The following is a 72,089-nucleotide window of genomic DNA, read 5'->3' as shown; positions in this document are numbered from 1 at the left end:
CCGGGGACTCTCAGGGCCTTGGTAGATGTCTCTCCCAGCAGATACCCTAGTGCAAGTGGGGAAACATTTGGAGGATTACAGGTGGAAGAGAGTCACGGTCTCGTTTATGCTTCAGAAAGACCACATTGGGGTGGGATGCGAAATGCATCATGGGGCAGGGAACTTCGTCAGGGCCTGAAGGAGGAACCAAGCACAAGATCAGGCTTGGGCCAGGGCTGTGGGTGTAGAGGGGAATTAGTGTGGGGACTGGCCACAGACTCTGCAGGAGGACCTGAGAGTCACTGGGGAACAAGGAGAGTGGGAGCCTGGGAGGACCCAGTGTTACCTAACCAAAACGCCAAGACAAGGAGGACAGGTGGCTTGTGCTCTAAAAACCCTGAACTCCCTGAAGGATTTCAGCAAAGCAATTTTAAAGGCCAGGTGAAGGAGGAGGGCCACAGGGCCAGTGGTCAGCTGGTGCACAACTCTCTGGTTGATGGTGACATAGCAGGCGGTTAACATTGTAAATTCTTAGGCACCAGAAGCTCTGGGGCTATGTGTTCATGATCATCAAGTAGTTAATTTCTTCCACTTGGTGGTGGTTTTAGCATCTGTAAAACAACTCGGGAAGCGTGCAGCAGATACTGTTATCCAGGTACTTCAGAGAGGAGCTACAGCAGAGGATATGGGGGAGGGGTCTGTCCTGGGAAGGCCCCGTAGGGTCCTGCTCGGTTACACCCGGTGCCTGGGCTCAGCAACCAGGGAAGGTGGGGCTGCTCCTGGATGTGGGGAGCTGAAGGACCCCAGTCCTCTGAGGGGCCTGTTAGCCCCCAAGGTGAGATGGGGGTGCAGTGGCTGGACAGAGGCGTCTGACCTGGGAGAGGGGTCCAGGCTGGAAATGTCACTGGAATCATCGCAGGGAGACAAAGGCCAGGTGGAAGCAGGTGCCTCACAGCAGACTACGTCCAGGTGACTGTGGTCCTGATAGAAGGAACTCAGAGCCATAAAGGAGTGGCCATCAGGGGCTTCACTCTCCTCTTCCTTTGTAAAACTGCTATGACAGTTTGAAACACCACCAGGAGACTTCTGAGCCCAGTGCTGCCATGGCTTCATCAAAGGGGCTCGGGTGGAAGACAGAACCACTGCAGGCCCTACCCATGTCCCCACTGGGAATGAATCCCATCAGGTCACCGGGGCTCACAGACTTCAGTGAACCTCTGCCCTCAGGACTGGTCCTCTTCCTTGCTCTCACCTGCTGGTCAAAGGCCCAGGCACCCACATCCCGGCTCCGCCCCCACCCCAGGGACTAAGTAGTATTCCATTGTATATCTGTACAACATCTTCATTTTTCTGTCAATGGACAATTTGGTCGTTTCTCTGTCTTGGCTATTGTAAATAGTGATGCCCTGAAAATAGGGGTGCATGTGTCCTTTCTAACTATAATTTTCTCTGGATCTAAGCCCAGGAATGGGATTGCTGTGCACGGGCTTTCTCTAGTTGCGGTGAGCAGGGGCTACTCTTCATTGCGGTGCTTGGGCTTCTTATTGCGGTGGCTTCTCTTGTTGTGGAGCACGGGATCTAGGATCGCAGGCTTCAGTAGTTGTGGCACATGGGCTTAGTTGCTCCATGCCATGTGGGATTTTCCCAGACCAGGGCTCGAATCCGTGTCCCCTGCATTGGCAGGCAGATTCTTAACCACTGCACCACCAGGGAAGTCCTATGTTTTGGTTTTTAAGGAAACTCCATACTGTTCTCCACAGTGGCTGCACAAATTTGCATCCCCAACAGGGTAGGAGGGTTCCCTTTTCCCCACGCCCTATCCAGCATTTATTCTTTGTAGATTTTTGTTGGCGATGGCCATTCTGACCAGTGTGAGGTGATACCTCATTGTAGTTTTGATTTGTACTTCTTTAATAATTAGTGATGTTGGGTATCTTTCCCTGTGTTTATTTTTTTATACACTGTGTGTAAAATTTACCTCTTGCAATTGGCTTCTTGGAAGTCAGCCATGTTTTGAATTCTTTTCCGATGATTTACCCCAGGGCATTTCTTGAGGGCAGGTGATATTTAGAGCCCTGCAGGCCTTGTGAAGATCAAGTGCCCATCAGTGCCGGTTTTAAAGTTGTTGTTATGGGAAATGGCCACAAGGCGGCAGCATGTCTTCAAGCCCAACTCTGGTTACTTGGCAACCAGAGCCTGAGGGAAAGTCCTGTTCCTGAGTTGTCAGTTAGAATGGAATATGCCTGAAGAAACATCCAAAGCTTGTGTCTCATGACTTCTTCCCCCTTCCCCTTTATCCCCGAGACAAATCCCAACTCCTGAAACACCACTCTGCTGAGGATGCCATAATCCATAGATGGAGCGACACTGAGGAAGGAGGCTGGAGGTGGGAACCCCACCACCAGGAGATGGAGCACCCAAGGGAATTTTCAAAGCTCTTCCAGCCCCGAGGCTCCACCATCCTTTGGGTGCACTAGGCTTAATTTCGCTGTAGGAGGGCCCAGCTGGATCTGGAGATTGTGGCTCATGCAGAGGGGAACAGGCACTCCAGGGTCTCACTGGCTGGCACATCCTCCCCAGCTCCCTCAGCCCCATGGCAGTCCAGCTTTGGGACACAAGCCTGTTAAGGCTCCAGGGATGTGACACCAGCCTAGGTCACCAAGGACTGAGGGGAATAGAGTCAGCATTTCTTTTTTTCTTTCTTTCTTGTTTTTTAATGTTCATTTTGAATTGGAGTATACAGGTAATTTACAATGTTGTGGGGTTTTTTTAAGGTGTACAGTGACTTGATTCACTTATACATACATATATGTGTTCTTTTTTGGGTTCTTTTCCCATATTGCTTATTACAGAGCGTTGAGTAGGGTTCCTTGTGTTATACAGTGGACCCTCATTGATTATTTTATAAATAATAGTGTGCATATGTTAATCTCAACCTGCCAATTTCTCCCTGCCCCCCACCTTTCCCTTTTCATAACCCTAAATTTCCTACGTCTGTGAGGTTGTCTCTGTTTTGTGAAGTAGTTCATTTCTATCCATTTTTAGATTCTACCTAGAAGTGATATCATATACTTGTCTTTCCCTGTCTCACTTACTTCATTTAGTATGATCATCTCTACTTCCTTCCCTGTGGCTGGAAATGGCAGGATTTCATGCTTTTTATGGCTGAATAATATTCCATTGTGTTTATGTACCACATCTTATTTATCCATTAGGACATCCATCTGTCCTTTTTATTTATCCAGAAGGATATCCATCTGTCCTTCTACCCTTAGGTTGCTTTTGTGTCTTGGCTATTGTACCCAGTGCTGCCATGATCGTGGTGGTGCAGGTGTCTTTTAAAGTTTTGGTTTTCTCCAAATCTATGCTCAGGGGTGGTTTTGATGTGTGAGGTGGTACTTCTATGTTTAGTTTATTAAAGAACCTCCATACTGTTCTCCATATGTAGATGTACCACATATGGAGATGTATATCCATATGTGGATGTACCAACTTACATTCCCACCAACAGTACAAGAGGGTTCCCTTCTCTCCATGCTCTCTCCAGCATCTATTGTAGTTTTGATGATGGCCATTTTGACCAGAGTGAGGTAATACCTCATTGGATTTTGATTTGCCTTTCTCTAATAATTAGTGATGCTGAGCTTTTTTTTTTTCATGTAGACCATCTGTATGTCTTCTTTGGAGTAATGTCCATTTAGATCTTCGGCCCATTTTTCTATTGGGTTGTTTTTTGATATTAAGTTACTTGAGCTGTTTGTATGTTTCAGACATGGAGTCCTTGTGGGTATCTTCATTTGTGAATATTTTTTCCCATTCTGAGGCTTGTCATATATCTCTTTGATATATATTAGTGTGTGTCTGTTACTCCCAACCTCCTAATTTATCCCTTTCCCTATCTTTCCTTTTTGATAATTAGAAGTTGGTTTTCTAAGTCTGTGAGTCTGTATCTGTTTTGTAAATTAGTTCATTTGTAGGAATGTATAGATTCCACCTGTAAGTGACATCTTAGGATATTTTTCTTTCTCTTTCTGACTTAACTTACTATGATCATGTCTAGGTCCACAGATGACTGCAAATGGCCTTATTTTATTTTTTTTAATGGCTGAGTCATATTCCATGTGTACATGTGTCACTTCTTTATCCATTCATCTGTCGATGAACATGTTGTTTGCTTCCATGTCTTGAATATTGTAAATAGTGCTGCAGTGCACACTTGGGTGCACGTGTCTTTTTGAATTCTGGTTCTCTCCACATATACTTTTAGGGGGTAGCACTGCCGGATCATATGGTAGATCCAATTTTACCTTTTAAAGCCACTTCCATAATGTTCCCTACAGTGTCTGTTACCCTTGACATCCCACCAACACCACAAAATGATTTCCTTTCCTCCATGCCCTCTCCATCATTTATTCATTGTCGATATTTGATGATGGCCTTTCAGACTGGTTCAAGGTAATCCCTTGTTGTAGTTTTGATTTGCATGTCTCTGTAAATTGTTACGTTGAGCATGTTTTTATGGGCTGTTTTTCTTCATAAACAGTGTGAGTAGAATTTACCTGATGAAATCACCTTCTTGAAAGTCTGCCCTATTTTCAATAACTTTTGAACACTTACCCTGGGACATTTTTTGAGGGCAGGGGTCATTTAGAGTGAAGCAGTCCTTGTGAATATTAAGTGCCCACAAGCAATCGTTTTGAGGTTGCATTTGTGGGAAAAGGCCACAAGGCAACAGCATTTCCTTGGGCCCAACTCAAGTTCCCTGGGCAACCAGAGCCTTAGGGGAAATCCTGTTTGGGGCGTGTAAATTAGAGAGGAATGTGCCAGAACAAACACTCAAGTCTTGTGTCTCATTACGGCTTTTTAAACTAGATTCATTTTTATTTTTTATTATTATTTTTTTTGCGGTACATGGGCCTGTCACTGTTGTGGCCTCTACTGTTGTGGAGCACAGGCTCCGGACGCACAGGCTCAGCGGCCATGGCTCACGGGCCCAGTCGCTCCGCGGCATGTGGGATCCTCCCAGACCGGGACACGAACCCACGTCCCCTGCATCGGCAGGCGGACTCTCAACCACTGAGCCACCAAGGAAGCCCCATTTTTATTTTTTATTGGCATAACATTGATAGACAATGTTGTGTATGTTGTCGGGATACAGATTCATTTTCAGTTACATGGATAAATATATCTACGCATGTTCGGCTTCTTTTCCCGTATAGGTTAGTAGAGAGTGTTGATAGCCCTTCCTTGGTATACATAGCTGGCTTTTGCTAGCTTCTGACACATTCCACACTAATTCACAATCAGGGGACAAAATTCACCTAAGGCTCTGGTTACCGTAGTAACAAGAGTAGGACAGGAAGAAATGCTGCCGCCTTGTGGCCGGTTCACAAAACATCAACCTGAAAACAATTGCTTAGGGGTACTTAATACTCACAAGGACTGCTGGAATGCAAATGATACCTGGTCTCAAAAAATTTCCAGGGGTAAGTAATCGAAAATAAAGAAAAACAGGGCAGACTTCCAAGAAGACAATTTCAACACGCAAGTTCTACTCACACTGTTGGGGAAAAAAAAGGCACACAAAAAGATGCTCATTATGGCAAAGTATTGGAGAAAGGCAAATGTAAACTATGAAGAAATACGATGACCCCCCAGTCAAAATGGCCATAAGCAAAAAGTCTACAGAAAATAAATGCTAGAGTGGGGCTTAGGAAAAGGGGACCCTCCTTTGGTGCTGGTGGGATGGAAATGGTAATAGCCACTATGGAGAAGATATGGAAGTGCCTTTAAGGTAACAACTGAGGTACCATATTATCTGACAGTCCCACACCTAAGCGTATATGTGTTGAAAATGAGAATTCAAACACACACAGACACCCAAGTGTGCACTGCAGCACTATTTACAATAGCCGACACATGGAAGCAAACATGTACACATTGAAATAGGACTCAGCCAGAAATAAGAATGAAATAATGCCATTTGCATTAACCTATGGCCCCAGAGATAATCATAGTAAGTGAAGTAAGTCATAAAGAGACAAATATTATATGATATCACTTATAGGTCGAATGGAGAAATTGATATAAATTAACAAGTTAAGAAAAGTGAAACAGACACACAGACTTAGAAAACAAATTATGGTTACCAAAAAGGAAAGGTGTGAAAGAGATAAATTAGGAGGTTTGATTAATTTATATACAGGAATACATATAAAATAGTTCATCAACAACAACTTACTCTACAGCAAGGGAGGTGTACTCTATAATAACCTATATGTGAAAAGAGACCAAGCATGAATATACATATGTATGTGTATAAGTGAACAAGATTCTGTACACCTACCAAAAACACCACATTTTAAGTCAACTTACTCCAATAAAAAATAAATATTAAATTAAAAAAAAAACTACAAGAAATTATGAGACACAGGAACTTCCCAGGGGGTGCAATGGTTAAGAATCCTCCTGCCATTGCAGGGGACACAGGTTTGAGCCCTGGTCCGGGAAGATCCCACATGCCATGGAGCAACTAAGCCCATGTGCCACAACTACTGAGCTTTCATGCCACAACTACTGAAGCCTGTGCACCTAGAGCCTGTGCTCTGCAACAAGAGAAGTCACTGCAATGAGAAGCCCATGCACCGCAATGAAGAGTAGCCCCCACTCGCCGCAACTAGATAAAGCCCGCGCACAGCAACGAAGACCCAATGCAGCCAAATAAATTTATTTAAAAAAGAGAGAGAAACTGGTTATAGAATGAACAAACAAGTCAAATTAAGTCTCATCACACACTTCTTAGGATGGCCAGGTTCCTTAAAAAACCAAAACAAAAGGTAACAGCAGAAAATAACCAGTGAGGCAAGGACATGGCTAAATGGGAATGCTTGTGCACTCTTGGTCAGAGGTGATATGGTGTGGCTGTTATAAACACTATGATGGGGATTAAGCTGGCAAAGAGAAAGCTAAGAGAAAGTAAGGAAACAATACCATTTACCATCACATCAAAAAGAATAAAATACCTAGGAATGAGCCTATATAAGGAGGCAAAAGACCTGTACTCTGAAAACTATAAGATTTATGAAAGAAATCGAAGATGAGAGAAACAAATGGAAAGATATACCATGTTCTTGGATTGGAAAAATCAATACTGTCAAAATGACTATACTACCCAAGGCAATCTACAGATTCAATGCAATCCCTATCAAATTGCCAATGGCATTTTTCACAGAAGTAAAACAAAAAATTATAAAATTTATATGGAAACACAAAAGACCCTGAAAAGCCAAAGCAACACCAAGAAAGAAAAATGGCGCTGGAGGAATCAGGCTCCCTGACTTCAGACTATACTACAAAGCTACAGTAATCAAAATAGTATAGGGCTTCCCTGGTGGCAGAGTGTTTGAGAGTCCATCTGCCGATGCAGGGGACACGGGTTCGTGCCCCGGTCTGGGAAGATCCCACATGCCGCGGAGCGACTGGGCCCGTGAGCCATGGCCACTGAGCCTGCGTGCCTGGAGCCTGTGCTCCGCAATGGGAGAGGCCACAACAGTGAGAGGCCCGTGTACCGCAAAAAAAATAAATAAATAAAATAAAAGTATGGTATTGGCACAAAAACAGAAATATAGATCAACGGTACAGGATAGAAAGCCCAGAAATAAACCCATGCACATATGGTCAATTAAACTACAACAAAGGAGGCAAGAATATACAATGGACAAAAGACAGTCTCCTCAATAAGTGGTGCTGGGAAAACTGGATAGCTATGTGTGAAAGAATGAACACTCTACCGCCACACATAAAAATAAACTCAAAATGGATCAAACACCTAAATTTAAGGTTGGACACTATAAACTCTTAGAGGAAATCATAGGCAGAACACTCTTTGACATAAATCATAGCAATGCTTTTTTGGATCCATATCCTAGAGTAATGAAATGAAAACAAAAATAAACAAATGGGACCTAATTAAACTTAAAACCTTCTGCACAGCAAAGAAAACCATAAATAAGACAAAAAGACAACCCACAGAATGGAAGAAAATATTTACAAATGAAGTGACTGACAAGGGATTAATCTGCAAAATATAAAAACAGTGCATGCAGCTCTATGTCAAAGAAAAAAAACAAAAACAAACCCAATCAAAAAATGGGCAGAAGATCTAAATAGACATTTCTCCAAAGAAGACATACATCTGGCCAAAAAGCACATGAAAAGATGCCTCAACATCAGTAATTGCAAGAGAAATGCAAATCAAAAGCACAATGAGGTATCATCTCACACCAATCAGAATGTCCATCTTCAAAAAGTCTACAAACATGGGCTTCCCTGGTGACGCAGTGGTTGAGAGTCCGCCTGCCGATGCAGGGGACGCGGGTTCGTGCCCCGGTCCGGGAGGATCCCGCGTGCCGCGGAGCGGCTGGGCCCGTGGGCCATGGCCGCTGAGCCTGCGCGTCCGGAGCCTGTGCTCCGCAACGGGAGAGGCCACAGCAGTGAGAGGCCCGCGTACAGCTAAAAAAAAAAAAAAAAAAAAAAAAAAAGTCTACAAACAATAAATGCTGAAGAGGGTGTGGAGAAAAGAGAACCCTCTTGCACTGTTGGTGGGAATGTAAATTGGTACAACCACAATGGAGAACAGTATGGAGGTTCCTTAAAAAAACAAAAATAAAACTACCACATGATCCAGCAATCCCACTCCTGGGCATATATCCTAAGAAAAACATAATCCAAAAAGATACATACACCCCAATGTTCACTGAAGAACTATTTACAATAGCTGAGACATGGAAGAAACATAAATATCCATTGACAGAGAAATGGATAAAGAAGATGTGGTATGTATATACAGTGGAATATTACTCAGCTAGAAAAAAGAATGAAATAATGCCATTTGAAACAACATGGGTGGACCTAGAGTTTATCATACTAAGTGAAGTAAGTCAGACAGAGAAAGACAAATATCATGTGATATCACTTATATGTGGACTCTAATTTTAAAATGATACAAATGAACTTATTTACAAAACAGAAACAGACTTACAGATGTAGAAGACAAACTTATGGTTACCAAAGGGGAAACATGGGAGTGGGGAGAGGGATAATTCAGCAGTTTGGTAGTAACATACACACACTACTGTTTATAAAGTATATAACAAACAAGGACCTATTGTATAGCACAGGGAACTCTACTCAATATTCTGTGATAATGTATATAAAAAAAGAATCTAAAAAAGAATGAATATATGTGTATGTATAATTGAATCACTTTTCTGTATACCTGAAACTAACACAACATTGTAAATCAACTGTATTTCAATAAAATTTTTTAAAAAATAATGGGGTGAAATGAGAATCAACTGAGGAATTAGGCAAAAACAGAAATACAGGGAAAGACAGAGAAAGTCACATGATGGAGAGACATGCATGTTCTCCAAATTGTACACAAAAATATGCAACGCTTAAAAACATCTTTGTTGTAGACAAAGAGAGGGTTAAAAAAAAGTTTACTTGGAGGGAGAACCAGTAAGAGATCATTTTCCAAAATCTGGCTAAAAATTGCCATAACTTTATAGATACGGATGAGAGGATGAATAAAGTGATGACCAAGGCCAAGCACAGCCCCGTTCTCCAATCCCATGAAACGGCTGAAGGATACTGTGAAACTTCTTGCTGTTTACTAATACCAAGTGCATTTTCCACTTTTTCTATTCTATCCCAGCCCTCTTGTGGTGAAATGACAACACTGCAACCAACTGCATTCCACTTAAGGCAACCAACTTTTCCTTCTCAAATTAGTAATAAAGAAAGCACGTAACCCTGCTTTTTGCTAAGCTTCGTTGTAAGTGCTTTACATATATTAATTTATTTAAGGTAGGAACTATTATCCCCAACTTCTAGGTACTCTAACTTGCTTATGGTCACACAGCAGTTAAGTGGCTCTGAGGATTTTAAAAGGGGTCTTATTTAAACCATTTTGGGTTGCATTAGGTAAACAGTAGCACTTTAAATAAGCATCTGTTAGAGATTTAATTAATAAATTAAATGGTTTAATAAATCAACCCATTCCCTATTTTGCAGCATGAACTATTTGCTCTGCAGCCATCAAAAATTCGTCTTTCATGTGACTGGGAAAATGTTATACTTTTTTGGTGTAGAGATTAATTTAAAACCTTCTTTATTTTTAGGATTTAAATAGTTACCAAAAAGTCCCCTCACTTATAAGCTATACAGAGAAAAGCAGGACCTCCTCTCTTCCTCTCCTTCTTTCTCTCTCTCTGACACAAACACAAACACACACACACACACACACACACACACACACAGGCACACACAGGCACACACTCTCAGAACTGAGTATTGTCTGAGACAGTGAGGTTTATTTTTATTGTTTTCAAGTTTACTATTTGTTTATAAATTTTTCCAGTGCTCACTTCTAACCCTAAATCCATTCCAATATTAATAAGAAAAAGTCCACCCATAGTATTATTCACTCTAGTGGGAATGTAAAATCTCTGACTTTCAGCCCATTAAGTTAAATAGGCTCCCAGGACAGGCAGGTTCTCCAGCCAACGAGTTCAGCTGTGGACATGTGAAGCCATGCGTGTCATAGTTAGGCTTAGGTAAGAGACCGAGGGTGTGCACAGGCATCACTGGGAACGGGAGATGAATCCCCGACAGGATCTGTGCTGCCAGGTGGAAACCTACACGCACACATGAGCCAGGCTGGGACCCTCTGGGATGGCAAGGTGGTGTGTGGGCAGGGCCCCTGCCAGGCATCCTCAGTGTCTGGGGGTAAGACACAGATGGCCCGGCAGGAGAATGATGGGAAGCTGGGAGCGGGGCCTCTTGACAACTGTGCAGGGACACAGGGCAGGGGTACTTCCGAAGTAGGTTTTGTTTCATGGAGCAGGGGATCCCATATAACTTATAGGAAGACATTTCCAAGGATGGCAGTCTCTAAAAGATCATCAAAATACCAGGAATGGAAGGGTCACGTACTTTCCAGAGTTCTTAGCACAAGCATGGTTTCAAGGCTGTAACAGGAGGAATGAAAGCACTGCAGCAGCAGCTCCGGGGAGGGAGGCCCGTCACCCCTCTCCTCATCCAGAGGCTCCTGTCTCTCCCCTCCAACCCATGCCGGAGGCCTCAGACTGGGGACACTCAGCTGCAGACATGGCAGGGGAGTGGAGCAGAGCGCTGGCCGGCCTGTGTGAGAGGGAGATGCGGGTCCCAGCCAGCGCTCAGCGGTATTTGGTACCGCATCTGCCGGTCCTGAGCCGGGAGCTGATCCACAGGGCGAGGCAGAGTCAGCGGGCGAGGTTGTGCCTCTCCAGCTGGCAGCCATGTGTTTCTAAACTGACCGGGGAAGCTGTCTCCGAGCAGAACTGGGAGGCCAGCTGCCTCACTCCCCACAGCCCAGTGGCTTTTGTCCTCCACCCCCTCCTGCCAGGAAAGGGCCTGAAGTTTATATGACCACTCACCAGACTGTCTGCATTTTAATCCTTCTCCCCAGTGCAGAATCGACGGCTTTGTTATGATGCTGGGCATCAGTGTGCTCCACGGGGGCAGAGCAGGCTCCACACACCCGTGGCCACCACCACGAACACCGGCGACGCCTGATGAGAAATAAGTGTGGCCCTCCACCTGGGGCCCAAAGAATTCAAGAAGAACCTGCTGGGCTTCCCTGGTGGTGCAGTGGTTGAGAGTCTGCCTGCCGATGCAGGGGACACAGGTTCGTGCCCCGGTCCGGGAAGATCCCACGTGCCGCGGAGCGGCTGGGCCCGTGAGCCATGGCCGCTGAGCCTGCGCTTCCGGAGCCTGTGCTCCGCAACGGGAGAGGCCACAGCAGTGAGAGGCCCGTGTACCGCAAAAAAAAAAAAAAAAAAAAGAACCTGCCAAACCAATCGTACAGAGAGCAAGAAGTGTGTTTTCTTACCCTAGTGAGCAGCAGAGGATAAAGGAATGATGGGAAAGGAGGAAAAGTAACATTGAAACAGGCAGGAAGGGAATATGAATTTATGACCCAAATAATAATATTTCTGCTCTATGTATTCTGGAAAGTTATATCTTCCTACCATATAAAGGAATTGGGTGGTTTTCTTTTCAGCAAAAAAACTCCATCAAATCAATAATACCTGATAAGTGTGTTATATAAAAATACGGTCCCAGCGTCTGTAAAGGGTTCTCTTCCTCGTTTCAATCAGTGGCATCACCATCACCATCGCAGTCAGGGTCGTCCCTTCCTCTCAGCCCCCCCACACCCCATCAACACCAGTTCCACCCATTTCCCCACCGCCTCAGAGGCACCGCACCTCAGTGTCCCTCCCTTACCCCCACCTCTCTGCCCCACCCTCTGGCCCAGACACCCTCGGAGGGGATGGGACACACTCAGCTCCCCGGGCGCCCCCAGGGCTGGCAAGGGGTGCAGGAGTCCCAGGCCACGGCGGTCCAGTGGGCGGGAGTTCCCCAACAGCCCACCTCTAGGGGCACACACCCACCGGGGGGCGGGGGGAGACGTGGAGTCTGAGCCGGCGTCAGATCCTGCCCCCCACCCGCATGTCCCCTATGCGGCTCAGCACTCCCTTGCCCCCCCCACCCCGCTCACATCCTCTGGACGCCAGCCGTGCAACCACAGTGGTCCAGACCTCAAGGCCCAGCGTCACAAAGGGTTGGCTCTGACACCCAGTGAGCACGTGACCTGGGGCACGTTCCTGAGCATCTAAGCTGTGAAATGAGACTAACGACAGCACTGAATGGGGCGGCGGCAGTGTGGGTAGCCAGCACAACAAGCTTTGTAAACAGAGGGCCCGCAGCAGTCAGTGCCAGCAGGAGGCTTCTCCTCACCTTTTCCTCCCCGCGTCGCCTGCATCGTCAGGAAACCCAGCTCCCGTCAGCGTGGACACGGCCCCGTGTTGTCCTGAAGCCAAAACCCCAGCAAGTCCTAAGGAGACCCAGCACCCGTCGGCAGAGACGCTCACCCCGGGCGTGCCAGCCGCGGCCCTGACGGTGCCTGAGACACAAGGCCTCTCAGCTGCGCTCATAGCCGAGTCCGCGGGGAATGCGCACGCGCCGTGGGTCAGAGACGGCTCAGCGCCACCCTGTGGTCAGCGCGGGAAGTGCAGGCCACGCCTTCCTCACGGGTCACCGGCGACAGCTGCCCCTGCTGGCGGAACTGCTGAACCCATTAACCTGTGGAAATTCAGACTGAAATGGAGACAGTATCCCATAACTTCTCCAGAAAGAGTTAATGAACAATTAACCATTTGGTGTGACATGCATGAAGATGCAAAGTTTACAACTTACACCAAATTCACCAAAAAATTACTCATAGGGACTTCCCTGGTGGCTCAGTGGTTAAGAATCCGCCTGCAGGGAACACGGGTTCAAGCCCTGGTCTGGGAAGATCCTACATGCCGTAGAGCAACTAAGCCCATGCACCACAACTACTGAGCCTGCGCTCTAGAGCCTGTGAGCCACAACTACTGAGCCCGCGTGCCACAGCTACTGAAGCCCGCACGCCTAGAGCCCGTGAGCCACAACAAGAGAAGCCACTGCAATGAGAAGTCCGTGCACCACAAATAAAGAGTAAGGCCCCACTTGCCACAACTAGAGAAAGCCCACCCACAGCAACAAAGACCCAATGCAGCCAAAAATAATAAATAAAAGTAAATAAATAAAAATAAATTAAAAAAATTATTCATAGACAAATTTTAAATGCAAAATGATTCAAAATTATAGGAGAAAACATAGAAAGAAAAACACATGAGCTTGGGTTTGGTCATGTAGATCATGAGTGCTGAGTTTTCCTTTAATACAGTCGCACATCTTAATTTTTTTAAAGATTTTTTTATGTGGACCATTTTTAAAGTCTTTATTGAATTTGTTACAGTATTTCAAAAATATGGAATTTGCATGTCATCCTTGCATAGGGCCATGCTCACCTTCTTGGTATCGTTCCAGTTTTAGTATATGTGCTGCCGAAGCAAGCACCACGAGCACTAAGTTTTAACACACAACACAAAAAAGGGCAGTCCACAAAGAAAAATAGGTAATATTGTGAACTTTATAAAATAAAGATTTCTACTCTGTGAAAGACCTTATTCAGGAAATCAAACGACAAGTCACAAACTGGGAGAAAAATATTTGCAAACACATATCCATTAAAGGATTTGCCTCAAATATACAAAGACCTCTAACACCAGTAACCCCATTAAAATTAGGGAAAGAACTAAACAGACACCTGGCCAAAAAATATATACAGATAGTACACACAAATATACTCAACATCATATACCATCAGTAACTACAAATTAATACAGCAATGATATATCACTATTCACCTATTAGAACTGTCACCTGAAAACTGGGTTCCCCTCTTGATGGGTGCCAAAGCCAAAAGACAACCGAGCCGAAGATGGGGAGAACGAAGGATTTATTACTTGCAGCAAGTGAGGAGAACACCAGGGATCTTTCCCAAAGCAGTGTCTCCCTGAAGAGGAAAATTGCGGAAGTTTTAAACCAAGGATAAATGCATATTCATGAAGGGGCTTGGGCAGTCTACAGCGTCCAAGCTTCAGTTGCTTGAAGTCAGGAGGGTCAGGAGGGTCAGAAAAGGTCAATGTCATCCATTAGGTTCCAGCTGACCTAGTGGTTGAGCACTTTGGGATAATCTTTACATCAAAAGAGAACTGGGAGTCTTTACAACTGATATATTATCTTTGCTATTGTTATTTCGCTTGCCTGATTAACAGTCATTTGTTTCTACATTCTCTTGTTCCCTTAAGATATTAATTACTGAGTCCTGTTCAACAGCAAGCACTGTGGCCAGGCTAAGATCACAGAATGGTTTAGGCCAAAACTGGCTTCTCTTCTGTCAAGAAAGTCATGACTGGTTTTCTTTCTCTGGGGACACCCTACCCTATCTGCTTAAAAGATCCTCCCCTTGAGATATTTCACCCCTCAATCTTGAGGGGTATGATTTTTTTATATATTCTTACAATGTCAATTACTTAGCCATAAAGACAGATTGAACTTCTTATCCACACCAAATATTGGATGGCACTCAAAAACATTAAGTAAAAGTGTCAGACATAAATGTGTACATTTTGATTTGCATCATTTTTATGAATTTCAAGAACTGGACAAACTGATGTATGTTTATACAAATCAAGACAGAGCCTGCATACGGTGGAGTAAAAAGGTAGGTTCCTCCCTAGTTTATGAAATGCTTTACCCATAGCCCTTAGTTCACTCTTTGACCAAGGTGTGAAAATACCTGAAGCAGTTAGTCTGCAGCCTCCAGTGGCTTTGTTGTAAATGATAGCTGAGTAATAGTCCCTTCAGAGTAGAAGTGCAGTTTGGACAGAGAATTAGTAAAACATGAGTACTCGGGTGAAGATGGAAAGGGGCGAGCAGTAGGGTTCATGTCACTCCCTCGTATTTTGTTTTAGGTACATTTTGTGTCTTTAATTTCACATTAGACTTTTGTAATGAGTCATTTAATGAAGCTATTTTGGAGTCATGAAGCCTTTTGTAAGCTTCTGCATACCAATTGAAGTAGGCATCCTTTCTGTCTCTACGCTTTGGGATTCCCTTTTTCTCAAGTGCACTTCTTAAGTGAACGATCACATTTCCCGTAATTGTCATTGTAATTCTAGGTTGTTTTTAGTAAAAGCTCGCCATTTTGTTAGATATTTGGAACTTTCGAGAGTATAGTTGTTAAACATAAGGTAACCAGGTATGCTGGGAAATGGCACACTCAACTCTTCAGACATAAGAGATTCCACTTCTTTCAGTCAGGCTTTTGGGTTTCTTGGAGCCAAACCAATCAGCTTTCAGTATATCCAAGATCTCCATGAGCAACTAGCCTTTACTTAATATCCACCCAAGGCCTCCCACTTGACCCAGTCTAGCTCAAATTGGACCCAATTTGATCCTGGACCCAGTCCATCTCCATCCGTAACCACCAATAATTCCCATGGAACTGTGGACTGAGGGTAAGGATTGACCAGCAGACCTCAGAGAAAGGGGGCTGCAGGCTGATTCCACATGAATGGAGCACTGCAGATGTCACCACCGTTCCTAAGGTGGAATTCAGGGAAGGATTCCAGACAAATGGGGAAATGCAGACAAAACGGTTACCAGCGCTCAGTATGGTATCCAGGGTCAGTGCTCAGAGCTGGGGTTTTCCCCTGGGAACTGTGGTCTAAAGCCAATTAGATCGGGAGCTCAAACACAAATACAGCAGAACTCAACCAAGAACTTGCCAAGGGCTCTCGAAATGGCAAGAAAGACAGTGAACTCCGAACAAGGCTTGTGGGGCATGATGATGCCTGTGTTACTCCTTGTCTCTGAATGTGGTCAGAAAACCACTTCGGAGATTGTCGCTGCCACGAATCTGTTAGAAAGCAAAATCCAACCGAGTAAATCTGAAGATGTATTTGGCTTTGTTAGGTGATACATGAACTGGCCAGCATCCCATCTAGAATCTAAAAGAGTGCTCCCAGGGGTTGTACAAAATGAAAAAAATTTATGTAAACAAGGGTGAGACAAGGAAGCGATTAGCAAAAGAAAAGAAAAGATTATTTTTAAGGGCAGGATAACTTCTTCAGGCAGAAGGGCAGGGCAGGTGTTTCATCATGCAGATTGTTTCTTCCTCCTCTAAGGGCTGGAGAGGACCTACCTGGCAGCTCGCCTCACTGGTGCTGACCAGAATATTCCAGACTAGTTGATTAAGTATACATTTCTGATGAGGGTTGAAAATGCACTTAGGTTTGGCATTAGGGCTTTAGTGCTAATGATGCAATGTAAGGCCTGTGATTTGTTGGTGTTTTTACCACTATCTACTTGCAAGCTGTATGAAACACAATTATCTTTCAGTGATTGGAATCTCATCACCCTTGGGTAATGCACATAGTGTAGCATTTTTACAAGTGTAGACTTGTAAAAAACAAAGTCTCATACCAGTTACTTGCAAGCTGTGTTCAGCACAGCACTGTTTCAATGACAAGAAATGATACTCATTTATGATATGTGTACTGAAATGTTAAGAAAATTTAAATTACCTGTGTTAAGAAAACTTCTTAGAAGCCAGTTACAATCTGCGTTAGGCAGTGTTCTCTCAGTGAAGTGTTTAGTAAGCCTTCTTTGAAGAAGTTTGTTACAAGCAAATTGCAAGCTGGGTACAGCAAAGTATGCTTTCAGTGAATGGAAGTGATACTATTCTGTAATGTACGTTGTGAAGCGTTTAACAAGACTTGTAAGGAAATGTTTCTTACAAACTCCTGGCAAATGGCATTGAACACAGAATTCTTCCAGTGCAGGGATGTGATACCTCTTCTGTCATGCATGGAGTGATGTGCTTCATGAGACTTGTAATAAGGTGTTTCTTTAAGGCCTCTTTCAAGGTGCATTTACAAGAGGGTTCTGTGAGTGGAATTGATAACCATCCTGTAAGGTAGGTCATGAAAACCCATTCTGTGAGCATGTACTGATGTGTTTAGTAAGGTATTAAAGACATTTCTTATAAGCTACTTGCAAGCTGTGTTCAGCCCAGCGTTCTTTCTGTGCAATGAATTGACACTTGTGGAATGCATTTATTTTAGTGTATAAGCAAACCTGCAATAAAGATTTTTCTGACAGGTACTTATAAATTGTGTTTAGCACAGCATTGTTTCAGTGAATGGAAATGACACTCATCTATGATACATGTACTGGACATGTGATTCACTGAACTTGTGTTAAGGAAACTTCTCACAGGCCAGTTACAGCCTGGATTCAGCAGAGTGTTCTCTCAGTGAATGGATGAGATATGCTTTCTGTTGTTCATGCAGTCCAGTGCTTAATAAAACTTCACTAGAGAAGTTTCTTATAAGCAAGTTGCAAACTGCATACAGCAAAGGGTGCTTTAAGTCAATGGGAAGGATACTATTCAGCGTCCATATAGTAAAGCATTTAACAAGACGTGTAATAAAATGTTTCTTACCAACTCCTTGTGAATGGCATTGACTACAGAGTTCTTGCAGAGCACGAGAATGATATATCTTCCGAAGTGCATGTAGTGATGGGCTTACCAAGAATTCTAATAAAATGTTTCTTTTAAGTCTATATTCAAGGTGCATTCACATCTGTGTCCTTTCAACAAGCGGCGATGATATCCACCCTGTATGGGAGGAGTGAATACCCATTCTGTGAGCATACGTTTAACAAGGCATGGAAGACATTCCTCATACTTGCCAGTTGCATTCAGCTTACTGTTTTTTCTCCAAAAGGAATTGATACCCACTTTGTAGCGCATTTACTGTAATGTATAAGCAGACCTGTGATAACGATTTTCTCACAAGTATTTTCAGATTGTGGTCAGCACAACCTTGTTTCAGTGAATGAAAATGATACTATTTATGTGATACGTGCACTGAAATGTTCATAAAACTTGTGTTAAGGAAACTTATGTTTTTTTAACTAATTAATTTAATTTTGGCTGTGTTGAGTCTGTTGCTATGTGCGGGCTTTCTCTAATAGCGGTGTGCGGGCTCTAGGAGCATGGGCTTCGGTAGTTGTGGCATGTGGGCTCAGTAGTTGTGGCTCTCGGTCTCTAGAGTGCAGGCTCAGTAGTTGTGGCGCACAGGCTTAGTTGCTCCATGGCATGTGGGATCTTCCTGGCCCAGGGATCGATCTCGTGTCCCCTGCGTTGTCAGGCAGATTCTTAACAACTGTGCGAACAAGGAAGCCCCAAGGAACCATCTTAAAGGTCAGTTTCATGTTCTCTCAGTGAAGGGAAGAGATACACCCTCTGCTGTTGATGGACTCAAGTATTTAATAAGACTTCAGTAAGAGCTTCTTACAAGTAAGTTGCAAGCTGTGTATATCAGAGGGTGCTTTCAGTCCACGAAAGTAATACTTACTCTGTGATACATGGAGCGAGTGAACTGTTTACCAAGATTCGTAATTATGTGTTTCTCAAAGTCTACTTAGAAGGCAGGGACCCAGTGAAACCAGGTGAGTGATGATGGTGCCATAATTAAGGTAGTGACAGCAGACATGACACAGAGTTGAAGGAATCAAGATAGTAGGATGTGTGGGGTTAAGAGCCGGCTGTTAGAATCATGTAAAGTGTCATGGAGAGGAAGGAAATTGAGACAGAGAGTATGGGTGAATCGGGTATTTTGTACATGGGGGAAAGGAGGAAGGCTAATTAAATCTGTGAGTGGTCTGTTGAGCACGTTACTAGAGATTTCAATTGAGTTACACACAGAGGCAGAAAGCAAGAAGAGAGAGATGGTCTGCACATTAAGACTTGGCAGTTTGTTGCAATGTTGGCAGTCAGCTCCCTCAATCTGCAGGATTCAAAATATCTTATAAATTGATAGTAGTGACATTGGGAGAAATTCCTGCTTATTTTTTTAACAGAAAAATGACTGCTGGGGGAATTAAATTATTTAGCACAAAATTATGACCTAAATCAGGCAAAACCAATTGGAGATTTTACCAGATTCAAATCCTGAGAAGAATAGAGAGAGAAATAAGGATTACATCTTCAGATAGATTTTCTTTGTATACATGTTTTCCTACTTTCTGATTAATCAAGCTGTGATCTCTTCCATACAGTGTCCAATGATGCAGCCTGGATTAAAATGTAATTCAAACACTGTGAATAAGCATCAGCGTTTTTCTTTTCTTACTTATGAACTTGGCTTAAAGAAGAAGATTTTCAATTTTTTTTGGGCGGAGACTGTGAAATGAATTAATCATTTTTTTAAATTCTGTTTTTATAATGCTTGATTTTATGACATCTTAAGAAGTGTGCTGGTTGAGGAGGGACTGCCCCTTCTGAGGCTAGCCGCTTCTTAACAGGGCTCAGAAGCACTTATTTCATGCACAAACCAGCAGATTCAGAGTCTACAGCTCTAATAACCACCTTATCTAACTCTCACACATCAAGCCAATATTTCCCTTGCCATACTTCATCTCAGGGCCAGGTTCCAGGCAACTAGGGACCACCCCAGAGGCCAAAAGCACTGGCATTGTTCAGACTAGGCAATCCTAAATCATTTACTCTGCCCTGCCTTACCTTTCCTTGGAAACCCAACAAAGTCTCTGGCTCAGGCTCCCCCCTTGCTCCTGACTCCTGCCCCTTGTTAAAACCTGGTGCTTCCCCTGTGGCCCTGTGGTCCCTCTGGGACCTGTGAGAAGAGTAAACTCCTTCCTTCTAAGCCTGTTCTCACCTTTTGCGTTGGTCACACTGACTTTACCCCACCACATCCAACATTTACATTCCTAGAACATGAAGAAAGAGTTATCGTGGGGAACATGGATTGTGACAGATGTAAATAATTAATAATTGAGATGGGAAGTGAAAATGGACCAGAAGAACATCCCAGTGGGATGTGTGTCTGTCATAGGGAAATGAGTAATTAAACTATTAAGATAATTTTTCTCCATCATTTCTCTATAGTTCTATAGATTATTATTTTGCCATTTTACTAAGGTTTGAGGGACACATTTTTGTGAGTAAAACAGTTGAATATGAAAGACCATTTTCATGAATTTTGGCTGCCTGAAACATTATCAAAGTAAGAATTATCTGAAGGCAAGTTGATGCATAATTAATAAGAGGATAAAAAAATGAAAGATTCTACATTTCAAAGTTTGTGTTAATTCACAGATGTAAGAGTTGGAGCTAAATTACAGCCTATCATTTAACAATGATTCCAGAATACAGGGATGCTAGTTAATGACAAGTTTCTGAACTCATTTATTCATTACACATTTACTCAACCAATCAATATTACGTGTCTATTATGTGTCAATCACTCTATCTATGGGCTGAGGGTATAGTAGTAAACAAGAGACCAAATATTTTATCCCTAAAGAGCTTACATTACTGTGGGGTGGGAGAGGCGAAAACCTAGCTACAGGTAAGTACTCTAAGAGGTGTATGATAAAGTTTTCACTGAAGAATAAGTGACTCGTATTCTGGGCTCAAAATTAAATTTTAGACTTCCATTTTTGGCAATATGCTGGAGTGGATTATCTCAAAAGTTTTTAGTGACAGTATTATAGAATACCAGAATAAAATATTTATATATCCTCCACCATCTAAAGGCATAGTTCAGTTTACAAGAAAATAGTGACTTTCTCAGGTGCTAAAAGGTGAACAGGGAATTGAAATGCAAAAGAAATGAAATCCATGCAGTAGAGGGTGTGGAAAGTGGCTCTTTGTAAACCAGTAATTTAGGCATTTACATCAGGTAGATAGAGGATGGAACCTTGCTTCTTTTGAAATTGGATGATAGAATTAAGATCCAGAAATAAAACTGAGAGCACAAAAAGCTCTCTTCTCAGATGAAAGCTGTAGTACAACAAAACAAAACAAACACAGAAACAAAACAAACAAGAAAACTCTGCCAACTCATACACACAAACATAAAATGAAATTGTCTATCTTGACTTAGACTCTGAGTTAGGATAATCATCATCCATATTTATCAGTTTATACATTGGAGTTTTAGATTGAATTTTTACCATCCATGAGATTAGGAGCCCTCAGTGAAGGTACTAATAAGAAAATTTTTCTGTTCATGGCAATACCACTAGGGATTCCTTATCACAACCAAATCCAAATGTCTCTGGATGGACAAGGCCTCTATCCAGGTCATAAACTATTCCTACAGAGTAAGCTCGGCTGAGTATGAGTTCAAAGTCAAAATTCCAAAAAATAACACCTGGGAACAATCCACCATTAATGAGATTCAGTAGCAAAAAAAAAAAATCCCCAATATTAGAATCTACTACTCCCAAACTTGAGACAATAGAAGAGTTATACACTAAATTAAATGTTTGTTATTACTAAGAACATGAAAGACTTAAGCACATAAAAATTTAGAGGCTCTAAAAGGTGAAAAACCAGCTTTGAAAGAGAACCAACTCAAAACTTCTATAAATAAAACTTTTTATTCATTCAAAATAAACAGAACTCGCAATGAATAAGCTTAACATGCAAATTATACACACTGAGGAAAAATAATTAGCAAATATAGATCTGAAAAATATCTTTAATGCTGCATAGAGAAAGTAAAGAGAAGGAAAATAAGAAACAGTGAAGGTAGAGTGAGGATTGCACTATGCCTCGAGAAGGTATTTCAGAAAAAAAGAAATAGGGAACAGGGAAGAAATAAAATTAAAACAGACTATAACAGAGAGTTTTTAAAAATTGATAAATGTATCCTCAGTTTGAAGAGTCATGAGTCCTGACCAAGATAAAAATAAATGCATATCTTGGTATGTTTTATAGAAATCACAAAACTCAACAAAACAATATTTTACAAGCATAAAGAAAAGAGAGATTACTTAGAAATTAATGACCATGAGAATTATATCTGACTTTCTCATCTGAAAGAGTCAAAACTATAAGACAATGAGAAAATATCTCCTAAGTGGTAAGTTAAAATAACTGTTCTATAGAATCATATGTTTACTGTACCATGATGGAGAAAGGGTGAAATAAAGTTGTTTACAGACACAGATTGAGAGGGAAAAAAGCCCCTTGTTGAAAGTAGGTATATGGTTCAATGATATACCTTACAAAATAAAAAAATGACCCTGGAAAGTAAGGGTGAAATACCAAAAGTAATGGTCAGTGCAGAAACCGATGTGCATACTGGTCGATCTAACCAAGACTTGACAACATAAAATAACGGTGATGCTGCTGACGGCCATGACAACGACCATGGTGATGGTGGTAAGTCATCCCGGAAGGGCAACGGTAAGAAAGAAGCACCGCAATCCTGGATGGCAAAGGCCGGACAGGAATAATAACAGTTAAAATTGTTAAAGTGCTGTTCAAGAATTGATAAAAGATATTGTCTAACTATAGACATGGTTTAGTCTAGAAATACAAAACTCCAACAAAAATTTTAAGGCTGGAGAAAGACAGAAAGAAAAATAAATGATATACCTTGTCAACACTTAAATATCAGATTAAGTAAACTTGAAGACAAAAAAGGAAAAAAAAACCCACCACATACTGTCATCAATGCAGTGGTTAAGAATCCACCTGCCAGTGCAGAGGACACGGGTTCGATCCATGGTCTGTGAAGATCCCACATGCCACAGAGCAACTAAGTCCATGTGACACAACTACTGAGCCTGCGCTCTAGAGCCCGCGCCTAGAATCTGTGCTCTGCAAAGAGAAGTCACCGCAATGAGAAGCCCACGCACCACAACCGAAAAGTAGCCCCACTGGCCGCAACTACAGAAAGCCCACGCACAGCAACAAAGACCCAATGCAGTCAAAAATAAAAAATAAATAAATTTAAAAAAAACAGAACAACAAACTGGTAGGTTTGCTCTGGTGAACACATAGGACCCTGAACTCAAGATGTAGGAAATGTACATTATTTTAAAGTAATAACTAAAACATTTACATATTTGACCATATATTAGTTAATAAAGCTAATCTAAGCAAATATTAAAGCAAATATCATATACACTATATTCTTTGATCAGAAATTAAATTAGAACTCAGTATAAATTAAGAACACCAAATAACTTGCAAATTTTAAAACATACTTCAAAGTAACTCATAAGCCCACCAAAAATGTCACATTGGATAACATATATTTAAAATTCTATGTTTCCAAATAAAATTATGTTGAAATATTTATAATTTTAGGTTTATTAAAAAAAATAAAAACCTGAGGGCTGAATCCATAACACCATTGAAGGAAAATGTTATAGCCTTAAAAGACTTATATTAGAAGAAAGGTTACAACTTAGAAACTTAATCATTCAAATCATAAAGTGTGTCAAACAGCACATCTAGAAATGTACTCGGAAAGAAGTGCAAAAAATAAGAGCAGAAATTAATGAACTAGAAAATACGAATGAGATGTAGGATCCACATTATCAAAAACTGTTTCTATACAAAAAGAGAAATAAAATATTTAAAATGCTCTGTAAATAATTAAAGAGAGAAAAGAGTCTATGATAAAATTATTGTGTGTGTGTGTGTGTATAAATATAATCAGTGGAAGTTCTCCAAAGAAAGACATACTAGGATACATGTATACACACACACAGACACATAAGTTTGTATGTGTATATGTGTGTAAATATATAAATTGCATATACATAAAGATACTTATTTCAGGAATTTGTTCATGAAGTAGCGGCCAATCCAAAATTTGCAGAGCAGGCAATATGATCAATATGCCTTAGGAAAATGCAAATTAAAGCCATAACGAGATACCAGTATTAACCCATTAAGATATGTAAAATAAATAAGACCGACAACAAAAAATAGCAGTGAGGTAAAGCAAAACAATCCCTTATACATTGTGGTGGTAATATAAAATGGTTTAATCACTAGGGTTTGGCAAGTATTTTTATAAAGTTAAACACCTACTCTTGGTGCCAGAAATTCGACACCTAGGTACTTAAGAGAAATGAAAACATATATTAAATAAAAAGACTTAAACAAAAATGTTCATAGCAATTATATTCATAATAATTCCAAAGTAAAGAAAATCCAGATGTCCATCAACAGGAAAATGGATAAACAAATTATGGTAGGTTTACAGAATGGAGTACTACTCTGCAGTAAAAAGAAACAAACTACTAGTAACTTCTGAGACAACGTTAATGAATCACAAAATATTATAATGAGTAAAAAACTCACATAAAATATGCATACTGTATGATTCTGTTTATATGAAGTGCTCAAATAGGCAAAATTAATGTTTCAATTAGGCATCCCTTTTGTATCAGTTTTGGTTCATTCTTGAGACAGATATCACACAGTAATTTAAAGAGGGAAGCTTTATTTTCTACTTTTTAAAAATATTTATTTTATTTTTAAAATGATTTTATTTATTTATTTTTGGCTGTGTTGGGTCTTCAATGCTGCCATGGGCTTTCTCTAGTTGTGGTGAGCGGGGGCTACTCTTTGTTGCATTGCACGGGCTTCTCATTGTGGTGGCTTCTCTTGTTGTAAAGCCTGGGCTCTAGGCACGTGGGCTTCAGTAGTTGTGGCACACGGGCTCAGTAGCTGTGGCTCACGGGCTCTAGAGTGCAGGCTCAGTAGTTGTGGCACACGGGCTTAGCTGCTCCGCGGCACGTGGGATCTTCCCGGACCAGGGCTCGAATCTGTGTCCCCTGCATTGGCAGGCAGATTCTTAACCACTGGGCCACCACGGGAGTCCCGAGGGAAGCTTTAATATAAAGAATCATTTTTAGGGATAAAAGTAAATCCTAAGCAGCACAAACACCTCTAAAGACAACAGATAGCAAAGTATAGGGAGCAGTCCCTACTCTAGGGTTGAAGCCTAGCACCCTAGAAATAAACATACGTGGAGAGGGTTCACTCCTGCACGGCTGAGACCCACGCCTTGAGGGAAATGCTGCAGCTCCCGCCCATGGTGGGTGAAGATCAGTGAGATGCCTCAGGTCAGGGCTGGCAAGCTGGGATCCGCTCTCTTGTGCTCAGTGTAACTCAGTGGGAAGCCACCCAGTCGAGCTCCTGGGAGACTTGCAGCAGTGCCAGCTGAACTCGGGGGAAGCTGACCTCTGGCATGATGGCAAAACTCGCCGGGAAGCCGCCCATGAGGATGGTGTTAACAAGTCACTCTAGTCATCCACTCTCTGTGACACCTGTAACACCTGGGGAGCCATCTGGGGACGTCATGAAATTCACTGGAAGCTGCCCAGAAAATTACCCCTAAAACTCAGTACAAACGAGCACGACTGGGTGTCCAGCATGTCCCCCATCACCGTACACTATGGGAGCAAGCTGGGGAAAGCATGGCAGGGCCAGGGTGGGAAGACCCTCCTCCTCCAGTGTCCCTCCAGCTCCCATGACTGATAAAGTTTCACACTGTGCAAGATGGCAACAGAGAAAAGCATGCAAAATCCAGCTCTGGTATTGCACCTCAGGGCAAGAAAGGGTGGGTTTGGAGCAGAGATGCAACAAATTCATACCTGACACTTTCCATCCCTGTGGCACTCGGCTTACTATGAATTTCCTATGCATGTTGTTCTGGTTCAGGGAATCAGTACTGGTCTCTGGCACCGGTGGATCTGAGACTCAGTGATAACATGAGCTGAACATCTTGGAGGGAGGAAGTCCATGTTTTTGACCCCTCATAACTGCCATGCCCGCCACCATGGGCACTTTGTTCAAAACTTTCTTGAAGGATGAAAGGGGAATGAGGCTGACTGACATCCACAAAAAACATCATTGTTTTCCACCTGATTACTAAGAATCTCCTTAGACTTGGATGCCCTTTGGTACACATTTCTATGGGACACAAGGTCATCACAGTCTGTGCCATTCTGAGAGGTTCATCCACATAGCTATTCCCTAGAATTCCTGTCACATATCTTCTAATCCCATTCCTCCCAAGTCCTGAATATTCACCCAAACCGTTAGCAGTCGCCAATGAAACCGTGAGATCTGTACTTCTGTCCATCTCTCCCTCCAGATAGAGTGAACCACCAACATACTGCTAAACGTTTTGCTCACTGGGACTATTTTCCCAGGGATCCCCGACTCACATTGTAAATCTCCAGCTCTTCCCTTTCAGCTGCACCAGCGTATCACACAGACCGGTGCAGATCAGGTCAGGGCAGTGTGTCATAATGAACTTGCATGGTGTCCTCTTCACAGTTTGACACAGAAGACGCAATGCAGCAGGATGGCTGTAGAAGGGGGTGGATAGTCCCAACCTGCCTGGAGAGACAAAGTGAATTATTGATATTTAAAATTTTAGTCTTGCACTGATTATTTTACTTTACCTTTATTTTGTCCTCATTTTATATCTCTCCATCGTCCAAGAATGATATCTTAAGATTTCTTAAATTTGCTTGTATATTATGCTACATAATCTTTACAGTTTTACAGATTTTGCTTATATTTCTTGGCATTTTTTGTCCATAATAAAAACTCCAATTTTTATTTTTGTTCTCATTCTTCGTAATTACGGTCTTTTCCAACTTAAGGTCTTCTTTATAGGCATGCTTCTCCAAAAAACATCAGTGTGAACAGCATATATTATTTCAGATACCACAATTTGTATTTTTTGAGGGTAACTGGCTACATAATTTGCGAAGTCCAGTGCGACATAAAAAAAAGGAGGTTCTTGTTCAAAAGCAAAAAATAAGGTGATTTCAAAGGTATTAAAATATAAAACTATCAACATTTTTCCTTTTTGCTCTGTTTTCTCTTTCTTTCTCAACTGGAAATAGTTTTAAACATTTGCTATCTCTAGGGTCATTATAAGTAAAAAGTTATAATTAAAAATTGTTACCATGAATTGTATCATTCATCTTTATATTATGCAGTGAGAACATTCAATGCAAATATAAGGTCATTTAACTCAGACGCATAATCGCTAAACTTCCACAATTCATATTCATAGCTTCTAGGTACGAAGGTATTTCATTCCTATCAGAAGAGAAGAAATCCTGTACGGATCGAACTCTGCTGATTTTATTTCAGGTCTTGACACGTGCACTTTCTAACAAAAGCTTTCTGCCTTCCGATACTTGGTCAGTAAGGAAAAGGACCCCTGGGCTGTTCTCCTTCCTTCCGTCATAATTTTCAGTGTTAAGTGGGTGGTTAATTCAGGGAAGTAACAGAGAAAGGGTTTCTTGGGTACAGATGTGTCATGGAATGCCATTTTCTTCTGTTTAAAGCAAATTCTGGTTTGAGTGCAAAGGGTGCCCTCTCAGGATTGTTGGTTTCCTCAGGTATTGTGTCACAGACCTCACACATTTGACTCCTGCACCTTGGAGCCCTGCAGAGGTCCCAGGAATCTTGGGACCACCAGAATCCCATGGCCATGGAGCATCACAGACTCTCGGTGATGGTGGCCATGCACACTGCACATGTCTCCTAGCTCATGCATGGATATGCTTGATTGTCCCATCAGACTTCACATACAAAACCTAAGTTCAGGGATCAAATAATTAAGCATTTTAAGAGAACAACAAGAGCACATTGCACCAAGCACTGGACCCTGTGCATAGGTCATGTGCCCGGGGAGTGCACCCTGTTGGAGAGGCACACAGCCTCTCATTGTGCTGCTGTACTGTTTGAATTGGGTGGCACTCGGAGAAAAAGGTGGCTTCTGCCACTAGGATTTTTCATCCACAAATTTCCTTCACTGACGTAAAACTCACTAAAATCCAGACCGTACAATGAGTGTTCATTCTATGACAAAATATAAAGAAGATATCATTATATACTAAGATTACATTTAAGGCAGTAATTTTGCGTTCTCAACCTATTTTACAAGTATATGGCCTTGAATCTTTAAAAGATATACTGTTCTGTAAACCTGAAGGACCCTTGTGTTTAAAAAGCTATTTGTTCTAGTTAATGATGACTTTTTAAATGACAGGTGTTTAATTTTAATATTTACCAGAAATTTAATTTAAATGTTAGTGACATTTCAGTAAAATTCCTGTTCTTTCTACTGAACATGAAAAATAAAGTTGTTTTTATTTTCTTTAAAGACTACCTATTGGCAAATCTTAGATAATAAATTCCCAAGTTCTACTGTTTTCCAAACATATTTCTTTTTTTTCTAGCCTGTAATGATTGCTTTCTTGGTACTTCCCTCCTCTTTGATTAATTTCATGAAAGTTGTTGCTGTTGTAGTGTCAAGAAATAAATTTCCAGTGATTCTACAGAATAAGATACTATGGAATAGTATCTTATTCCATAAGATAGAGGAATTTGGGAGCCACTTCTCCTGAATCATCTGAGGTTTCATTTCTCTACTTCTATTTTATATTAACGTTTTCTATATTCTCACTTGATTTAAACCCTGTCTGTAATCTGAGTATCATGAAGGGCATAAAATTAAAGAAAATAATTTCATATTCATAAATTCACTTACTATCTAGTAAGAGCTTACCATATGATGCAGAGCAGCTACTCCTTATTTAAAGGAATACTTAATTAAATCATTATCCTGTAGCAAAAGTCAGATGTTAAAAAGAAAATGAAAATAGAAAAAAGAAAGGGATAAAATAAAGACAGAAAACTTACAATAGAGAGAATTAATCAAATATAATTTCTGTTTCAGAAACAAGTTTGTTTTGAAAAAATTGTTTTTACCAGTCATTACTTTTTCTATATTATTCTTTCTTGTAGCATGGAATAGATATGAGTTCTTGAAATATTGATATAATTTTCTGAATATATTAAAGTATATTAATAAAAGTTGAGGGCTGAGCTTTAGCTTTTTTCCTATGACTTTTAAATTTAATAATTCCAATTGACTTGATGAAACACAAATAAATCAGTTGAGCTGAACCTCAACTGCAATATGTATATAAATATTTTTGCATTCAGATTGTGAAAGGACCAGAAACTGAAGTGACCAGAGTTGAGTTTTCTATTCTCTGAGGGATTGCTTAGAATAAACAAGGTATGTAATGAACTTCTGTAAAACATGTTGGAGACACAGTGACCTGGGTGTCCTGCAACTCAAACACATAGATTAATAAAACAAAAAAGTCATTTTTGCAGTAAGCTATATGATAATATCAATCATCTTTACATGATCCAAGCAGTATATACAATTATTATTCTATATTCTGAATATTATGATGCTTTTGACCATTTTCAATGCACATATAGTCTCAGCACAGGATAACATTGGAACGTTCTAAAGAAAAGTGTTAATTTGCAGGCGGCCCAGGGGCCTGTCACTGTAATTCACAGAGAGAATTAGCTCTTCTCCATGTGCAGGAGATGAAGAAAGGAGAGAAAAAATGGTTAGTTGCTGTCATTTGAACACCGCCATTGAGTGTTGGAAAAAGTCATCCAGTATCCTCTTGTGGGCAGAGTAAACTATTTCAATGGAGAAATTCAGATCCATATCATTTAAGTATGTATGCCTTTTGACCTAAAAATTAAATTTCCAATAATTTGTTATTGAAAAATATCACAGTCTTGCACAGTTTTCTTTCATATTGAATACCCATTATAGTATTGCTTATATTGTGAAAAATCTTCAGTGGGAGATTGAATAAATAAATCCTCATAGTGGGGAATTTGGGGGCCACAAACATATTGGTTGTGGATTAATATATAATATACATATAATTATATAAAATATATTAACACATTAAAACATACAGCAAGTAATAAATAATAGATTATAATAATACACTTAATATTTATAACAAAGGAAATATATATGTGATGTAAATCACTAAATGGGAAGATGATTATAAAATATTTTACTATGTTTCAGAATGAGTAGAGATGTGTCATATTTATGTATACCAGAATAATAAAGTGAAATAGAGAAAAAGATTTATGCATTATCCATCACAAGGTTAAGGGCAAGTCTCTATATTTTAATGGGGCCACAGATGCTTTTTAATTTCTTTTTTATTTTCCAAATTTTTATAACAAATTTATGAGGAATCAGTCCAGTAAATGTTCTTTGTATAAAGGAGGAAAAATACTATGCCATAAACAAATTCTGGAATGTAAATTACCAGAAGGAATTCTAGCTTCACTATGAACCCTCAAATGGGTCAGGAATTTGTGTTAACTTCTCCATAGAATGGTTAAAGCTTGATTATTAAATACAACATTTTCCTGTTAATGCACACAGTGCTCTCTGCATAGGTGAGACAAGATAAAATTTGAGATGTGTTGCTAGTAAGAAAAAAAAATAAGTAAATGGATTGTTTGTGGGACAAATTTTTAACAGTATTTAAGGCAAAGCTTAACTTGACTTTACACTGTATTTCCTGCTCATCTGTGTATCCTCCACAATTTTGTGCTCCAAAGTCAGAATGCCAGCAGCTGCAACTCGATTTCTGCTTTCAATACTTACAGCTCTGTTAAATTCCTTTAACATCTTTTACCCTTCAGTTACTCATATAAAATTTAGTGATATCAGCACTATTTAAAATGCTTAAAAAGAGGTTAAGTTATTTCCCTAAGGTCACACAGCAGATTATTAGAGCCATCAATCCAATGGACGTGGAGGGAAGTTGGGACTGTGGTGTAGGGGCTGGTGGTTTTCAGCACCTACGTTGACAGCATCTACCTTGGAGAATGAGTCACGTGGTACTTCAATATATGTTTTTTGCTTTAATTTTGGAGATGCACAGCAAAAACTGCACTCGTGGAATTAATAGTAGACAATTATATACCTGCTTAAATGTGAGTAAATATATTTGAATAGAAACAATGGAAAGAGAATAAATGGAAAACCATGTTGTGCATATATGACAAGTAATCAAAAGTCCACATGTGAGAGAAATGTACACGTCCTCTGAAACTCAGGCTCTAAACAAATATTTCAAACTACTTGTATAATGAAATGTGATGTCCAGGCTTGGGTTCTGGAACCAAAAAAGGACATTCACGGAAGAAGTCTGAAATCTGGATGAAGTCTTGAGTTTAGCTAACAGTAATATACTACTGTTAATCTCTTAGAGTGGGCAAACGTACCATGGTTATGTACATGTTAACATTAGCAGAAATTGGATGAAGAGTATATGGAAAGCCTCTGTATTAACTTTGCAACATCTTATAAACCTATAATATTTTTATTTAATTAGTACTTCATAAATCAGCTAGCCATGCCTTCATCTAATACCATATTGTCATCTGATTTTATCTACCTATATATTTAATTTTTTTTCTTTGTTTAGTTTTCATGTCTTTTGTATTGTGGTAAATTGTATATATCATAAAGTTTACCCTTTTAACTATTTTTAAGTGTACTATTCAGTGGCGTTAAGTATATTTACACCGTTGTCCAATCACCACCATTATCCATCTCTGGAACTTTTTCATCATCCCAAGCTGAAACTCTGTACCCATTAATACGTCTAGTTTTGATTTAATTTCAAAGAGTAGGGGAACTGAGTCTAACTCACTCTACCCACTCACCTTTTACCTAGGTAGATTCTTAAAATGTGTTTATAGTCATTGATGTTTCTTTGTGGCAATGAGAGTGACTCTATTTAAATAAAGCTACAGAAACACCTATGCTTCTAATTCTAAGCAAACAAAAGAAAATTCAATTCATCCTTGATTTAAAAAATAATAAAATAGAAGTGACCATTGTTATTTTCCCCCAAAGAGTAATTATTCTGTATAAAGGAGTTATAGGAAATTTACTGTATGGTTTGACTACCCTATGCTTGCTGTATCTGAGCCTGGTGTATTTTGGGGCTATTTTTTTTCTTTTATTCATTTCTGTAGAAGCAGTTTATCTTAGAATATCTTGATTCCATTTGTTAGATCTGCCACAGATTAACTAGCTGTGTGATACTTTGAAAGTCTACTGAATCTAAGGAATTTTAGTTTCTTTAAACCTAAAATAAGGGAATAGAACTCAATTACTAAGTGTATTTCTAACTATAAAACTATATTAAAGACTTTTCATGACTGGTTATTCATTTATTTTGCTTTTTCCCATTTTGTCATAAATAGAAACTTTAAATACTTTGGGAATTTTGAAACATATTTTCAAATCTTTCACACTCTTCCCATCATAAAGGTGGAATCTAATTCCCCATCCCTTAAAGATGGATTGGCTTTAGTGATTCATTTCTAACAAATAGAGTGGGGTAGAAACTTCACTGTATAACTTCTGAGCCTGGGTCATAAAAGGCAAAACAGCATCTGCCTGGTTCTTAAGGGACATAAGTTACTTGCCTTAGAACACAGTCTAAGGTTGTTGTTGTGAGGGAAACAAACAGCCACATGGAAAGGGTGCTGGTTGGTGCTTTGGCCACAGTCCCTGCTGTGGTCTTGGCCAGGAGCCACCAGCAACTGCCGGACATTTGAGTGAAAGAAGCTTCATTTCACTCTAGCCCCGCAGAGTCTAGCAGTGTAGAGAGACGCCAACCCTGCTGAGCCCTGCCCAAGGTACAAACTCACAGGCAAAACATGTCACCACATTTGGAGATAGGTTTTTATATAACAATAGATAACTGGAAACATGAGTGATAATCAAGATTACATATTATATATTGTTAATATTGTGCAAAAACAATAAAGTGAGGGTGAAAATGTATAAAGATATGGGAAGAGTTATAAGAAAGAAGTGATATACAGAAAAAGTTATTCTAAATTATGTTAAAGCTACAACAGGGTACTGCTTATCGGATACTAGCTCAGTTTCACAACTGTAAAAACGATGACAATAGTGAACAAAGAGCGGTCAATAAGTCCAAGAACTGAAGAGTGTAAGACAATTTTTTCTTGAAAAATAAAGTTTTTTTCCCTCCATTTGTTGAATAGCTTACTGAAACAGAGGTTTTTAGCTTAAATTTAAAAAAATAATAGAATTAAACTGTTTGACTAGTCAGTGGAAAGTCCTCAGATACTGAAGTAAATTGTAAACCACCGAATAAGTTACATTCAAAATGAAATGTCTTCAAAATTTTGTAAGATAACTACTGCAATGTATAAGAGTACCTCTAATTTATAATAAACTTCTAAAAACAAATTTTAAAATGAGATGAAAGTCATCTATTTTAGCCCCAAATCTGTAGGTATCTGTCATAAGACTGTGTTACTGCTAGCATGAAAGTTTGTACTAAACATTATCAGAGCAATTAGAAGAAGAAAAAAAATAGCCTGATTCTGCCATTCAAATATCTTTAAAAATATTTTGCGAGGTCTCTCTTTATATATTTTCTCCTCTTTCCTATTGTCCTTGTTATGGTTTCTCAAGGATTTGGGCACTGTGTTATCTATACACTGGACTACTTATAGTACCAAGGATCTGTCTTGAGCAAACCAATTATCCCTATAGCCAATTTACAAGAGTAGCAACATAAGCAATGGTAATTGGGTTGCTGTTAGCTCCAGATATGTGGATTATCTCATCATTCACTGAAGGAGATTACAGGCTACTTCATGCAGAAAAATACAAACAACTGCAACTCTCCTGAAATCACTTACCAACCTAGGGCTCATCTTCCTAAGAAAGGCAGCTAAGAGCCCTCGGTAAATGTTATCCTGTGACACAGGAAATGTTGGCCAATAAACTTAAGACACATCATCATGCCATAGATCATCAACCCTCATGAAACTTAAACCACACAAAATCTCGACCAGACGTCTGCCTTTAACTTTTTGTGAGATATGTTGGTGTTTTGGGTTAACATTTGAGTTTATTTATAACATATTTTAGTTGTAATAAGTGCTAATAATAAGCATCCTTTACAGGCATAATGACTATTTTTCAGTAACGTCTATATAACAATCATATGTGGTTCTCTAATAGGTAGGGTGACCCAAACCCTGGTTCAAAGTATGAAGGCTCTGGTGGTAAAGCCATGTGTGAGACACAGGACACAGCAGTTCTTACAGGACTATAGTTTAGCACAGAAGAAATAAACAAGTAAGTTAATTATATATAACAATAAAAGCAACAAAGAATATTAGACAGATCAATTGGACAAGTATTGAGGGGGCAGCAACTTCTCAGAGAGCAGAGGGATGGAACGGTGTGAAGGACACTGCTTTGCAAGGATTGGGAGATATTATTTCAAGCACCAAGGGGGCTGTATGGAAAAATGAGACGTTATTTGAGAATCAGAAAGAAATCCAGGGCGCTGAGATACTCAGTAAACTGTGTGTGTAGTTGGGGAGCATCTCTACTTCTTCCTTCAAGCTTACTTTAACCAGAGGCTTTGCCAGTGGCTGTAGAGCAAGAGTTTTATTTTCAGTAAGATGCAGACCACCAGACACCGGAGAAACATGAGTGAGTATGATGGAGACAACACAGGTCTAGCAAACAATGTTGAGCTACGTAATGGGAAAGGCGAGTCCTACCTGAGCTCTAATGGACACATTTTATTGCCTACTTGTACTTTCCTTTCATAAGCATGTAAATCATTGAACGTAGAAACTGACAACAGTTTCAACTGCCTTCTTTGTAGCAAGCTTGTCCAGCCGAATATCTCTACTCATTCACCTGAGCTTCCCTTGTCTTTCTCTGCGGCCACCCTTTATTCCTCCCTAAACACCAACACCCTGAGGAGAGGGAAGGTCCTACAGAGCTCTGACTTTCTTATGGAAAAAAATATTCCTCAATATTCTTTAGCAGATCATGAGATTATTTAGCAGCAGGTGACAACCATGCTGAGTGTGAGATGGCAGGAATCACAGTAGCTACAGCTGCTACTCTCCAGTCAGCAGCATTCCGTTTATTACAAGGACAAGGACAGCACACAAAGGAGCACGTACCACAGAGCAACTGATGCCTTCTTTCAGTGGGAGCCTCCACAATGGACACACAGTGGTGAGATTTGGGGGTAACTATACCACAGATCATCATCATGACAGATACACTCTCTGAAACTGTCTAGTGACAGATCGCTTGTTAATAAACAGGACAACTGAGACTTGAGTGCTGATGTTGAGTCAGAGATCAAATCTGTCAATCTGTTCATCCTGCAATGTTTGTCCTTCATAGAGTTACTACCAGTTTTCCTTAAATAAAAGTGAAAACAAATGCACATGCCACAGTTGAAGCAGATATTAACAGAGGAGTTTTCTTTTCAATAAACCCTAGGATCAGGAAGTGCCCTCTAAGCTCTAAAATGTCCTAACACGTGTACTCTCGGCCAACGTATATGTTAGACATGTAAGAAAAAATGTCCTTTAAAATAACTTATCTTTAGCGTACCGACCCTATAATTACCGTGGATAACTCTACTAAGTGGTCTGAGACGGTATTCCCAGCCAGGAGGTGAATAGCGGAAGTGGATTTTTGATGAGGTTTAACTGGTTTTTGAGCCTGCAGAGTTATCTGAACTGATAAGCAACTTCAACACTATAATAAATCAACTATATTTCGATAAAAAAAATTTTAAATAAGCAATTTTAAGTCCCAAATAACCACCAACTTCCACAAGGTCATTGAGTGAATTTCCTCAAAAACTTGGGGAATTGGATCTGGCTGTAAACGCACAACGCACTGTGGAGAGACCCCCTGTGGCCTCACGGAGTTGACTGTGGTCAGGGGCACAAATGCATGAACACCCGCTGGCTTCTGCTGGAAAATCGGGCTTTGTTCAGCTCGACTGAATATGTATATAGAAGAAAGTGGGACAAAGAAGTGGAGAAAAAAGAAATCGCCTCGAGAGAGGTCTAGAGAGGAGCCATGGACTGATAAGATGAGGACATCAGCAGAAAGGCAAGCATCAAGATGGTCACAGACGGTGCAGAGTGCCCTTGAACCCAACTTCCTCCCTCTGGTACATCCACACGCACTCGTCCGCAGCAGCATCATACATACGTGTCTTCTCTAACGCTCACACGTCTTTCACTGCACAAACAGGACCCTTCTTGTGTATATTGTAATAAAAAGTTCATGATAATTTAATGTGAATCAACTAGATGATATACATTTTATTTTCAACTGTGAAATAAGACTAAATCTGAAATCCCCAAATTTGATTAAATTCATTCACGAAAATAGTGCATGTGTACCTGTCTTGGCTATTGACCACAATGCTGACAGAGGTAATCACACCTTCTTCGTTTGTATTCTATTTCAGAGATCATTTGCTGCTGGTCTTAACTGCTGCATGAAGCAGACATATTACCCGGCAAAAATTGCTGAATATATGATTATCCTACGATGTAAGCCTAATCCCAATTGGGCTGGATAGGTGCCCATATTTGGAAAATTGCAAGGAGTCTTGAAAATAGCTTGTAAGTACACATCTCCAATTACTGTCACTTCCTCCCTGCAAGCAATGGGGATGGGAGGCTGAAAACATCACAGCCATGAGCAGAGGTTAGATTTTGATAACTCTGAAAGACGGTGCAGAGCGCATGGTTTTGTGGTTGAATATAATTGAAACATTTATTGATTATCTGTGATCAGTGTCTACTAGAACAAGACCTGTGACAGTCTCCAAGGCCAGAAATGAAAAGAGGCACAAGACAGACTTTTCTTCCTTTGGAAGAGTTGGTAAAAATTGCAAACAACCCTTAGAAGTCAATCAGTCAGATGATGAGCTAGTCAGTTTAGAACAGCGATACACAGGGAATCTTTACTTGGGCTTTCCTATTTTTTCCCAACGAAGTATTAATAACGACCTAGGAATGAGTCTTTTTTAACAAAGCGCACGCACACACACACACACACACACACACACACACACTACTAAGAAAGAAGGAAATGGATTTCAGAAGAGTTGAACTCCTCATGTAAGAGCTAAGATTGGAATCCACCTGTGGCAGGCTCTAACAACCCTGTCCTTTATTTCTACTGCACTATCTCTACATAATGCTCATCATATCTCCCAGTTTTAAGTACCGACAGTGGCCAAACACCTTCTACTTATGACTACTAACCTATACACGAGTTTTACAAAGTGGTGATGGTTAATTCTGTGTCAGCTTGAATAGACGAAGGGGTGCCCAGGTAGCTGGGTGAAATATCCTTTCTAGGTGTGTCTGTGAGGGTGTTTCTGGAAGAGGCTAGCACTTGGGTTGGGAGACTGACAAAACCGCCCCCCTTGCTAACGCAGGTAATAGAGCAAAAAGGCAGAGGACCAGTGAATTTGACCTCTCTTTGAGCTGGGTCATCCACGCTCTACTGCCCTCGCACATCAGCATTCCTTGTTCTTGGGTCTTTGGACTAGACTGGGACTTTCTCTATCACCCACCAGTCCTCAGGCCTTTGCACTGCGACTGGACTTACGCCACTGGCTCTCCTGGGGCTCTAGCCTGCAAAGGCAGACCCTGGGGCTTCTCAGCCTCTGTAATCCTGTGAGCCAATCCTTCACAATAAACCTTTTAAAAATATTTATTTATTTATTTGGCTGTGCCGGGTCTCAGTGTGGTGTGCGGGATCTTTAGTTGCAGCATGTGGGATCTAGTTCCCTGAACAGGGATTGAACCGGGACCCCCTGCATTGGGAGCGTGGAGTCTTAACCACTGGACCTCCAGAGAAGTATGTTGATGGAAAATTCTATTTGAGCCAACTTGAGGATTATAACCCAGGAATAGCCTCTCAGAAAGGTCTGAGAACTGTGTCGCTCATTAGAGGTCAAAACACAGTTATATAACTTTTTTGAGACAGAGGGCTATACATTAAATGACGTATTATTGACAGTTTACACAATCCACATCTAAGCATCATCGTGGCCCCTTACAAGACCAGAAGGAGTGTTTCTATTTTTTTATATTTATTTATTTTTATTTATTTATTTATTATTATTCATTTATTTTGGCTGTGCCAGGTCTTAGTTGCAGCACGCGGACCCTTAGTTGTGGCATGCATGTGGGATCTAGTTCCCCGACCAGGGTTCAAACCCGGGCCCCCTGCATTGAGACTGTGTAGTCTTACCCGCTGGACCACCAGGGAAGTCCTAAGAGTGTTATGTTTAAGGAGTTGTCTTGTTGATGCTGGGAGAATGTTGCTCTTTACAGCTGAGCAGATGTTTCTGCTGATGGGGAGGTTTGGTGGACATATAATGCAGATGCATGATGCACGATGCAGGAAGAGAGGGGGCCAAAGCGTAGAGAAGATTTTTATGTTTAAATTTTTCTTGTATTGCCATAAAATATGAATTTTATTTCACAAATACATCTCTCTGTGTATCCCATTGGCTCTGTTTTCTGCAGAAATCTGACTAATGAGGAGGTGGACAGTATTATTCTCATCTACATACAAGCTGATATTAAAAGGTTTTAAGTAACGTGAATGATGTTAGAAAGGCTGGCACTAGCTTGGCTGTCCCATTGACTGTGTCTTGCCTCTCAGGAAACTTGCATTTAATATGTGAAGAGTTCTAATTTTTCTAAAAAATTAAAAATGATAGCATCTTTACAAAGTAGAATATAATTTTACAATAAAAACATGAATGAAAACGGTCAGTGAAATTACTTGAACGTTCTGTTATTCATTTGGAATCACATTTCTATGAACCCTTCAGAATGAATTAAAACAGAGCATAGCTCAGGAGGGGGAGCTCATTAACCCTTGGCTGAGGAAGTCTTGAGCAGCTGCAAAGAGGCCGGAGTCTGCAGCTGCCTAGCTGTTATTCCTGCTCTGCCACACCCGCCAAGGATGAACCAGTTCAAGGCCATCAGGAGGATGAGTCAGCATTCGGGGCCTCTGAATGAAAAGGGTCCACCTTCAAAGTGGTGACACAACTGCCCATCAATTCACAGAGGCTGTCAGAGCAGAATCACATCAGGAGCCACTTAACCGAGTGACCACCTCTTTGTTCTCCGGGATGATGACGGAGTGGAGGAGAGCAACTCATATCTGCATCAGCAGCTTCACTTCGGCAAGTGTTAACAACCGAGGAGAAGGTCTCAGCATAAATGTAGTTTAAAAACTCTGTCAAAATAAGACCTGGCCTTTTCATTAGCATATTTTTCTTTACTCAGCTATTTAAATTGAATGAGCGTGCAATGCTCTGAATGTCAAAGTGCCAGCATTTATCTGGTTGGCCAGGAATGCCTGAAAGTCTTTGATGGTGAGCAACAGGAAAGGGCTCGATGGGGACTCTGGGAATAAGACCTACAAGAGCATCAGAGGCCAGACACAAAGGAGGCACAGTTATGTCTTTCCAGTGCCTCTTCTTCCCCTTTTCTGAAGAGAGCAGGAATCAGGCAGGAATCGGAAGTAACCTAGCCATCAGTCACCCTGGTTAGCCATTTGACAAATTTATAACAGTGAATGATTAGCAATCATGGTGCAGGTAATCCAGCAGGGCTGCAAGATGTTTGCACAAATAACCTCGCGAGACACCACCTCACATGCCTTCTTATTTTTGTTACCTTTAAATTTTCACGTTTGAGAAAAGAGTAGATTTGAACAAATGAAAGGCTGAATAAGAAAGATAAACATTATAATATTGTTAATTCTACTACTGGAAATTTATAACTTTGCTACAATAACAATAAAAATAATGACAGATTTTTTTCTGAAATAAGATTGATTTTCTTGTTCTTAAGTGTATATTTTGTTAGTTTTGTTTATTGTGGAATGGGCTGTTCTATACGCATGCATATTTGTTATGCAAATGTAATTTTCTTAGATGTTGCATTCTCCACCTTACTTTTTAAACTAAGTACTATATTTTTATGATCCACCCATGTCATGCTTCGTATACATTTAATCTGTTGCTTACACCCACTGCTAATATTCCTTGATGAGGATACACCACATTTAACTTTCTACTGTGCTCCCCATGGACAACCACATCGCCTAAAAAGCCTGCCTGCAGGATATGATGCTGCAACAACATCCAATTCTACGTGAGACATCCCTAGGAGTATAAGTTACAATCCGTATGTTTGCCCGAATGTTCTCCAGAGTGACCCCGTGTCTACCTTCCCATTGCTTCAATGTTTCTAGATTCTCACCCTTATTTCCATTCCACAGTTGTTGATTTTGTTTAGGTAATGAATTCCAGATGCAACAACCTCCAAGCTGGTTTTCCAATATCTTATCTCTTCCTACTAACTCCTATACCAGTGCCAGAGAGATCATTCAAGATGTATGTGATTGTGGTAACTTCTCTGGCTCCCTCTCTTTCTGTGGGTCTTCTCTGGCCTCAGAATGGATTATAAATCTTTGTGTGTAACTCACTTAGAACTTTCCCTCCTCCTCACTGCTTGTGCTTCACCACCCACAGCCTCTGCCGAGCAGACATAAAGGACTAGTAACCAAGTCACTGTACACCTCCTGTGTTCACTATGCAGAGAATATTTATTTAGTGATACTATATGCAAGGCAATATACAGTCAGAGTCTACAGTCAGGAGAGCTAGCTGCAGATGGTCTATTCTCTCACAGAATTTCCATTTCCATTTGGGAAACTGGCAATAAACAAGTAACCAATCAAATAAAGTAAGACAGATAAAAGAATTTCAGTGTGCAAGGCTATCTATATACATCTTTGCATTCCTTTCTTAACATTTTGTATATGCAGGGACTTCTTCCTGGAAATTCCATCCCTCTTTCCTTCTTTATATTCCCATTGCAAATTTTATCTGTTTTTCCACTATTCTATTGAAATTGCTATTAGTATTTGTTTTCCCCATTGCAAACTGCCTAAGTAAGAGACTAGAAAAGGAACTATTATTTTCACTGTATATTCAATGTCTAGCAGATACATCATAGAAAAGTTACTCAAGAAGTATTTGCTAATTAGTACATAAAATTATCAAGAAATAATTTCCTAAGTTATTATCTATTATATGATTAGCACTCTGCATATATTATAGGGAATGCATAAAAATGAGGAGTTGTCTTCTTTAGGAAGGTTATAATTTGCTTGTTGTTGGGGAAGCTAGTAAAGGAGTGTTCTTCCGGCTATGGAGGCGGCTCTAGGCCTCTCTCTAGCTGGGCAGGGGCCCTGAAAGCTGGCTGCATGGTGAATGGCTGAGGCTCTACAGGCCAGCAGGGTTGGCACCAGCTCATGTTGTAAATCGTTACATAAGATAGGGAGTGAGTCTGGGGGCTTCTTGAACCCTTTGGCCAGCCCCCGAGGTTCAGAGAACACTCCAAGACTTAAGAGTTAAGACCAAGGCTTTTCTGACAATAACCAGAGATGCAAATTTGCAGGTAGGCTGACTGCGGTCAGCCTGCGGTCTAGTACTAAAAGTGTAGCCAGTAGCCAGCTGAAGTCTGATCCGTGGGCTGGGCACACGGCCTGGGCCTTTGCCCAGCTGGGGCTCCAGATTTCTGCTCCAGGGACTTCCCAGCGCTGCATGGATCTGGATGTAGGTGCTTCTCCAGTTCGGTGATGTATTAACTTCTGTCCTTACTATTCTTCCTACATTAGTTATACTATTCTTAATTAATATAATGTGTTCTTATGTTAATTCAATAAACTATTTAAGTTTTGCTTAACATAGTGTGGACTGGTTATTTTGCCAGCGAATCCTTTGAACATAAAACACAAGTAAAACTTTTGACAAAATACCATGTGATCCTGCAGTCCCACTCCGGGGCATATATCTGGAAAAAAAAATGGCCCAAAAGGATACATGCACCCCAATGTTCACTGCAGTGCTTTTTGCAATAGCCAAGACATGGAAGCACCTAAATGTCCATTAACAGGGACTGAATAAAGAAGATGTGGTATATCTATACAATGGAATATTACTCAACCATTAAAATGAATGAAATAATGCCATTTGCAGCAACATGGATGGACCTAGAGATTCTCATAGTGACTGAAGTAAGTCAGACTGAGAAAGGGAAATATCATATGATATCCCTTATATGCAGAATCGAAAAAGAAATGATACAAATGAAACTATTTAGAAAACAGACACAGACTTAGAGAATGAACTTATGGTTAACAGGGGGGAAGGAAGGAGGGAAGGGATATTCAGGGAGTTTTTGATCCACATGTACACACTGCTATATTTAAAGTGGATAACCAACAAGGACCTACTGTACAGCATAGGGACTCTGCTCAATGTTATGTGACAGCCTGGATGGGAGGGGAGATTGGGAGAGAATGCATACATGCATATGTATGGCTGAGTCCCTTTGCTGTGAACCTCAAAAGGTCACAACATTGTTAATCGGCTATACTCCAATATAAAAGAAAAAGTTGAAAAAATAAAAAATTTTAAAAAGCCAAAAAAAAAGAGTGGAGCATGAAGAAATGCTGCCGCCTTGTGGCCGTTTTCCATAAAAACAATTTTAAAACCTGTGGTGATGGGCACTTAATATTCACAAGGCCTGTGGGGCTGTAAAGAAAAACTACCTGCCCTCAAGAAACATCCTGGGGTAGGTCACTGAAAAGGAATTTGAAAGAAGGCAGACGTTCAAGAAGACAATTTCAAGAGGTACGGTGTACTCACACTGTTTACAAAAAAAAACACTTGAAAAGACGTCAACATAGTTAAATATTGAAGAAATGCAAATCAAAAAACAAAGAGGTATCACCTCACACCGGAAAGAACGGCCATTGTCAAAAAGTCTACAGGGACTTTCCTGGTGGCGCTGTGGTTGAGAATCCGCCTGGCAATGCTGGGGTCACAGGTTCGAGCCCTGCTCTGGGAAGATCCCACATGCCGGGAAGCAACTAAACCCATGCATCACAACTACTGAGCCTGCGCTCTAGAGCCCACGAGCCACAGTTACTGAGCCCACGTGCCACAACTACTGAAGCCCGTGCACCTAGAGGCCATGCTCTGCAACAATAGAAGCCACTGCAATGAGGAGCCCGTGCACCACAACAAAGAGGAGTCACCGCTCACCGCAACTAGAGAAAGCCCTCACAAAGCAACGAAGACCCAACGCAGCCAAAAATAAATAAAAAATAAACTTTATATATATATATAAAAAAAGACAAGCCTACAGACCAGAAATGCTGGAGAGGGTGTGGAGAAAAGGGAACCCACTTGCACTGTTGGTGGGAATTTAAACTGGTGCAGCCACTACAGAGAACAGTGTGCAGGCTACTTAAAAAACTAAAACGGGGGACTTCCTTGGTGGCGCAGTGGTTAAGAATCGAGCTGCCAATGCAGGGGACATGGGAACGAGCCGTGGTCTGGGAAGATGCCACATGCCACAGAGCAACTAAGCCCGTGCGCCACAACTACTAAGCCCACACTCTAGAGCCTGTGCTCTGAAACAAGAGAAGCCATCGCAATGAGAAACCCAAGCAGCACAACGAAGAGTAGCCCCCACTCGCCACAACTAGAGGAAGCCCGCATGCAGCCATGTAGACACAATGCAGCAAAAAATAAAACTAAGTAGAATAACTATATTAAAAATTAAAACGAGAATGAAAGTAGAATACTCTCTAACACCATACACAAAAATAAACCCCAACCAGATGAAAGATCTACACCTAAGGACGGATACTCTAAAACACATGAGGAAAATATAGGGAGAACACGCTCTGACATAAATCTCAGCAAGTTCTTTTCCGATCCATCTCTCAGAGTAATGAACAAGAAAACAAAAATACACAAATGGGACCTAATGCAACTTAAAGCGTTTGCACAGCAAAGGAAACCCGAAACAAAACAAAAAGACAACCCTCAGAACGGGAACAAATATTTGCAAACGAACACGCCCACAAGGAATTAATCTCCAAAACATACAAACAGCTCCTGCAGATCAATATCAAAAGAACAAAAAAAACAATCAAAAATAAGCACAAGATCTAAACGGACGTCTCTCCAAAGAAGACATAGTGATGGCCATTAAGCACATGAAAAGATGCTCAGCATCACTAATTATGAGAGACATGCAAATCAAAACGACAATGAGGTATCACCTCTCACAGGTCATCATCAAAAAATCTGCAACAAGAAATGCTGGAGAGGCTGTGGAGCAAAGGGGACCCTCCTACACTGTCAGTGGGAATGCAAATCGATACATCCACTATGGAGAACAGTATGGAGGTTCCTTAAGAAATGAAACACAGAACTACCATGTGACCCAGCAGTCTCACCCTCGGGGGAACATCTCGAGGGAACCAAAATTTTAAAAGACACGTGAACGCCAACGATCACGGCAGCACTCTGCACGATAGCCAAGACATGGAAACAAACTAAGCATACGAGGACAGGTGCATGGATAAAGAAGATAGGGTCTGGGAACACAGTGGAATATTACTCAGCCATGAATAAACATGAAATCATGGCATTTCCAGCCATGGGAAAGGAGGTAGAGATGATCATACAAAGTGAAGTAAGTGAGACAGGGAAACACAAATATCATATGATATCACTTACACGTGGAATCTAAAAATGGATACAAATGAACTTCTTTACAAAACAGAAACAGCCTCACAGGCTTAGAAAGGAAACTTAGGGTTAGGAAAAGGGAAGCGTGGGGGGGGGCAGGGAGAAATTAGCAGGTCGAGATTAACACATGCACACTACTATTTATAAAATAATCAATGAGAACCCAGGGTGTAGCACAAGGAATCCTACTCAACACTCCAATAACCTACTTGGGAAGAGAACTGGAAAAAGAATACGTACACCTCTACGTATAAGTGAATCAAGTTGCTGTCCAGCTAGGAAAAAAAAAAACCCAAAACAACACAGCAACATGGGAGATCACCTACGCTCCAATAAAAAATAAAAATTAAAAAAAGAAAAGAAAAGAAATTCCCCATCCATCTCCTCAGGCCTCTGTGACCCAGGCTGCTGTCACATCCCTGGAGCCGGAGCAGGTTGGGGGCCCAAAGCTGGACTGCCGTGGGAAGGAGGAAACTGAGGAGGATATGCCAGCCAATAAGCACCCCCGCCTTGGACCTGGAGTGCCTCTTCCCCTCTGCACGGGCCCACCGTCTCCAGCTCCCTGCTGCCCCTCCTACACAGAAACCAAGCCTAGTGCACCCAAAGGATGGTGGAGCCTCTGGGCTGGAAGAGCTTTGGAAATTCCCTTGGGCGCTCCGTCTCCTGGTGGTGGGGTTCCCACCTCCAGCCTCCCTCCTCACGGTCGCCCCACCTAAGGATGACAGCACCTCAGCAGAGCGGTGTTGCAGGAGTTGGGATCTGTCAGGGCATGGCGGGTGGGCGGTAAAGGGGAAGGGGGAAGAAGTCCTGAGACACAAGCCTTGGGTGTTTCTTAGGGCACATTCCACTCTGACAACCCAGGAACAGGACTTTCCCTCAGGCTCTGGTTGCCAAGTAACCAGAGTTGGGCTTGAAGACATGCTGCCGCCTCGTGGCCATTTCCCGTAACAACAACTTTAAAATTGGTGCTGAGTGGCATTTAATCTTCACAAGGCCTGTGGGGCTGTAAATGACACCTGCCCTCAAGAGATGCCCTGGGGCAAATCATCAGAAAATAATTCAAAACTGGGCCGGTTTTCAAGAAGGTAATTTCGAGATGTAAATTTAACTCACCCTGTATATTAAAAAAAAAAGCACATGGAAAGGGACTCGACATCTTTCATTATTAAAGAAATGCAAATCAAAACTACAATGGGGTATCACCTCACAATCATCAGAATGGCCAAGCTCAGAAAAAAAAAATCTCCAAAGAATAAATGCCGGAGAGGCCTTGGGGAAAACGGAATCATCCTCTGTGGTTGGTGGGGATGTAAACTGGTGCAGCCACTATGGAGAAGAGTATGGAGGTTCCTTAAAAAAGTAAACATCGTGTTACCATGTGACCCAACAATCCCACTCCCGGGCTTAGCTCCAAAGACAATCCTAATTTGAAATGACACGGGCACCCCTGTTTTTCAGGGCAGCGCCGCTGACAGTAGCCAAGGCATAGAATCACACGTAATGTTCATCCACAGGAAAATGAAGAATATGTAGCAAACATACACAATGGAATACTACGCAGCCATAAAAAGGAACGAACTGATGCCATCTGCTGCAGCAATGATGGACACAGATCATACTCAGTGAAGTGACTCAGAGAGAGAAAGACAAATACCATTAGATATCACTTACAGGTGGAATCTGTAAGTTCAGACGCAGGAACTAATTTACAAAACAGAAACAGACTCACAGACTTAGAAAGGAAACTTAGGGTTAGGAAAAGGGAAGCGTGGGGGGGCAGGGAGAAATTAGCAGGTCGAGATTAACACATGCACACTACTATTTATAAAATAATCAATGAGAACCCAGGGTGTAGCACAAGGAATCCTACTCAACACTCCAATAACCTACTTGGGAAGAGAACTGGAAAAAGAATACGTACACCTCTACGAATAAGTGAATCAAGTTGCTGTCCAGCTAGGAAAAAAAAAACCCAAAACAACCCAGCAACATGGGAGATCACCTACGCTCCAATAAAAAATAAAAATTAAAAAAAGAAAAGAAAAGAAATTCCCCATCCATCTCCTCAGGCCTCTGTGACCCAGGCTGCTGTCACATCCCTGGAGCCGGAGCAGGTTGGGGGCCCAAAGCTGGACTGCCGTGGGAAGGAGGAAACTGAGGAGGATATGCCAGCCAATAAGCACCCCCGCCTTGGACCTGGAGTGCCTCTTCCCCTCTGCACGGGCCCACCGTCTCCAGCTCCCTGCTGGCCCTCCTACACAGAAACCAAGCCTAGTGCACCCAAAGGATGGTGGAGCCTCTGGGCTGGAAGAGCTTTGGAAATTCCCTTGGGCACTCCGTATCCTGGTGGTGGGGTTCCCACCTCCAGCCTCCCTCCTCACGGTCGCCCCACCTAAGGATGACAGCACCTCAGCAGAGCGGTGTTGCAGGAGTTGGGATCTGTCAGGGCATGGCAGGTGGGCGGTAAAGGGGAAGGGGGAAGAAGTCCTGAGACACAAGCCTTGGGTGTTTCTTAGGGCACATTCCACTCTGAAAACCCAGGAACAGGACTTTCCCTCAGGCTTGGTTGCCAAGTAACCAGAGTTGGGCTTGAAGACATGCTGCCGCCTCGTGGCCATTTCCCGTAACAACAACTTTAAAATTGGTGCTGAGTGGCATTTAATCTTCACAAGGCCTGTGGGGCTGTAAATGACACCTGCCCTCAAGAAATGCCCTGGGGCAAATCATCAGAAAATAATTCAAAACTGGGCCGATTTTCAAGAAGGTAATTTCGAGAGGTAAATTTTACTCACTCTGTATATTAAAAAAAGCACATGGAAAGGGACTCAACATCTTTCATTATTAAAGAGATGCAAATCAAAACTACAATGGGGTATCACCTCACAACCGTCAGAATGGCCAAGCTCAAAAAAAAAAAATCTCCAAAGAATAAATGCCGGAGAGGCCTTGGGGAAAACGGAATCATCCTCTGCTGCTGGTGGGGACGTAAACTGGTGCAGCCACTATGGAAAAGAGTATGGAGGTTCCTTAAGAAAGTAAACATCGTGTTACCATGTGACCCAGCAATCCCACTCCCGGGCTTAGCTCCAAAGACAATCCTAATTTGAAATGACACGGGCACCCCTGTTTTTCAGGGCAGCGCTGATGACAATAGCCAAGACATAGAATCAAACGTAATGTTCATCCACAGGAAAATGAAGAATATGTAGCACACATATACGATGGAATACTACGCAGCCACAAAAAGGAACGAACTGATGCCATCTGCTGCAGCAATGATGGACACAGATCATACTCAGTGAAGTGACTCAGAGAGAGAAAGACAAATACCATTAGATATCACTTACAGGTGGAATCTGTAAGTTCAGACGCATGAACTAATTTACAAAACAGAAACAGACTCACAGACTTAGAAAACAAACTTATGATTATCAACAAGGAAAGTGACAGAAAAGTGATAAACTAGGAGGCTGACATTAAGAGATACACACTAGAATATATCAAACACATAACCAACCAGAACCTACTGAGGAGCACAGGGAACTCTACTGAACACAGTCTTATAACTTACATGGGAAAAGGACCCAAAGTATAATACATGTAAGACTGCATATAACTGAATCAAGTTCCCGTACATCTAAGATAAATGCAACACTGGACATCAACATTACTACAGTATAAAATATAAATTAAATTATAAGAAAAATAGAAAAGAAAAAGAAGAGTGGGGCGTGGAGAAATGCTGCCGCCTTGTGGCCGTTTTCCATAACAACAACTTTCAAACCTGTGCTGATGGGCACTGAATATTCACAAGGCCAAAGGGGTTGGAAAGAAAAAAAACACCTGCCCTCAAGAAACATCTGGGGGTAGGTCTTCGAAAAAGAATTAAAAACAGGGCAGGGCTTCCCTGGTGGGGCAGTGGTTGAGAGTCCACTCGCCGATGCAGGGGACGCGGGATAGAGCCCTGGTCCGGCAAGATCCCACATGCCACAGAGCAACTAAGCCCGTGCGCCACAACTACTGAGCCCACGCTCTAGAGCCTGTGCTCTGCGACAAGAGAAGCCATCGCAATGAGAAACCCAAGCAGCACAACGAAGAGTAGCCCCCACTCGCCACAACTAGAGAAAGCCCGCATGCAGTCATGAAGACACAATGCAGCAAAAAATAAAACTAAGTAGAATAAATATATTAAAAATTAAAACGAGAATGAAAGTAGAATACTCTCTAACACCATACACAAAAATAAACTCCAACCAGATGAAAGATCTACACCTAAGGACGGATACTCTAAATCACATGAGGAAAATATAGGGAGAACACGCTCTGACATAAATCTCAGCAAGTTCTTTTCCGATCCATCTCTTAGAGTAGTGAACAAGAAAACAAAAATAAACAAACGGGACCTAATGCAACTTAAAGCGTTTGCACAGCAAAGGAAACCCGAAACAAAACAAAAAGACAACCCTCAGAACGGGAACAAATATTTGCAAACGAAGAGGCCCACAAGGAATTAATCTCCAAAACACACAAACAGCTCCTGCAGATCAATATCAAAAGAACAAAAAAAACAATCAAAAATAAGCACAAGATCTAAATGGACGTCTCTCCAAAGAAGACATAGTGATGGCCATTAAGCACATGAAAAGATGCTCAGCATCGCTAATTATGAGAGACACGCAAATCAAAACGACAATGAGGTATCACCTCTCACAGGTCATCATCAAAAAATCTGCAACAAGAAATGCTGGAGAGGCTGTGGAGCAAAGGGAACCCTCCTACACTGTCAGTGGGAATGCAAATCGATACATCCACTATGGAGAACAGTATGGAGGTTCCTTAAGAAATGAAACATAGAACTAGCATGTGACCCAGCAGTCTCACCCTCGGGGGAAGATCTCGAGGGAACCAAAATTTTAAAAGACACGTGAACGCCAACGATCATGGCAGCACTCTGCACGATAGCCAAGACATGCAAGCAAACTAAGCATATGAGGACAGGTGCACGGATAAAGAAGATAGGGTCTGGGAACACAGTGGAATATTACTCAGCCATGAATAAACATGAAATCATGGCATTTCCAGCCATGGGAAAGCAGGTAGAGATGATCATACAAAGTGAAGTAAGTGAGACAGGGAAACACAAATATCATATGATATCACTTACACGTGGAATCTAAAAATGGATACAAATGAACTTCTTTACAAAACAGAAACAGCCTCACAGGCTTAGAAAGGAAACTTAGGGTTAGGAAAAGGGAAGCGTGGGGGGGGGCAGGGAGAAATTAGCAGGTCGAGATTAACACATGCACACTACTATTTATAAAATAATCAATGAGAACCCAGGGTGTAGCACAAGGAATCCTACTCAACACTCCAATAACCTACTTGGGAAGAGAACTGGAAAAAGAATATGTACACATCTACATATAAGCGAATCAAGTTGCCGTCCAGCTAGGAAAAAAAAACCCCAAAACAACCCAGCAACATGGGAGATCACCTACGCTCCAATAAAAAATAAAAATTAAAAAAAGAAAAGAAAAGAAATTCCCCATCCATCTCCTCAGGCCTCTGTGACCCAGGCTGCTGTCACATCCCTGGAGCCGGAGCAGGTTGGGGGCCCAAAGCTGGACTGCCGTGGGAAGGAGGAAACTGAGGAGGATATGCCAGCCAATAAGCACCCCCGCCTTGGACCTGGAGTGCCTCTTCCCCTCTGCACGGGCCCACCGTCTCCAGCTCCCTGCTGCCCCTCCTACACAGAAACCAAGCCTAGTGCACTCAAAGGATGGTGGAGCCTCTGGGCTGGAAGAGCTTTGAAAATTCCCTTGGGCGCTCCGTCTCCTGCTGGTGGGGTTCCCACCTCCAGCCTCCCTCCTCACGGTCGCCCCACCTAAGGATGACAGCACCTCAGCAGAGCGGTGTTGCAGGAGTTGGGATCTGTCAGGGCACGGCGGGTGGGCGGTAAAGGGGAAGGGGGAAGAAGTCCTGAGACACAAGCCTTGGGTGTTTCTTAGGGCACATTCCACTCTGACAACCCAGGAACAGGACTTTCCCTCAGGCTCTGGTTGCCAAGTAACCAGAGTTGGGCTTGAAGACATGCTGCCGCCTTGTGGCCATTTCCCGTAACAACAACTTTAAAATTGGTGCTGAGTGGCATTTAATCTTCACAAGGCCTGTGGGGCTGTAAATGACACCTGCCCTCAAGAAATGACCTGGGGCAAATCATCAGAAAATAATTCAAAACTGGGCCGATTTTCAAGAAGGTAATTTCGAGAGGTAAATTTTACTCACTCCGTATATTAAGAAAAAGCACATGGAAAGGGACTCAACATCTTTCATTATTAAAGAGATGCAAATCAAAACTACAATGGGGTATCACCTCACAACCGTCAGAATGGCCAAGCTCAAAAAAAAAATATCTCCAAAGAATAAATGCCGGAGAGGCCTTGGGGAAAACGGAATCATCCTCTGCTGCTGGTGGGGACGTAAACTGGCGCAGCCACTATGGAAAAGAGTATGGAGGTTCCTTAAAAAAGTAAACATCGTGTTACCATGTGACCCAGCAATCCCACTCCCGGGCTTAGCTCCAAAGACAATCCTAATTTGAAATGACACGGGCACCCCTGTTTTTCAGGGCAGCGCTGATGACAATAGCCAGGACATAGAATCAAACGTAATGTTCATCCACAGGAAAATGAAGAATATGTAGCACACATATACGATGGAATACTACGCAGCCACAAAAAGGAACGAACTGATGCCATCTGCTGCAGCAATGATGGACACAGATCATACTCAGTGAAGTGACTCAGAGAGAGAAAGACAAATACCATTAGATATCACTTACAGGTGGAATCTGTAAGTTCAGACGCATGAACTAATTTACAAAACAGAAACAGACTCACAGACTTAGAAAACAAACTTATGATTATCAACAAGGAAAGTGACAGAAAAGTGATAAACTAGGAGGCTGACATTAAGAGATACACACTAGAATATATCAAAGACATAAACAACCAGAACCTACTGAGGAGCACAGGGAACTCTACTGAGCACAGTCTTATAACTTACATGGGAAAAGGACCCAAAGTATAATACATGTAAGACTGCATATAACTGAATCAAGTTCCCGTACATCTAAGATAAATGCAACACTGGACATCAACATTACTACAGTATAAAATATAAATTAAATTATAAGAAAAATAGAAAAGAAAAAGAAGAGTGGGGCGTGGAGAAATGCTGCCGCCTTGTGGCCGTTTTCCATAACAACAACTTTCAAACCTGTGCTGATGGGCACTGAATATTCACAAGGCCGACGGCGTTGGAAAGAAAAAAACACCTGCCCTCAAGAAACATCTGGGGGTAGGTCTTCGAAAAAGAATTAAAAACAGGGCAGGGCTTCCCTGGTGGGGCAGTGGTTGAGAGTCCACTCGCCGATGCAGGGGACGCGGGATAGAGCCCTGGCCCGGCAAGATCTCACATGCCACAGAGCAACTAAGCCCGTGCGCCACAACTACTGAGCCCACGCTCTAGAGCCTGTGCTCTGCGACAAGAGAAGCCATCGCAATGAGAAACCCAAGCAGCACAACGAAGAGTAGCCCCCACTCGCCACAACTAGAGAAAGCCCGCATGCAGTCATGAAGACACAATGCAGCAAAAAATAAAACTAAGTAGAATAAATATATTAAAAATTAAAACGAGAATGAAAGTAGAATACTCTCTAACACCATACACAAAAATAAACTCCAACCAGATGAAAGATCTACACCTAAGGACGGATACTCTAAATCACATGAGGAAAATATAGGGAGAACACGCTCTGACATAAATCTCAGCAAGTTCTTTTCCGATCCATCTCTTAGAGTAGTGAACAAGAAAACAAAAATAAACAAACGGCACCTAATGCAACTTAAAGCGTTTGCACAGCAAAGGAAACCCGAAACAAAATAAAAAGACAACCCTCAGAACGGGAACAAATATTTGCAAACGAAGAGGCCCACAAGGAATTAATCTCCAAAACACACAAACAGCTCCTGCAGATCAATATCAAAAGAACAAAAAAAACAATCAAAAATAAGCACAAGATCTAAATGGACGTCTCTCCAAAGAAGACATAGTGATGGCCATTAAGCACATGAAAAGATGCTCAGCATCGCTAATTATGAGAGACACGCAAATCAAAACGACAATGAGGTATCACCTCTCACAGGTCATCATCAAAAAATCTGCAACAAGAAATGCTGGACAGGCTGTGGAGCAAAGGGAACCCTCCTACACTGTCAGTGGGAATGCAAATCGATACATCCACTATGGAGAACAGTATGGAGGTTCCTTAAGAAATGAAACATAGAACTAGCATGTGACCCAGCAGTCTCACCCTCGGGGGAAGATCTCGAGGGAACCAAAATTTTAAAAGACACGTGAACGCCAACGATCATGGCAGCACTCTGCACGATAGCCAAGACATGCAAGCAAACTAAGCATATGAGGACAGGTGCACGGATAAAGAAGATAGGGTCTGGGAACACAGTGGAATATTACTCAGCCATGAATAAACATGAAATCATGGCATTTCCAGCCATGGGAAAGCAGGTAGAGATGATCATACAAAGTGAAGTAAGTGAGACAGGGAAACACAAATATCATATGATATCACTTACACGTGGAATCTAAAAATGGATACAAATGAACTTCTTTACAAAACAGAAACAGCCTCACAGGCTTAGAAAGGAAACTTAGGGTTAGGAAAAGGGAAGCGTGGGGGGGCAGGGAGAAATTAGCAGGTCGAGATTAACACATGCACACTACTATTTATAAAATAATCAATGAGAACCCAGGGTGTAGCACAAGGAATCCTACTCAACACTCCAATAACCTACTTGGGAAGAGAACTGGAAAAAGAATATGTACACATCTACATATAAGTGAATCAAGTTGCCGTCCAGCTAGGAAAAAAAAAACCCAAAACAACCCAGCAACATGGGAGATCACCTACGCTCCAATAAAAAATAAAAATTAAAAAAAGAAAAGTAAAGAAATTCCCCATCCATCTCCTCAGGCCTCTGTGACCCAGGCTGCTGTCACATCCCTGGAGCCGGAGCAGGTTGGGGGCCCAAAGCTGGACTGCCGTGGGAAGGAGGAAACTGAGGAGGATATGCCAGCCAATAAGCACCCCCGCCTTGGACCTGGAGTGCCTCTTCCCCTCTGCACGGGCCCACCGTCTCCAGCTCCCTGCTGCCCCTCCTACACAGAAACCAAGCCTAGTGCACTCAAAGGATGGTGGAGCCTCTGGGCTGGAAGAGCTTTGAAAATTCCCTTGGGCGCTCCGTCTCCTGCTGGTGGGGTTCCCACCTCCAGCCTCCCTCCTCACGGTCGCCCCACCTAAGGATGACAGCACCTCAGCAGAGCGGTGTTGCAGGAGTTGGGATCTGTCAGGGCACGGCGGGTGGGCGGTAAAGGGGAAGGGGGAAGAAGTCCTGAGACACAAGCCTTGGGTGTTTCTTAGGGCACATTCCACTCTGACAACCCAGGAACAGGACTTTCCCTCAGGCTCTGGTTGCCAAGTAACCAGAGTTGGGCTTGAAGACATGCTGCCGCCTTGTGGCCATTTCCCGTAACAACAACTTTAAAATTGGTGCTGAGTGGCATTTAATCTTCACAAGGCCTGTGGGGCTGTAAATGACACCTGCCCTCAAGAAATGACCTGGGGCAAATCATCAGAAAATAATTCAAAACTGGGCCGATTTTCAAGAAGGTAATTTCGAGAGGTAAATTTTACTCACTCCGTATATTAAGAAAAAGCACATGGAAAGGGACTCAACATCTTTCATTATTAAAGAGATGCAAATCAAAACTACAATGGGGTATCACCTCACAACCGTCAGAATGGCCAAGCTCAAAAAAAAAATATCTCCAAAGAATAAATGCCGGAGAGGCCTTGGGGAAAACGGAATCATCCTCTGCTGTTGGTGGGGACGTAAACTGGCGCAGCCACTATGGAAAAGAGTATGGAGGTTCCTTAAAAAAGTAAACATCGTGTTACCATGTGACCCAGCAATCCCACTCCCGGGCTTAGCTCCAAAGACAATCCTAATTTGAAATGACACGGGCACCCCTGTTTTTCAGGGCAGCGCTGATGACAATAGCCAGGACATAGAATCAAACGTAATGTTCATCCACAGGAAAATGAAGAATATGTAGCACACATATACGATGGAATACTACGCAGCCACAAAAAGGAACGAACTGATGCCATCTGCTGCAGCAATGATGGACACAGATCATACTCAGTGAAGTGACTCAGAGAGAGAAAGACAAATACCATTAGATATCACTTACAGGTGGAATCTGTAAGTTCAGACGCATGAACTAATTTACAAAACAGAAACAGACTCACAGACTTAGAAAACAAACTTATGATTATCAACAAGGAAAGTGACAGAAAAGTGATAAACTAGGAGGCTGACATTAAGAGATACACACTAGAATATATCAAACACATAACCAACAAGAACCTACTGAGGAGCACAGGGAACTCTACTGAACACAGTCTTATAACTTACATGGGAAAAGGACCCAAAGTATAATACATGTAAGACTGCATATAACTGAATCAAGTTCCCGTACATCTAAGATAAATGCAACACTGGACATCAACATTACTACAATATAAAATATAAATTAAATTATAAGAAAAATAGAAAAGAAAAAGAAGAGTGGGGCGTGGAGAAATGCTGCCGCCTTGTGGCCGTTTTCCATAACAACAACTTTCAAACCTGTGCTGATGGGCACTGAATATTCACAAGGCCAACGGGGTTGGAAAGAAAAAAACACCTGCCCTCAAGAAACATCTGGGGGTAGGTCTTCGAAAAAGAATTAAAAACAGGGCAGGGCTTCCCTGGTGGGGCAGTGGTTGAGAGTCCACTCGCCGATGCAGGGGACGCGGGATAGAGCCCTGGTCCGGCAAGATCCCACATGCCACAGAGCAACTAAGCCCGTGCGCCACAACTACTGAGCCCACGCTCTAGAGCCTGTGCTCTGCGACAAGAGAAGCCATCGCAATGAGAAACCCAAGCAGCACAACGAAGAGTAGCCCCCACTCGCCACAACTAGAGAAAGCCCGCATGCAGTCATGAAGACACAATGCAGCAAAAAATAAAACTAAGTAGAATAAATATATTAAAAATTAAAACGAGAATGAAAGTAGAATACTCTCTAACACCATACACAAAAATAAACTCCAACCAGATGAAAGATCTACACCTAAGGACGGATACTCTAAATCACATGAGGAAAATATAGGGAGAACACGCTCTGACATAAATCTCAGCAAGTTCTTTTCCGATCCATCTCTTAGAGTAGTGAACAAGAAAACAAAAATAAACAAACGGGACCTAATGCAACTTAAAGCGTTTGCACAGCAAAGGAAACCCGAAACAAAACAAAAAGACAACCCTCAGAACGGGAACAAATATTTGCAAACGAAGAGGCCCACAAGGAATTAATCTCCAAAACACACAAACAGCTCCTGCAGATCAATATCAAAAGAACAAAAAAAACAATCAAAAATAAGCACAAGATCTAAATGGACGTCTCTCCAAAGAAGACATAGTGATGGCCATTAAGCACATGAAAAGATGCTCAGCATCGCTAATTATGAGAGACACGCAAATCAAAACGACAATGAGGTATCACCTCTCACAGGTCATCATCAAAAAATCTGCAACAAGAAATGCTGGAGAGGCTGTGGAGCAAAGGGAACCCTCCTACACTGTCAGTGGGAATGCAAATCGATACATCCACTATGGAGAACAGTATGGAGGTTCCTTAAGAAATGAAACATAGAACTAGCATGTGACCCAGCAGTCTCACCCTCGGGGGAAGATCTCGAGGGAACCAAAATTTTAAAAGACACGTGAACGCCAACGATCATGGCAGCACTCTGCACGATAGCCAAGACATGCAAGCAAACTAAGCATATGAGGACAGGTGCACGGATAAAGAAGATAGGGTCTGGGAACACAGTGGAATATTACTCAGCCATGAATAAACATGAAATCATGGCATTTCCAGCCATGGGAAAGCAGGTAGAGATGATCATACAAAGTGAAGTAAGTGAGACAGGGAAACACAAATATCATATGATATCACTTACACGTGGAATCTAAAAATGGATACAAATGAACTTCTTTACAAAACAGAAACAGCCTCACAGGCTTAGAAAGGAAACTTAGGGTTAGGAAAAGGGAAGCGTGGGGGGGGGCAGGGAGAAATTAGCAGGTCGAGATTAACACATGCACACTACTATTTATAAAATAATCAATGAGAACCCAGGGTGTAGCACAAGGAATCCTACTCAACACTCCAATAACCTACTTGGGAAGAGAACTGGAAAAAGAATATGTACACATCTACATATAAGCGAATCAAGTTGCCGTCCAGCTAGGAAAAAAAAACCCCAAAACAACCCAGCAACATGGGAGATCACCTACGCTCCAATAAAAAATAAAAATTAAAAAAAGAAAAGAAAAGAAATTCCCCATCCATCTCCTCAGGCCTCTGTGACCCAGGCTGCTGTCACATCCCTGGAGCCGGAGCAGGTTGGGGGCCCAAAGCTGGACTGCCGTGGGAAGGAGGAAACTGAGGAGGATATGCCAGCCAATAAGCACCCCCGCCTTGGACCTGGAGTGCCTCTTCCCCTCTGCACGGGCCCACCGTCTCCAGCTCCCTGCTGCCCCTCCTACACAGAAACCAAGCCTAGTGCACTCAAAGGATGGTGGAGCCTCTGGGCTGGAAGAGCTTTGAAAATTCCCTTGGGCGCTCCGTCTCCTGCTGGTGGGGTTCCCACCTCCAGCCTCCCTCCTCACGGTCGCCCCACCTAAGGATGACAGCACCTCAGCAGAGCGGTGTTGCAGGAGTTGGGATCTGTCAGGGCACGGCGGGTGGGCGGTAAAGGGGAAGGGGGAAGAAGTCCTGAGACACAAGCCTTGGGTGTTTCTTAGGGCACATTCCACTCTGACAACCCAGGAACAGGACTTTCCCTCAGGCTCTGGTTGCCAAGTAACCAGAGTTGGGCTTGAAGACATGCTGCCGCCTTGTGGCCATTTCCCGTAACAACAACTTTAAAATTGGTGCTGAGTGGCATTTAATCTTCACAAGGCCTGTGGGGCTGTAAATGACACCTGCCCTCAAGAAATGACCTGGGGCAAATCATCAGAAAATAATTCAAAACTGGGCCGATTTTCAAGAAGGTAATTTCGAGAGGTAAATTTTACTCACTCCGTATATTAAGAAAAAGCACATGGAAAGGGACTCAACATCTTTCATTATTAAAGAGATGCAAATCAAAACTACAATGGGGTATCACCTCACAACCGTCAGAATGGCCAAGCTCAAAAAAAAAATATCTCCAAAGAATAAATGCCGGAGAGGCCTTGGGGAAAACGGAATCATCCTCTGCTGCTGGTGGGGACGTAAACTGGCGCAGCCACTATGGAAAAGAGTATGGAGGTTCCTTAAAAAAGTAAACATCGTGTTACCATGTGACCCAGCAATCCCACTCCCGGGCTTAGCTCCAAAGACAATCCTAATTTGAAATGACACGGGCACCCCTGTTTTTCAGGGCAGCGCTGATGACAATAGCCAGGACATAGAATCAAACGTAATGTTCATCCACAGGAAAATGAAGAATATGTAGCACACATATACGATGGAATACTACGCAGCCACAAAAAGGAACGAACTGATGCCATCTGCTGCAGCAATGATGGACACAGATCATACTCAGTGAAGTGACTCAGAGAGAGAAAGACAAATACCATTAGATATCACTTACAGGTGGAATCTGTAAGTTCAGACGCATGAACTAATTTACAAAACAGAAACAGACTCACAGACTTAGAAAACAAACTTATGATTATCAACAAGGAAAGTGACAGAAAAGTGATAAACTAGGAGGCTGACATTAAGAGATACACACTAGAATATATCAAACACATAACCAACAAGAACCTACTGAGGAGCACAGGGAACTCTACTGAACACAGTCTTATAACTTACATGGGAAAAGGACCCAAAGTATAATACATGTAAGACTGCATATAACTGAATCAAGTTCCCGTACATCTAAGATAAATGCAACACTGGACATCAACATTACTACAGTATAAAATATAAATTAAATTATAAGAAAAATAGAAAAGAAAAAGAAGAGTGGGGCGTGGAGAAATGCTGCCGCCTTGTGGCCGTTTTCCATAACAACAACTTTCAAACCTGTGCTGATGGGCACTGAATATTCACAAGGCCAAAGGGGTTGGAAAGAAAAAAAACACCTGCCCTCAAGAAACATCTGGGGGTAGGTCTTCGAAAAAGAATTAAAAACAGGGCAGGGCTTCCCTGATGGGGCAGTGGTTGAGAGTCCACTCGCCGATGCAGGGGACGCGGGATAGAGCCCTGGCCCGGCAAGATCTCACATGCCACAGAGCAACTAAGCCCGTGCGCCACAACTACTGAGCCCACGCTCTAGAGCCTGTGCTCTGCGACAAGAGAAGCCATCGCAATGAGAAACCCAAGCAGCACAACGAAGAGTAGCCCCCACTCGCCACAACTAGAGAAAGCCCGCATGCAGTCATGAAGACACAATGCAGCAAAAAATAAAACTAAGTAGAATAAATATATTAAAAATTAAAACGAGAATGAAAGTAGAATACTCTCTAACACCATACACAAAAATAAACTCCAACCAGATGAAAGATCTACACCTAAGGACGGATACTCTAAATCACATGAGGAAAATATAGGGAGAACACGCTCTGACATAAATCTCAGCAAGTTCTTTTCCGATCCATCTCTTAGAGTAGTGAACAAGAAAACAAAAATAAACAAACGGGACCTAATGCAACTTAAAGCGTTTGCACAGCAAAGGAAACCCGAAACAAAACAAAAAGACAACCCTCAGAACGGGAACAAATATTTGCAAACGAAGAGGCCCACAAGGAATTAATCTCCAAAACACACAAACAGCTCCTGCAGATCAATATCAAAAGAACAAAAAAAACAATCAAAAATAAGCACAAGATCTAAATGGACGTCTCTCCAAAGAAGACATAGTGATGGCCATTAAGCACATGAAAAGATGCTCAGCATCGCTAATTATGAGAGACACGCAAATCAAAACGACAATGAGGTATCACCTCTCACAGGTCATCATCAAAAAATCTGCAACAAGAAATGCTGGAGAGGCTGTGGAGCAAAGGGAACCCTCCTACACTGTCAGTGGGAATGCAAATCGATACATCCACTATGGAGAACAGTATGGAGGTTCCTTAAGAAATGAAACATAGAACTAGCATGTGACCCAGCAGTCTCACCCTCGGGGGAAGATCTCGAGGGAACCAAAATTTTAAAAGACACGTGAACGCCAACGATCATGGCAGCACTCTGCACGATAGCCAAGACATGCAAGCAAACTAAGCATATGAGGACAGGTGCACGGATAAAGAAGATAGGGTCTGGGAACACAGTGGAATATTACTCAGCCATGAATAAACATGAAATCATGGCATTTCCAGCCATGGGAAAGCAGGTAGAGATGATCATACAAAGTGAAGTAAGTGAGACAGGGAAACACAAATATCATATGATATCACTTACACGTGGAATCTAAAAATGGATACAAATGAACTTCTTTACAAAACAGAAACAGCCTCACAGGCTTAGAAAGGAAACTTAGGGTTAGGAAAAGGGAAGCGTGGGGGGGGGCAGGGAGAAATTAGCAGGTCGAGATTACCACATGCACACTACTATTTATAAAATAATCAATGAGAACCCAGGGTGTAGCACAAGGAATCCTACTCAACACTCCAATAACCTACTTGGGAAGAGAACTGGAAAAAGAATATGTACACATCTACATATAAGCGAATCAAGTTGCCGTCCAGCTAGGAAAAAAAAACCCCAAAACAACCCAGCAACATGGGAGATCACCTACGCTCCAATAAAAAATAAAAATTAAAAAAAGAAAAGAAAAGAAATTCCCCATCCATCTCCTCAGGCCTCTGTGACCCAGGCTGCTGTCACATCCCTGGAGCCGGAGCAGGTTGGGGGCCCAAAGCTGGACTGCCGTGGGAAGGAGGAAACTGAGGAGGATATGCCAGCCAATAAGCACCCCCGCCTTGGACCTGGAGTGCCTCTTCCCCTCTGCACGGGCCCACCGTCTCCAGCTCCCTGCTGCCCCTCCTACACAGAAACCAAGCCTAGTGCACTCAAAGGATGGTGGAGCCTCTGGGCTGGAAGAGCTTTGAAAATTCCCTTGGGCGCTCCGTCTCCTGCTGGTGGGGTTCCCACCTCCAGCCTCCCTCCTCACGGTCGCCCCACCTAAGGATGACAGCACCTCAGCAGAGCGGTGTTGCAGGAGTTGGGATCTGTCAGGGCACGGCGGGTGGGCGGTAAAGGGGAAGGGGGAAGAAGTCCTGAGACACAAGCCTTGGGTGTTTCTTAGGGCACATTCCACTCTGACAACCCAGGAACAGGACTTTCCCTCAGGCTCTGGTTGCCAAGTAACCAGAGTTGGGCTTGAAGACATGCTGCCGCCTTGTGGCCATTTCCCGTAACAACAACTTTAAAATTGGTGCTGAGTGGCATTTAATCTTCACAAGGCCTGTGGGGCTGTAAATGACACCTGCCCTCAAGAAATGACCTGGGGCAAATCATCAGAAAATAATTCAAAACTGGGCCGATTTTCAAGAAGGTAATTTCGAGAGGTAAATTTTACTCACTCCGTATATTAAGAAAAAGCACATGGAAAGGGACTCAACATCTTTCATTATTAAAGAGATGCAAATCAAAACTACAATGGGGTATCACCTCACAACCGTCAGAATGGCCAAGCTCAAAAAAAAAATATCTCCAAAGAATAAATGCCGGAGAGGCCTTGGGGAAAACGGAATCATCCTCTGCTGCTGGTGGGGACGTAAACTGGCGCAGCCACTATGGAAAAGAGTATGGAGGTTCCTTAAAAAAGTAAACATCGTGTTACCATGTGACCCAGCAATCCCACTCCCGGGCTTAGCTCCAAAGACAATCCTAATTTGAAATGACACGGGCACCCCTGTTTTTCAGGGCAGCGCTGATGACAATAGCCAGGACATAGAATCAAACGTAATGTTCATCCACAGGAAAATGAAGAATATGTAGCACACATATACGATGGAATACTACGCAGCCACAAAAAGGAACGAACTGATGCCATCTGCTGCAGCAATGATGGACACAGATCATACTCAGTGAAGTGACTCAGAGAGAGAAAGACAAATACCATTAGATATCACTTACAGGTGGAATCTGTAAGTTCAGACGCATGAACTAATTTACAAAACAGAAACAGACTCACAGACTTAGAAAACAAACTTATGATTATCAACAAGGAAAGTGACAGAAAAGTGATAAACTAGGAGGCTGACATTAAGAGATACACACTAGAATATATCAAAGACATAAACAACCAGAACCTACTGAGGAGCACAGGGAACTCTACTGAGCACAGTCTTATAACTTACATGGGAAAAGGACCCAAAGTATAATACATGTAAGACTGCATATAACTGAATCAAGTTCCCGTACATCTAAGATAAATGCAACACTGGACATCAACATTACTACAGTATAAAATATAAATTAAATTATAAGAAAAATAGAAAAGAAAAAGAAGAGTGGGGCGTGGAGAAATGCTGCCGCCTTGTGGCCGTTTTCCATAACAACAACTTTCAAACCTGTGCTGATGGGCACTGAATATTCACAAGGCCAAAGGGGTTGGAAAGAAAAAAAACACCTGCCCTCAAGAAACATCTGGGGGTAGGTCTTCGAAAAAGAATTAAAAACAGGGCAGGGCTTCCCTGATGGGGCAGTGGTTGAGAGTCCACTCGCCGATGCAGGGGACGCGGGATAGAGCCCTGGTCCGGCAAGATCCCACATGCCACAGAGCAACTAAGCCCGTGCGCCACAACTACTGAGCCCACGCTCTAGAGCCTGTGCTCTGCGACAAGAGAAGCCATCGCAATGAGAAACCCAAGCAGCACAACGAAGAGTAGCCCCCACTCGCCACAACTAGAGAAAGCCCGCATGCAGTCATGAAGACACAATGCAGCAAAAAATAAAACTAAGTAGAATAAATATATTAAAAATTAAAACGAGAATGAAAGTAGAATACTCTCTAACACCATACACAAAAATAAACTCCAACCAGATGAAAGATCTACACCTAAGGACGGATACTCTAAATCACATGAGGAAAATATAGGGAGAACACGCTCTGACATAAATCTCAGCAAGTTCTTTTCCGATCCATCTCTTAGAGTAGTGAACAAGAAAACAAAAATAAACAAACGGGACCTAATGCAACTTAAAGCGTTTGCACAGCAAAGGAAACCCGAAACAAAACAAAAAGACAACCCTCAGAACGGGAACAAATATTTGCAAACGAAGAGGCCCACAAGGAATTAATCTCCAAAACACACAAACAGCTCCTGCAGATCAATATCAAAAGAACAAAAAAAACAATCAAAAATAAGCACAAGATCTAAATGGACGTCTCTCCAAAGAAGACATAGTGATGGCCATTAAGCACATGAAAAGATGCTCAGCATCGCTAATTATGAGAGACACGCAAATCAAAACGACAATGAGGTATCACCTCTCACAGGTCATCATCAAAAAATCTGCAACAAGAAATGCTGGAGAGGCTGTGGAGCAAAGGGAACCCTCCTACACTGTCAGTGGGAATGCAAATCGATACATCCACTATGGAGAACAGTATGGAGGTTCCTTAAGAAATGAAACATAGAACTAGCATGTGACCCAGCAGTCTCACCCTCGGGGGAAGATCTCGAGGGAACCAAAATTTTAAAAGACACGTGAACGCCAACGATCATGGCAGCACTCTGCACGATAGCCAAGACATGCAAGCAAACTAAGCATATGAGGACAGGTGCACAGATAAAGAAGATAGGGTCTGGGAACACAGTGGAATATTACTCAGCCATGAATAAACATGAAATCATGGCATTTCCAGCCATGGGAAAGCAGGTAGAGATGATCATACAAAGTGAAGTAAGTGAGACAGGGAAACACAAATATCATATGATATCACTTACACGTGGAATCTAAAAATGGATACAAATGAACTTCTTTACAAAACAGAAACAGCCTCACAGGCTTAGAAAGGAAACTTAGGGTTAGGAAAAGGGAAGCGTGGGGGGGGCAGGGAGAAATTAGCAGGTCGAGATTAACACATGCACACTACTATTTATAAAATAATCAATGAGAACCCAGGGTGTAGCACAAGGAATCCTACTCAACACTCCAATAACCTACTTGGGAAGAGAACTGGAAAAAGAATATGTACACATCTACATATAAGTGAATCAAGTTGCCGTCCAGCTAGGAAAAAAAAACCCCAAAACAACCCAGCAACATGGGAGATCACCTACGCTCCAATAAAAAATAAAAATTAAAAAAAGAAAAGAAAAGAAATTCCCCATCCATCTCCTCAGGCCTCTGTGACCCAGGCTGCTGTCACATCCCTGGAGCCGGAGCAGGTTGGGGGCCCAAAGCTGGACTGCCGTGGGAAGGAGGAAACTGAGGAGGATATGCCAGCCAATAAGCACCCCCGCCTTGGACCTGGAGTGCCTCTTCCCCTCTGCACGGGCCCACCGTCTCCAGCTCCCTGCTGCCCCTCCTACACAGAAACCAAGCCTAGTGCACTCAAAGGATGGTGGAGCCTCTGGGCTGGAAGAGCTTTGAAAATTCCCTTGGGCGCTCCGTCTCCTGCTGGTGGGGTTCCCACCTCCAGCCTCCCTCCTCACGGTCGCCCCACCTAAGGATGACAGCACCTCAGCAGAGCGGTGTTGCAGGAGTTGGGATCTGTCAGGGCACGGCGGGTGGGCGGTAAAGGGGAAGGGGGAAGAAGTCCTGAGACACAAGCCTTGGGTGTTTCTTAGGGCACATTCCACTCTGACAACCCAGGAACAGGACTTTCCCTCAGGCTCTGGTTGCCAAGTAACCAGAGTTGGGCTTGAAGACATGCTGCCGCCTTGTGGCCATTTCCCGTAACAACAACTTTAAAATTGGTGCTGAGTGGCATTTAATCTTCACAAGGCCTGTGGGGCTGTAAATGACACCTGCCCTCAAGAAATGACCTGGGGCAAATCATCAGAAAATAATTCAAAACTGGGCCGATTTTCAAGAAGGTAATTTCGAGAGGTAAATTTTACTCACTCCGTATATTAAGAAAAAGCACATGGAAAGGGACTCAACATCTTTCATTATTAAAGAGATGCAAATCAAAACTACAATGGGGTATCACCTCACAACCGTCAGAATGGCCAAGCTCAAAAAAAAAATATCTCCAAAGAATAAATGCCGGAGAGGCCTTGGGGAAAACGGAATCATCCTCTGCTGCTGGTGGGGACGTAAACTGGCGCAGCCACTATGGAAAAGAGTACGGAGGTTCCTTAAAAAAGTAAACATCGTGTTACCATGTGACCCAGCAATCCCACTCCCGGGCTTAGCTCCAAAGACAATCCTAATTTGAAATGACACGGGCACCCCTGTTTTTCAGGGCAGCGCTGATGACAATAGCCAGGACATAGAATCAAACGTAATGTTCATCCACAGGAAAATGAAGAATATGTAGCACACATATACGATGGAATACTACGCAGCCACAAAAAGGAACGAACTGATGCCATCTGCTGCAGCAATGATGGACACAGATCATACTCAGTGAAGTGACTCAGAGAGAGAAAGACAAATACCATTAGATATCACTTACAGGTGGAATCTGTAAGTTCAGACGCATGAACTAATTTACAAAACAGAAACAGACTCACAGACTTAGAAAACAAACTTATGATTATCAACAAGGAAAGTGACAGAAAAGTGATAAACTAGGAGGCTGACATTAAGAGATACACACTAGAATATATCAAAGACATAAACAACCAGAACCTACTGAGGAGCACAGGGAACTCTACTGAGCACAGTCTTATAACTTACATGGGAAAAGGACCCAAAGTATAATACATGTAAGACTGCATATAACTGAATCAAGTTCCCGTACATCTAAGATAAATGCAACACTGGACATCAACATTACTACAGTATAAAATATAAATTAAATTATAAGAAAAATAGAAAAGAAAAAGAAGAGTGGGGCGTGGAGAAATGCTGCCGCCTTGTGGCCGTTTTCCATAACAACAACTTTCAAACCTGTGCTGATGGGCACTGAATATTCACAAGGCCAAAGGGGTTGGAAAGAAAAAAAACACCTGCCCTCAAGAAACATCTGGGGGTAGGTCTTCGAAAAAGAATTAAAAACAGGGCAGGGCTTCCCTGGTGGGGCAGTGGTTGAGAGTCCACTCGCCGATGCAGGGGACGCGGGATAGAGCCCTGGTCCGGCAAGATCCCACATGCCACAGAGCAACTAAGCCCGTGCGCCACAACTACTGAGCCCACGCTCTAGAGCCTGTGCTCTGCGACAAGAGAAGCCATCGCAATGAGAAACCCAAGCAGCACAACGAAGAGTAGCCCCCACTCGCCACAACTAGAGAAAGCCCGCATGCAGTCATGAAGACACAATGCAGCAAAAAATAAAACTAAGTAGAATAAATATATTAAAAATTAAAACGAGAATGAAAGTAGAATACTCTCTAACACCATACACAAAAATAAACTCCAACCAGATGAAAGATCTACACCTAAGGACGGATACTCTAAATCACATGAGGAAAATATAGGGAGAACACGCTCTGACATAAATCTCAGCAAGTTCTTTTCCGATCCATCTCTTAGAGTAGTGAACAAGAAAACAAAAATAAACAAACGGGACCTAATGCAACTTAAAGCGTTTGCACAGCAAAGGAAACCCGAAACAAAACAAAAAGACAACCCTCAGAACGGGAACAAATATTTGCAAACGAAGAGGCCCACAAGGAATTAATCTCCAAAACACACAAACAGCTCCTGCAGATCAATATCAAAAGAACAAAAAAAACAATCAAAAATAAGCACAAGATCTAAATGGACGTCTCTCCAAAGAAGACATAGTGATGGCCATTAAGCACATGAAAAGATGCTCAGCATCGCTAATTATGAGAGACACGCAAATCAAAACGACAATGAGGTATCACCTCTCACAGGTCATCATCAAAAAATCTGCAACAAGAAATGCTGGACAGGCTGTGGAGCAAAGGGAACCCTCCTACACTGTCAGTGGGAATGCAAATCGATACATCCACTATGGAGAACAGTATGGAGGTTCCTTAAGAAATGAAACATAGAACTAGCATGTGACCCAGCAGTCTCACCCTCGGGGGAAGATCTCGAGGGAACCAAAATTTTAAAAGACACGTGAACGCCAACGATCATGGCAGCACTCTGCACGATAGCCAAGACATGCAAGCAAACTAAGCATATGAGGACAGGTGCACGGATAAAGAAGATAGGGTCTGGGAACACAGTGGAATATTACTCAGCCATGAATAAACATGAAATCATGGCATTTCCAGCCATGGGAAAGCAGGTAGAGATGATCATACAAAGTGAAGTAAGTGAGACAGGGAAACACAAATATCATATGATATCACTTACACGTGGAATCTAAAAATGGATACAAATGAACTTCTTTACAAAACAGAAACAGCCTCACAGGCTTAGAAAGGAAACTTAGGGTTAGGAAAAGGGAAGCGTGGGGGGGGGCAGGGAGAAATTAGCAGGTCGAGATTAACACATGCACACTACTATTTATAAAATAATCAATGAGAACCCAGGGTGTAGCACAAGGAATCCTACTCAACACTCCAATAACCTACTTGGGAAGAGAACTGGAAAAAGAATATGTACACATCTACATATAAGTGAATCAAGTTGCCGTCCAGCTAGGAAAAAAAAACCCCAAAACAACCCAGCAACATGGGAGATCACCTACGCTCCAATAAAAAATAAAAATTAAAAAAAGAAAAGAAAAGAAATTCCCCATCCATCTCCTCAGGCCTCTGTGACCCAGGCTGCTGTCACATCCCTGGAGCCGGAGCAGGTTGGGGGCCCAAAGCTGGACTGCCGTGGGAAGGAGGAAACTGAGGAGGATATGCCAGCCAATAAGCACCCCCGCCTTGGACCTGGAGTGCCTCTTCCCCTCTGCACGGGCCCACCGTCTCCAGCTCCCTGCTGCCCCTCCTACACAGAAACCAAGCCTAGTGCACTCAAAGGATGGTGGAGCCTCTGGGCTGGAAGAGCTTTGAAAATTCCCTTGGGCGCTCCGTCTCCTGCTGGTGGGGTTCCCACCTCCAGCCTCCCTCCTCACGGTCGCCCCACCTAAGGATGACAGCACCTCAGCAGAGCGGTGTTGCAGGAGTTGGGATCTGTCAGGGCACGGCGGGTGGGCGGTAAAGGGGAAGGGGGAAGAAGTCCTGAGACACAAGCCTTGGGTGTTTCTTAGGGCACATTCCACTCTGACAACCCAGGAACAGGACTTTCCCTCAGGCTCTGGTTGCCAAGTAACCAGAGTTGGGCTTGAAGACATGCTGCCGCCTTGTGGCCATTTCCCGTAACAACAACTTTAAAATTGGTGCTGAGTGGCATTTAATCTTCACAAGGCCTGTGGGGCTGTAAATGACACCTGCCCTCAAGAAATGCCCTGGGGCAAATCATCAGAAAATAATTCAAAACTGGGCCGATTTTCAAGAAGGTAATTTCGAGAGGTAAATTTTACTCACTCCGTATATTAAGAAAAAGCACATGGAAAGGGACTCAACATCTTTCATTATTAAAGAGATGCAAATCAAAACTACAATGGGGTATCACCTCACAACCGTCAGAATGGCCAAGCTCAAAAAAAAAATATCTCCAAAGAATAAATGCCGGAGAGGCCTTGGGGAAAACGGAATCATCCTCTGCTGCTGGTGGGGACGTAAACTGGCGCAGCCACTATGGAAAAGAGTATGGAGGTTCCTTAAAAAAGTAAACATCGTGTTACCATGTGACCCAGCAATCCCACTCCCGGGCTTAGCTCCAAAGACAATCCTAATTTGAAATGACACGGGCACCCCTGTTTTTCAGGGCAGCGCTGATGACAATAGCCAGGACATAGAATCAAACGTAATGTTCATCCACAGGAAAATGAAGAATATGTAGCACACATATACGATGGAATACTACGCAGCCACAAAAAGGAACGAACTGATGCCATCTGCTGCAGCAATGATGGACACAGATCATACTCAGTGAAGTGACTCAGAGAGAGAAAGACAAATACCATTAGATATCACTTACAGGTGGAATCTGTAAGTTCAGACGCATGAACTAATTTACAAAACAGAAACAGACTCACAGACTTAGAAAACAAACTTATGATTATCAACAAGGAAAGTGACAGAAAAGTGATGAACTAGGAGGCTGACATTAAGAGATACACACTAGAATATATCAAAGACATAAACAACCAGAACCTACTGAGGAGCACAGGGAACTCTACTGAGCACAGTCTTATAACTTACATGGGAAAAGGACCCAAAGTATAATACATGTAAGACTGCATATAACTGAATCAAGTTCCCGTACATCTAAGATAAATGCAACACTGGACATCAACATTACTACAGTATAAAATATAAATTAAATTATAAGAAAAATAGAAAAGAAAAAGAAGAGTGGGGCGTGGAGAAATGCTGCCGCCTTGTGGCCGTTTTCCATAACAACAACTTTCAAACCTGTGCTGATGGGCACTGAATATTCACAAGGCCAAAGGGGTTGGAAAGAAAAAAAACACCTGCCCTCAAGAAACATCTGGGGGTAGGTCTTCGAAAAAGAATTAAAAACAGGGCAGGGCTTCCCTGGTGGGGCAGTGGTTGAGAGTCCACTCGCCGATGCAGGGGACGCGGGATAGAGCCCTGGTCCGGCAAGATCCCACATGCCACAGAGCAACTAAGCCCGTGCGCCACAACTACTGAGCCCACGCTCTAGAGCCTGTGCTCTGCGACAAGAGAAGCCATCGCAATGAGAAACCCAAGCAGCACAACGAAGAGTAGCCCCCACTCGCCACAACTAGAGAAAGCCCGCATGCAGTCATGAAGACACAATGCAGCAAAAAATAAAACTAAGTAGAATAAATATATTAAAAATTAAAACGAGAATGAAAGTAGAATACTCTCTAACACCATACACAAAAATAAACTCCAACCAGATGAAAGATCTACACCTAAGGACGGATACTCTAAATCACATGAGGAAAATATAGGGAGAACACGCTCTGACATAAATCTCAGCAAGTTCTTTTCCGATCCATCTCTTAGAGTAGTGAACAAGAAAACAAAAATAAACAAACGGGACCTAATGCAACTTAAAGCGTTTGCACAGCAAAGGAAACCCGAAACAAAACAAAAAGACAACCCTCAGAACGGGAACAAATATTTGCAAACGAAGAGGCCCACAAGGAATTAATCTCCAAAACACACAAACAGCTCCTGCAGATCAATATCAAAAGAACAAAAAAAACAATCAAAAATAAGCACAAGATCTAAATGGACGTCTCTCCAAAGAAGACATAGTGATGGCCATTAAGCACATGAAAAGATGCTCAGCATCGCTAATTATGAGAGACACGCAAATCAAAACGACAATGAGGTATCACCTCTCACAGGTCATCATCAAAAAATCTGCAACAAGAAATGCTGGACAGGCTGTGGAGCAAAGGGAACCCTCCTACACTGTCAGTGGGAATGCAAATCGATACATCCACTATGGAGAACAGTATGGAGGTTCCTTAAGAAATGAAACATAGAACTAGCATGTGACCCAGCAGTCTCACCCTCGGGGGAAGATCTCGAGGGAACCAAAATTTTAAAAGACACGTGAACGCCAACGATCATGGCAGCACTCTGCACGATAGCCAAGACATGCAAGCAAACTAAGCATATGAGGACAGGTGCACGGATAAAGAAGATAGGGTCTGGGAACACAGTGGAATATTACTCAGCCATGAATAAACATGAAATCATGGCATTTCCAGCCATGGGAAAGCAGGTAGAGATGATCATACAAAGTGAAGTAAGTGAGACAGGGAAACACAAATATCATATGATATCACTTACACGTGGAATCTAAAAATGGATACAAATGAACTTCTTTACAAAACAGAAACAGCCTCACAGGCTTAGAAAGGAAACTTAGGGTTAGGAAAAGGGAAGCGTGGGGGGGGGCAGGGAGAAATTAGCAGGTCGAGATTAACACATGCACACTACTATTTATAAAATAATCAATGAGAACCCAGGGTGTAGCACAAGGAATCCTACTCAACACTCCAATAACCTACTTGGGAAGAGAACTGGAAAAAGAATATGTACACATCTACATATAAGTGAATCAAGTTGCCGTCCAGCTAGGAAAAAAAAACCCCAAAACAACCCAGCAACATGGGAGATCACCTACGCTCCAATAAAAAATAAAAATTAAAAAAAGAAAAGAAAAGAAATTCCCCATCCATCTCCTCAGGCCTCTGTGACCCAGGCTGCTGTCACATCCCTGGAGCCGGAGCAGGTTGGGGGCCCAAAGCTGGACTGCCGTGGGAAGGAGGAAACTGAGGAGGATATGCCAGCCAATAAGCACCCCCGCCTTGGACCTGGAGTGCCTCTTCCCCTCTGCACGGGCCCACCGTCTCCAGCTCCCTGCTGCCCCTCCTACACAGAAACCAAGCCTAGTGCACTCAAAGGATGGTGGAGCCTCTGGGCTGGAAGAGCTTTGAAAATTCCCTTGGGCGCTCCGTCTCCTGCTGGTGGGGTTCCCACCTCCAGCCTCCCTCCTCACGGTCGCCCCACCTAAGGATGACAGCACCTCAGCAGAGCGGTGTTGCAGGAGTTGGGATCTGTCAGGGCACGGCGGGTGGGCGGTAAAGGGGAAGGGGGAAGAAGTCCTGAGACACAAGCCTTGGGTGTTTCTTAGGGCACATTCCACTCTGACAACCCAGGAACAGGACTTTCCCTCAGGCTCTGGTTGCCAAGTAACCAGAGTTGGGCTTGAAGACATGCTGCCGCCTTGTGGCCATTTCCCGTAACAACAACTTTAAAATTGGTGCTGAGTGGCATTTAATCTTCACAAGGCCTGTGGGGCTGTAAATGACACCTGCCCTCAAGAAATGACCTGGGGCAAATCATCAGAAAATAATTCAAAACTGGGCCGATTTTCAAGAAGGTAATTTCGAGAGGTAAATTTTACTCACTCCGTATATTAAGAAAAAGCACATGGAAAGGGACTCAACATCTTTCATTATTAAAGAGATGCAAATCAAAACTACAATGGGGTATCACCTCACAACCGTCAGA

Source organism: Stenella coeruleoalba (genome assembly GCF_951394435.1).
Source record: "Stenella coeruleoalba genome assembly, chromosome: 8".
Classification (NCBI taxonomy): Eukaryota; Metazoa; Chordata; class Mammalia; order Artiodactyla; family Delphinidae; genus Stenella; species Stenella coeruleoalba.
The sequence above is the reverse complement of the archived record's forward strand: the minus strand, read 5'-3'. Positions refer to the sequence as shown.